At 40.5% G+C, this 72,089-nt stretch overlaps 1 protein-coding gene across 2 annotated transcripts; it reads right to left on the minus strand.

Annotated features, from left to right (window-relative positions):
- Positions 1 to 2,253: 2,253 nt before the first annotated feature.
- On the minus strand, positions 2,254 to 41,956 carry SLC26A9 (solute carrier family 26 member 9). 2 transcript variants are annotated; one of them, XM_074222507.1, is made up of 21 exons: positions 41,897 to 41,956; positions 29,906 to 30,050; positions 25,417 to 25,556; positions 24,865 to 24,975; positions 23,695 to 23,870; positions 21,760 to 21,924; positions 21,001 to 21,153; positions 20,037 to 20,119; positions 19,115 to 19,262; positions 17,431 to 17,544; positions 17,035 to 17,112; positions 16,248 to 16,343; positions 15,230 to 15,336; positions 14,478 to 14,547; positions 14,267 to 14,359; positions 14,030 to 14,152; positions 13,328 to 13,609; positions 11,869 to 11,923; positions 9,597 to 9,742; positions 6,558 to 6,629; positions 2,254 to 5,206 (listed from the first exon to the last, which is right to left on the minus strand). In XM_074222507.1, the coding sequence occupies exons 2-21, from the start codon at positions 30,028 to 30,030 to the stop codon at positions 5,159 to 5,161; spliced, it is 2,385 nt and encodes a 794-aa protein (XP_074078608.1). In that variant the 5' UTR covers positions 30,031 to 30,050; positions 41,897 to 41,956; the 3' UTR covers positions 2,254 to 5,158. The 2 variants fall into 2 exon arrangements, with proteins under 2 accessions (XP_074078608.1, XP_074078609.1); XM_074222508.1 differs by lacking the exons at positions 25,417 to 25,556; positions 41,897 to 41,956 and having other exon boundaries at positions 29,906 to 30,180.
- Between the last annotated feature and the right edge of the window lie 30,133 nt (positions 41,957 to 72,089).

The raw sequence follows: 72,089 nt of genomic DNA on the forward strand, positions 1-72,089 counted from the left end.
ATGCTTAGAATAAAATCTCTCTTCACTTTTAGTTCTTAGGATCATTATTTATTCAAGTTCAATTCAGGTGACATTTCCTAAGGGAAGCCTTTCCTGAATTTTTCCAGTTGTTAATTTTCTCTTCCTCAAATTAGTGTGTTTTTGTTTAAACTTGAATTTCACAGACTTTAAATTGCTTGAGGGCAATTTTGATTTCTGCAATTTAATGCTTGGTGGAAATTGAATTATTTTCTATTGATTCTTGCCTTTCAAGGTACAACCATCCATATTGTCCTTTGTTTAGGTATGGGTTGACAGTTCCTTAGTCAAGTGTGAAATTTCATTGACAGGACTAGTTTGTTGATAAAGTATACATTCTTTACCTTAGCTGATCTATTGATAATAAATTGATAAGGATCTTTAGACAGTCATACAGCTGAGTATAAATCTCCTTGGAGCATGGAATTTCAAATGGAGGCTAAAGTCCATTGAAACTAGAACCTGGAGGACTGCTGAGAAGGAGTTTGGGATTTGGTTCTTAAGAAAGTACACTGCACAGGATCACAAATCTACACCTGGAAGAAACTTTGAAGTTGGATGAGGAAACTGATCACTTCCAGAGACTAAAATGGTTTCTTCAAAATCGCTCAGGAAGTAACTAATTTTGTCAAAGGGAATTTTGCACTGAGTTAAGAAGACATTACCAATACTTGAATATAAGGACCTGGGACAACACCTGGACAGGGCCATTCCATCAGTCAGGCAGATTTTAAAAACTGATTTTCCTATAGAATCAAGGAGCAAGGGATTTCGGGGATCATCTAGTCCAGTGGTGTCAAACTCTAGTAGAGAGACCCCTAATAGGGCTCCTTGCTGCTTGCGTATTAGTTTTAAACTGTAAGGTTTTTAATGTTTTATTGTATTTTTATTTACTATGTTAAAGATTTCCAAATTATATTTTAATCTGGTTCTGGCATCACTGGGGAATATTGTAGACTGCATTTGCCTCTGGCCATCTTTTTGACATCTTTGATCCAGTCCACTCACAGGGAAACTCCCTACTCCAGCAAAAGCTTGTTCTAATTTTAGACTATTCAAATTGTTAGGAAGGATTATTAGAAGGTGAAATCTGCCTCCTTGTAAATTTTACTCCATGTTCCTAATTCTGCCTCCTGTGATCAAGCAAAACTAGTCCCTCTTCCTCATTTGTATTTGCAGGGATGATTTCATACAGATCTAATACCACTTCCTGGAATTAAGTTTGTCTATGACTACATGACATGACCACCCACTTTTTCTATTCCTCATTTACTCATTCTTACCAACCTATGAGGGAAGGAGCAAGGGTGGAAGGGTATGAAAACTGACTCTAAGAGATTCCTCTTAGTTGTTACTCAGAACAAGATCTGAATCTGCCACTAACTTGATAACCTTCTCTTAATCTCTGAGTCTTTATTCTCTCATCTGTGAAAGGGGAATAGAAATATTTATTCTATATATCTGAAAGTTATAAAGCTCAAATGAGATAGAGCATGTATGACACTTCATTATTTCCTAAACATTATATAAATGTGATTATCAGTGGTCACTCTTCCTTGAAGTCTAGAGAGATGGTGGGATTTCACACAAGGTGGATTGGAGCCAGGATCAGACATCTTGATTTGGATCAGTGTTTCATCCATTACTATTTAGAGAGAAGATCAGAAGTTCACAAATTTTCTGTGTTAAGCTGTTACCAGCAAAAAAATAATTGGGGAAGAGATAAAGGAGTTGCACTCTTCTTCCCCAATGAAGACTTATTGGTAGCCCTCCTCCCCTTACCCACTTCTGAGCATCCATCAAACTACTAAGGTTGCCCAGCTGTGACATTCCTCTCCCAGGATTTGCCTTCCCTATTGCTATGTGTTCCCCATACACCATGTAAGATACCATGGATTAATAGCAATGATGGCAGGTGCAGGTCTCCCCTGGAAATAAATTGCCTTGAGGATGAAGTATGGTCTTAGCCTTTCTCCTGCTCATACTTGAGGGAATTTGCTCCAAGTAATAGAATTCCTAACTATGGCTCTGCTTCATTGTCTCTCTTTTTCCCTTAGTTCCTTAGTAATAATAATAATAGCCACCATTTATAAAATACTCTAGGGTTTGAAGAGTCCTTTATATATCTCATTTGAATCCATGTAGCCAGCCTTTTCAGGAAAACCAATCAAATTTATGTCCATTTGTTCATATTTTTTAAAAAATTTATTACCAAAAAGAACAAAAGAATGATGATTAAATTAAATAAATTATACAAACATCTATGATCTCAAAACCCCTGGCCTGGGAAGGGGAAGGGGCAGCATCTCACAGGTCAGGATCAATAGAAATATTCAAAAGCATTGAAATTCTGGATTATTTCTTTGTTTCCCTTTTCTCGTTTTTTCTGGATCATTTCCAGAAGAGTTGTCAGTAGAAACTTGGTTATATTCTTGCCACAAATGTTCCAAACTCACAGAATCTGCATAATTATCTGCATATTCTCTTCTCAAAAGCAGGCAGGATTTTCAGTGACTTCATTTATCATGGACTGAAGATGGTAGGTGAATGGAAAGGTTCAGCTAAGCACCATAAGATGTATCTGAGGATACAGGTTGCTCAGCCCTCTATAGAAGTCTGGAAAGCCTATTTCCTTCTTATGTATTCCTGAATGATTCTGGATCAATCATCCATTTTGGTTCGTGGGGTTTCCATTCACTTCATGGTGATCCTGAATCTTCATTCCTGGAAAAATCCTCTGGGTCTCTAAGATGTCTCTGGATTAGAAATGAAGGGGCTCATCTTAAATGTACCTTAATCGATCTTTCAGGAAGGTCAGTTCTGTCCAGAGAATTTGTCACTTTGAATTTGAGGTACAACAAATCCTCAGACAATAGTGCCCTTTGTTCTCTGAATTTAAATTTCTTGGAAATTACAATTAGTGATTCCTACCAAGTCTCTCTACTCCAAGGTTCTTCTGGGTGTAACTAGCTAGATTTTCTAGCTCAGTGGCTCACTAGATACAAATGGACATGCAGAAAGACTTCTACTCAGTGAATCTATGGAAGAAACACATGTTTTTTTTGAGATTGGCAGGGAGAGAAGACTTCAGTGAAATCAAACTGGGGGGGTTTTCCAGGCTGGGCCAGCCCAACCTTTTGGAGCAGAGTTCACTGAAGCAAAACAGCTATGGAGAAAGATTTGGGTGTTGGCATGGGTTAGTAAGGAGCAAAAGGAAGAGTCAGAGGGACTTCTGCTTGGTGTTGATTGGATGGCATCAATGGAAACTTTGTGAAAATGGACAATAGCAATGGTGACTTATTCATTTCTGAGAGAGTGGTATAGGATCTTTTGTCCTCTGCCCACAGCACAATGCTGAGTTAATGAGACACAATGAGGGACATGGGGCTTCTGACTGGAAAAGTCACCAAGTAAGGCAATGACCCTAGGTGTTCTAATGTGGTTATGACTGTATCCTTATCCCATTTTTTTTGAAACACTGGATATACCTAAATCACCCAGACAAGAAGTGCAGTGACCACCCATAAACCTAATCATTGATTCCACTACTAATCTGCATGGAAATTCTGATGTGCTGTGTGTCTAAGCGGGGTCAGTTTGCCCATCCTTAGATTCCTGCTTCCAGGTTATATTGGTGCATAACAGTGTTGACACTGATCAGCTTGGTCTACTACTAACTCCCATGGTCAAGTGTTCCTCCAACCTCTGCCTCCCCAGGAGCAGGAAATTCAGGCTTGTATCACCACACTCAGTTCTATCTCTACTCCTCAATAGGTAGTGATAGTGCCTGTATATTTACAGTTCAATGTGAGGAGGGGAGAGGGAGAAGAAGGATTCGTTCCATGGGCTTGGTAAATTTCTTCTAGCCATAAAGATCATTCCCTACTCTCCAATTTATAATCTTGGGGAGCTGCTTGAGTCCTGAGAGGTGTCTTGTCTAGGGCCACACATCCAGAGTGCCCTGTTCTTGAAAGGTCTTCTCTCTCCCAAGGAGTGATGAATGTGGCCTCTTGGCTCCAAGTCCCTAGGGTGAACCACTTGACTTGATTCCCTGAGAGGAGCCTATAAGCTCTGGCTTTTTAAGGAGGGGAGAGGGTGGAAAATATGAAAGGGTTAAAATGACAACCTCCTCCTTCTTGTCACAAAGAGACTGCAGCTAGTTTAAGCAGAAAAAACACCTTGCCTATGAGATCTGAAGGACCATCAGGTGCCATTGCTGGAATCTAGCCTGACACCAGATTGTGCTAGGTTGGTACCAGTCTCCCCTATACAAATTCAGATCTCTGTACTTTGTGTGTATTTGTTATTGGAATTTTTGCTGCTCGGTACCCCACATTCAACAAGGGCACTTTGGTCTCTAGAGGACTAGTTTCAAGAGGACATGTCTAGGGTAGAAGAGAAACTGTTTTTAGCCCCTGCTCATTCCTTATAGGCAGGCAGTGAGATACACAGGGACAAATGAGAGCAATGGAGAGAATGAATAGAGTCCCTCAAAATGGACTGCAGAATTCAAAAAGATAATAAAAACTGGCCCCAGAGAAGGAAATAACTGGCACAAAAATTGCTAGTAGACAGAGTCAGGGTGGTTGGTCCTAGAAGGAGATGAAGCCACAAAGTATTAGTGAAACAGTGTAGAAACACACCTTCCATGGCCTGAGTCCCTTGACCAACATGAAACCTATTGGCATTCAAGTGTGGTGGTATAGGGTTGGCTTCAAGCTTTCCAGTTTCTGACTACAAGTCAGAATTTTACATTTTTCCTTCTGTTTGACTTACCCTAAAGTCTAGGAAGTTGAGGGATCTTTCAACTACCTAGGTGAGTGGATGTCTTTTTAGTATCAGTCAGAACTCTGAGGAGCTGAGGGAGAGTTGACAAGGCTGACTCTCCAAGTCTTTGATCCTGCGAGACCTGAGAGCTCTGTGCTGCAATGATTGGGTCCTTCTGGAGGGTCCAAGCAGAAGGAAGAAGAGGATGGAGAAGGTGAAGACAGGAAGCTTGTTGTATGAGTTTTCCTGCACCCTGCCATGCCTCTGGAAGTCAGTCTCTGACACAAACCTAGGCTCAGAGGGTTAGACACTTCGTTATGGAAGGTCCTGGGGAATGGGAAATGCTGAATGTGGAGGAGTTCCTGCTGAATCATCACAGAGCTGTTAGTGTCTCAGAGTGGAACATGCTCCCAAATATCTCCTGTAGGGGAGGTAGAAAAGAGAGGGCATTAGATTTGTTGGTTAGGAAAGTAGACTGAGTCTGAGGGTGGACCCTGAGGATTGACTTTAGAGTCATAAGGGTTGAGAAGAGGTCAAGACAGACTGGGAAGGCAACAGCATGCACAGTTTATCATCTTCCACAAGATTAGGGCTACTGACTTTGAGGGAGAGCACATCTCTGTATCTCTGTTTTCTTTATCTATAAAATGGGGAGAATCATCTCTGCTCAGTCCTTATCTTTGAGGAATTATAGAAGATTAGGCCACCTTTTCTAATGTCTTTATTCCTTTCCACCCTCATTTGTAAGCTCAGAGTTTGCATTCAAAACCCTGTGCAGTCACAAAATTCCATAGAAAACAGGGAGAAGGAAATAGGAGTAAGAAATGTTGATTTCTTCTAGAACCACTATATGCTTTCCTTTATTAAGCCCATCCCCATGAATTTTTTTTCAGATGGAAAAATGCATTTTTATTTTCTTTCAAGAAACTGCCTTGAAAGCACCCCGATATGGTAGACATGGAATTTTCCCTCACCCCTGCACTGCTAGGACCTTTCTCTTGATTACTGTGTATTCATTCTCTCTCCCCCACTTCTCCCCCATTCCTCTTCTTTCTCCCTCCCTCCCTCTCTCTTTACCTCTTCTCACATAAATATATACCAGTTCATACACATGACCCTCCATTTCCCATCTCTATGCCTTTGCCCTGCTCATTTCCCATACCTGAAATGTTTTAGTCTTTTACTTCAATATCTTAGTACCCCTTGTACTTAGGGATACTTCCTTCTAGGCTTGATTCCAATCCCACTCTGCCAGGTCTCTTGGTCCTCCCAAGTGCTAATGTCTAACCCTTGTGGATCACCTTCATGTACTCTGCAATAGGCTGTGATGTACCTATTTACATGTTGCCTCTATCAACAGAATATGCACTTCCTGAAGAACATCTGTTTTCTGCCTTTGTGTCCCCAGCATGTAACATAGTACCTGGCACCTCATATGCTTCTTTAAAAAAGACCTGTTGACTAGCTGCCTGTTGTCTCTCCTGCTAGAATGTTGTCTCTTTGGGAGCAGGTAATGAGTTGTTTGTCCTTGCCTCCCCATGCCTGGCCTAGAGTTAGTGAGGGTTTAATAAATAGTGATAGTAATAGCAGGGATGGGGGGGGCGGGAAATGAAGATCCATTATTAAAAGATGAGAATGTGAATTCTTTTCTAGGACCAAACCTCTCCCTTGATCTCCTCCCATAGCCCTACCTTGGTTATTGAGTAGGAGACTTATTTGGGAGGGGCATCTGTGTGATCCTCTTTCCTCCCCCAATCCCACTCCTGGCTCACCTGTTCCAGATCACAGTAGTTAGCTCCACCATCCTCTGAATCATACATAGAAAGTTCAGTGTTCACTGGAGCCTGAGGATGAAAGGAAGTTAGTGTGGGATGGGTGCCACTGAAACTAAGCCACAAGTCAGGATGGGGAACTGACCCAAACCAGTGTCCTATCTATTCTCTCGCCCTCTCCCTGTCTGTATGTCTTCTCCCTCTGTCTCTTTCTGTTTTCTCTCCCTCTCTCTTTTTCTTTCCTTCTTCTCCCTCTCTTTCTTTTTCTCCCTCCCTTTCTCCCTCTCTGTCTGTTTTTCTCTCTCACTCTTTCTCCCACACAGCCACTCTTTCTCTCAATATAATCTTGTTCCTACTTCCCCCTCCCAATGAACAGTGGCACACACCCTCCCTTCCCTGCCTCCTCGTTCATCAGTCAGATGCCAGCCAGCCTGCCTTCCTCTAAGGGGCAGGCGTGAAGTGATCTTGAGGATCAAGGAATTTAGAGTTTAAATCTGTGATCTCTTCTGTCAGCAATGACCTTCCCTACCCCCACCCAAAGTCCTCACATGTCACTCTTTTGCAATTCTGTAGGAAATGTCCAATATATGCAGAGTTAAATGAATGAATGGATCTAGTATACTTCTTCATTTTGCAGATGAGGCCCAGAATGGTTGCTCAAGGGGCACCTGGGCAGAGACTAGGGCCCTGATCCCGGAGGCAGGAAAACCTGAATTCAAATCTTTCCTCAGCTATGAACTAGTTGAACAAGACATTTAATTTTTCTTTGCCTTAGTTTCTTCAACTATAAAATGTGAATAATAGCAGTGCCTACCTTCTAGAGTTGTGGTGAGGATCAAGTGGAACAATATTTATGGAGTGTTTACCTGGCACTATTTGCAAGCTTATTTCCTTTCCCTTTTCCTAGGATATACCTGGAGTAAGTTGCAGTAAGTTTGTAGTAAGCTATAGTAAGTTTGAACCTGGCTTTCTTATCCAAAATTCAGTGCTCTTTCTACTAATACAGTTGACCCCACTTCATCTCTCAGAAGGGAGGATGTTTTATTTTAGGGAGAAAATTCAACTCCTTCTGACCTTGGACAAAAGCTCACCGGGCTGAAGATACCAGACTGCCTTAGGCCAGTCAGTCTGGGTCTGGCCAACCCTGTTTCTGCACCTCCCTCTTTTCCCTCCCCCTTATCATCTTTAGGTTGGGAGTCAAAAGTTCTATTTATTTTCTTAGGCAGCTTTTCAATATGATTAATGTGATTCACCTTCACCCATCTCTTAAGGCAAAGAGAAAATAGTTGCTCTAAGGTTAGACTAACCCTTTCTTAGATCTGTAGAAAGAAGGGGCAGTTGTATTGACATTTGAATTAAAAGTGAGGCCTAGGGGCTGAGGACAAGTGCTAAGTGGGGAAGGGGACCAGAAAACAGTTTGAAGAGAGCTTGACCATGGGCTCCTATACTGAGAAAGGCTAGCCTGGTCCCCCCAATCTCCTCAACATTCAGGATTGTTGAGTGGTGTTGATCTGCATCTTGTATGCATACCATTTACTGAATGATCTGCTTACTTGAATAATAATTCCATAATAATAATAATAATAATAATAATAATAATAATAATAATAATTCTTTTCCCCTATCTCACCCTACCTTGCTACTCCTCTTTTATCCCCCTTGTGGAGTTTTCCTTCTCTATAGAACAGCAAGAAATTACTATGTATTTATTTGAATGTTTTTCTTGATCCAATGGGGTGTCTAGGTGATGAGATAGAACACAGATAGAACACTGGTCCTGGAGTCAGAAAGATCTGAGTTCAAATACAGCCTCAGACATTCACTCATTATATGACCCTGAGCAAGTCATTGAACCCTTGTTGCCTCAGTTTCCTCATTTGTAAAATAAGTTGGAGAAGGAAATGGCAAACCACTTCAGCATCTTTACTAAGAGAACGCCTAGCAGGGATCGTGAAGAGTTGGATACTACTGAAAAAATGACTTAACAACAACTTGACCCAGGGGTCCTGTGTGCCAGACAGCAAGTAGAAAGAACAGTACTCTTGGTGAAGATTTGAATTTAAAATCTGGTACTAGGTGACTCTGGGTAAAAAAAAAACCTTCTCTAAACCTCAGTTTCCTTATCTGGTATATGGAGAAAGCAATCCTGATACTAACCACCTCAAGTGCTCTTGTAAGAAAAGGCCTTTATCCAAGTCCTGGCAGAGCCTCTGTTGACTGTCTCCATTTTTATCTTCATTCTATCTGGCTTGTTGTTTTCATGCTGTCCTCTCCGTTAGACTATGAACTCCTTGAAAACAGGGATTGTACTTGGCTTTTGCTGTATCCCCAGCACTTATCAAAATGTTTGGCACTATCCCAGTACTAGTTGTCATTTAATGTTTATTGAATGACTACAAGAGTATATATAAACTATTATCTCAGAGCTGTCTGGGAAAGTGACCAAATGGCATGATTCCAGAGGGCTCATGATGAAATGCGCTGCCCACCTTCTCACAAAGAGGAGATGTACTCAGTGCTGAGAGAAGCATTTCTTTTTTTTTTTTTGGTACATGGTCAAATGAGGGAATTTGTTTTGCTTGACTATACATGTTTGTGACAGGGTTTTGTTTCTCCTTTCTCTCATCGTGTTTGGGAGGTAGGAGAGAGAAAGTAGATTTTTGTTGATTGAAAATATTAATTAAAAAATAAAGAGAACAGAGAAAACAACTGACTGGTTTCCCTGCCTAAGAGTTTCCAAGGTTCTTAGGTTCTATAAGTCTTCTTTCTAACTTTTTTTTCTCAATACCTTTTTCTGAGGGAGAGACCTTTCTGGGGATAATGGACAGGAAAAGGGCAAATTTCCTCTATGGATCTTAGTTTTTTTTTCATCTGTAAACTAAAGCTGGGTTGGACAGCCTTCTAACATTCTATGATCCTACTTTAGTTATTGATGAGGATAGTGAAAGCAGCATTATTATTAATTGTTCATTGATTCAGTTTACCCTGCTTCCCTCCCCCTAATCCCACATGGAGTACCCTTAATGTTAGAGACCATACCACTCTGAAGTCTTGTCCTGTGACTACTCCTCTGCTGTTGGCTTGAGCAAAAAGGACAGCATCATGGATACTAGGGAAGATGTGACTTCGTTCTATGGACCCTTCTTCAAAGACACCGCCATGATTAATGTCATTGTATACTTGAGCTGGAAAGGAGAAAAACATTTCTAAATAAGATACCTGTCCCTGGAAGTTGAGGCAAGGAGAAGGAAATGGAGAAATAAATGGGAGAAAGGGAGGAGAGAAGAGTTGTGTTTAAGAGCCTCTCTTGCCTCATCTGTGATGTAATACTTGTGTTGCCTATGTCAGAAGCTTGTTGTGAAGAGGGCTTTGCAAACTTAAGCACTGTATAAATGGGAGTCATTAATCATCTTAAGCTTTGAGACTCCAATTTCTCACTACTGATAGGTTTGTAATATTGAAATGCTAGTCTGAGCAGCAGAGGGCGTTATGACCATATGGAAAAGCTTGAGCTTGCCACTCAGAGGAAAAGAACTATTTAACTCTGAAGAATTATCACCTGGGTGGTTATGCCTAAAGATATTAAAACCTCTTTGTTGGGAGAGGTGGCCCTGTGCTTTAAAGAAGTGCCCATGGTATACACTAGATTGTAAGCTCCTTGAAGGCAGGGTCTTTTTGCCTCTTTTTGTGTCCTTATAGCTTAGCAGTTTCTGACACATAGTAAGTGCTTATTAAATGTTGATTGATTGACTGTTGTCCCTTGTGCTTGGAATGGAATCTTTCTTATACTAGTTTCGAGAAACCTTGAGTTCCTTTTGGACTCCTCAAGGAGAGCATCTATGGAAGTCTTTCTTGTTCCCTCCCACATGCTCTTCTTCCATTCTAAGTTCTCACTTAAATCCAATTCAGTTGCAAGTCATGACATCACTTTCCCAATGTCATGCTCCTCTTTGAGAATAAAGGACAAACAGCAATCTTTAAGTAGCTGCCCCACTGGGGGCCCAACTGGAACTCCTTCCTTCTTTTCTTTCTTTCCTTCTGTCCACATAGGGGATCATATATACCCTTACTTGTGGGTACTCTGTCCAAAGGAATACAGATTTTGATTTCTGAAACCTCACCAGGTCCTCAGATTTATAAGCTAGATTTCTTTCTTGATCATGTTTGTCTTTTTGAAGATTACCGTGACATCAGGGAGGTGATGTCATGACATGCACATAAATTGGATTTGAATGAAGGGGTGCTGTGCTAAATCATCAGCCTCACTTTCTCTTCTAGAGTTATCTGGGTCCAGCGGTCAGATATGAATCAGGATGACTAGGGATGGCCCTGGATTCAAGGCAAAGTTAAGTGACTTGCCCAAGGTCACACAACTAGTAAGTGTCCTGAGGCTGGATTTGAACTCAGGTCCTCCTAACTTCAAGGTCTGTTCTCTACCCACTGCATCTTCTTGATGTCCCTTAATATTTCTTTCTTAAGGATTAAGCCTTATTTCATTCTGATTCTCATTGATTGGCCAGTAATAGGTCCCAGCCCAATTCTATTTTGATCATTATTTGAGATCTGATGGATCTGACTGAAAGTGAATAGTAATTGTTTCTGTTTTGGCCAGAAATCCTGAGAGTCTTCCTTCTAAGTTTGATTTTTTTTTGATACGGCCAAAGAGGCCATTTTCTGCATTGGCTCAGGTAAAATCTTTGTTTAAAAAAGCCAAGGTCTCCCACTGAATCCAGGGACATCTCTAGTTATCCTGATCTATATCTTGCTTGGACCCAGATGCTCCAGAGGGGAGAGTGAGGTTGCACAGCCCTGTTTCACTTGAATCCAAGTCAGTTGCAAGTCATGGCATCTTTTTCCTAATGCCATGATCCTCTTGAAGGATGAAGGACAAGCAACAACCTTGTAACTTCTCTCTGTGTATCTTGAATACACCTTTACATGGCATCTCCCCTATTAGAATGGAAGTTGCTGTTTTGCTTTTTCCTTTGTATTTCCAGTATTTTGAAGAGCACAAAGTGATTAATAATGCTTGTTGACTCTCCCTCTACTATTCTCTTCTCCCCCCTGCTCTGCCTTCTTTTTGCCTCCCTCTCTGTATGCTGATGGGAACTGTTTCTATAATCACTTTAGAACTTGTTCCAAACACATCACTTACTCTGATGTTACTGTTCCTGGGTCGTTTTTATAATCTGCTCTTATTTTCATTTTTTCTTTTCCTTTCTAGGTAGGTAGTTACCTAAAGACTAGCTGGCAGCTCTGCTCTCCCTACCTAGCCCCTTGTAACTGCCCCTGAATGTCACCTTCCTCTTACCTTGAATATTCACCAGGAAGACCTTCACACCAATCTTCCCAAAGGTGGAGGAGAGCTTGGGCCAGAAGTGTTGGGTCAGGAGGAGGTGGGGAGCAGGGGGGGAGGGAGAGAGAGAGAGAGAAAAGAGACAAAAGGAGAAGAATGTTCTGAGTGTGTCCCACAGTTGACCAACAAAACATACTTCAAGTAGAGTTAAATGAGTCGATCACACCAAGGGCTGGGTGTAGCCAAGGATAAAAATAGCAGCAGGCATACACTACTTCTCCTTGGAGTGCTGACTGAGAGCTTTACAAAAGTAGGATGGAAACTTGGCTCGGATCATTTGACGGGTACTTCAGGATAATTATAGCTCCTTAGGTCTTTTTCTTCAATAACCCTTGGGGAGCATGGATGCAGCAATTCTCCATTCTCTCTGAAGGGAAGATTCAGGAGGCAAGCTATGTCCCCAAGGTTATATAGGGATAGGGACTAGAGGGGCTTGTTTTCCTTGATTCTCTACTTAGAGGGCAGGATGGGGCATGAGGTAGGATGGTATAGTGAAAAAAACATGGGATTTAGTCAGATGACCTAGATTTGAATGCAGACTCACTGGTCACCAACTGTGTAGTCTCCTCTTCAGTAAAACGGGGGTGGGGTGGGGGGGGTGGTTAGGCCTTTAGAATCTCTTTCTAGATCTCTCCCTGTTCTGAATGATGTGAGGGAGATTGCTAGGTAGGGCATTGGCCAGGAAGTCCTCAAGTTCATTGGAATGCTGAAAGGGGGTATGGGGGATCCGATCATCTCCAAAGACCCTTCCATTTCTAAATTCTTTAGTCCTATAGCCTGGAATACAGGAAAGCTTTCCCTTTAAGAAGCTTCAGAGGTCAATTTTTGCAGGAAGTCTTTGGTTATGTGGTGGTCTCTTTTTCTCTTCCCTTCCTCCTCTCTCCTCAGGCTAAGCTTCTCCATAGACCCTCTCCTCCTCCCATTCACCTCTATGTTAACTACTGACTTTGACTTCTGATGCTATCAGAAGAAGATAACAGTTCTACTTTGATCTGCCCATATGTGAAAGGGGTAGCTAAATGATTCTTTTCCTTGACTTCTCATTTTAGTCATCAGAACCTGCCTACTATTCCAATTTTCAGTCCAAGAATGAGCTAGGGGCAGCAATCAGCAGGTATGACCAAATTCTCTTTGATGGATTCCATCTAGCTTAGAGTGGTGGGAGTGGGGCAAACAGGAAACCATCTATCCTTTTTCTTGAAGGCCTCTGAATTCTAGGGAGATTGCCCACTCTGAGTAGATTTAAAGATGTAAAGGACTGTCTTACTTTACTTCTTTCCTCAGGGGATGGGGTGGGGGAGAGGGAACTTTAGCATTGGTTCAGTTTCTGCAAACCAGTGAACTTAGGAAAAATGTTAGGAAAAAGGGGAAATGCGGGTGTGTGTCTTTTTTTCTCTTTCCCTTTAAGCTTTACCTTTGCCAATGCTTTGATGCCCATAAGGTCAACGAAGCTGACCCCACTCATATCCAGGATGATGGTGTGGAAAGAAATGAAAGGTGGGGCACTGGCTAGGGAGTCCTCAGGTTCACTGGATGCTGTAAAGGGGGCTGGTGGCTCATCTTTGGAGGGTGTGGGGGTGTCTAGGTTGAAGGTGATATAGGAGATCCCAGTTCCATTGGCAGCTGTCTGATTGTTGTTGGTATCAGTGGGGGAAATCTCTTCAAAGTCTTGCTGGAGTTCCTGCAGGGAAACAGTCTGAAGGAAGGGACAGAGGGGGTTCAGAGTGGACCCTTGCAGGATCTGACTCATTTTATACAACCCAGCTAGAGTTTCTTTAGATTTCTCTAGATCAGGGCTCTTTTTTAACCTTTTTCTGGTATCTTTTTTTAGAAATATAGTTAAATCTATGGACTTCTAAGAATCAAATGTTTAAATGCATAAAATGAAAAACATAGGATTACAAAGGAAACAAATTATCTTAAAATAAATTTAACACAATATAAAAAAACTCCAAGTTTATGGACCCAAGTTTAAGAACACCTATAGCTCCACATAGTTGGTTTGATACAATATAGCAGAGAGACAGAGATGGGGGGAAGGAGAAAGAGAGATAGAGAGAGAGAACTACTTAGATATTTGTACATGTGAATGGGTGCTGTCTTGGGTTCAGCTTACCTTGTTTTTCAAGAATAGGGATTTCCTCTGTTTTGTGGGCCTCTTGGGTCCCTGGTGTCCCATTGCCTGTTTCTTTAGGTATTTCTGCTTGGCCAGGAACACTTTCTGGGGATCCACACCTATCTTTTGGGAGAGGACCAACAGCTTGATTGAACTCTATCTTCATTGTCTCTCTCATTCCTTACCTCAGCCCAGAACTTCTTCCCTTCCTCCAAATTCAAGGGACCTGTACTTTACCTTGGAAATGACCTTCTGTCTGAAGATTTCTGAGTTGGCAAAGTAGAGTGGAGAGCAGTAAGTTAGGATTTTAATTCCCTCTACTTCCTGGACCTGCCACAAAGAGATTGGGCTTAGGAGGCAGAAATGTTTTTGTATTTTTTTCTTTGAACTTCTTGCCTTAGGAGGGGGTGAGAGTCTTAGGGAATGGAAGGAGGAAATAGCTACTTACTCTATTGTAAGTCTTAGGGTTCACATAGATATCTGTGTCCAAGACCTGGGCCAGGGCAGAGCCATTACGACTAGATAAGGAAAAAAGAAAAACAAATGAGAATAATCACTCAATATAAAATTCAAAGGACAGAGATTCTAAGATCAGAAGGGGGGTAAGAGAGGAAAGAAACTACCCCCTTCCTGGTTTCCAGGCTGGGGAATTGCATAGATGATCTATAGTCTAGGAGAAGAGAGTAATGAGGGGGAGAGGGCAGGGAGCCATTTATTCCAGACTAGTTTCCCTTGGCACTTCAATCAAAGGTTTGATCTCTTTATGGCCTGTGTTGGACAAGTTCTCCTATTTGCCAGTCCTTCCTCTTTCCTCCTATGCTTCCCAGATTTCTTCTACCTTTCTAACCCTTTTTCCCCCAACTCTCTTTAGAACCAAGGGCTATTCAATGTGTCATCTGGGATAGTCAGTGGTCACACATTTCCCCTCAGAGGTGAGTTTAGAAAGGGCTTCCCATGCAACAACACTGAGTCAATGCCTTTCACAAACATTTGTTGGATCAGGTCTTACAATGGCCCTGGGTAATCCCTCCAGTCCAGAGTCATGAAAGCACTTGCTTTATGTAAGAGGAAAAGAATCAACTATGTTCCATTACAGTTATTAGTGATGGATATGAGGAGGTTTGGCATCGACTACCCAAGGTTTACTGCAAGAGGAGGAGAATTTGAGAGACAGCCCAAGGGTGGTAGTAAAGTACTCACAACTGGGTCTGGAAGACAACCACTAGAATGGAGAAGGAGACGCCCACTGCTACACCGTAGGGCAGTCCGAGGAAAAAGGAGGACAGGAAACTCACAACCCAGACACACTGTGAGGAGAGAGAAGGAAGTTGCCTTAAGATAAGGGCTTTGCGGATTGCCCAGGAAGAAGACCCCTTCTTCTAGGAAGCCTTCCTAGGACTAAACTTCCCTCCTTCAATGTATTAATGCACTTTTATAGTTGGAACTATCATTAATTTTCCCCCGTTAGACTAGAAGCTCTTCAGGGACAAGGAATGTGTATCCTAAGCTCTTTAGGTCACGTGTGTTTGTGAGGGTGCCTAGTCAGTACTTATCAAATCAAAGAACTGGCTAGCTAGGAGAGATATCGAAATAGGGATTCCTATGATTCCTCTCTGAAGAGTTTTTGGAAACTCACTGTATTACTATCTTACAGGGGTTTTATACAAATCCAGTGGCACTGTCATTTTGAAAAGTATAATGTGACAGAAAAATTTCAAGGGTTGAGATGTACCCAGGAAATAATGAAAATCAGGATGGTGGAAAGGGCATTGGATTTGAAGACACAAAATTTCTGGGTCCCATCTTTGCCATTTATTTATTATTTGTGGTATCTTTGGCTAATCATTGAACCTCAAATTATTTTCTATTTATAAAATGGGAAAAATAACACTCAGATAATCTGTTTCTCAGAATTGTTTCCAGGATCAAATGAGATAGGGAATGTAAAATGCCAAGTGAAGGCTATAACTATTACGGGGGAGGTGGGGAATTTGGTGGAACTCCAGGTTTTCCTGCCTTCACTTTGCCTTTTTTTTGCTGGGCCTAAAAACTCCTTCTCTGAACAATGGGGTCTCCCATGAGCTTCTGGAGGATGAAAATTTCTGGAGAAAGCAGGTTTGGGTTTTGCCAATAAGTGATATTACAGACAGTATGACCAGGAGGAAATGGATCTTAGAGGGATGAGAAGACCAAGGAGGGAGTGGGAGGACACACTCACACAATCCAATTTGTTTTTCTTCCACAAGTAATAGGGGTCAGCAAGTTGCTTTAGAGAGTTCTTGAGGTTGACAGCAATTAGGGCCCCCAGCACAGACTAGAAAAGAAAGCAAACAAGGACATAGATTAATAGGTCATGTTCTCTTTCTGTTCCCCAATCCTTTAGTTAAGAATCACACAGAGAGACCTCTCAACAGTGCAGTGATGAAGGACAATCCCAAGAGACCTGTTATGGAAAATGCTATCTATATTCATAGAAAAAACTATGGATTCTGAATGGAGAGCAAAGCATACTATGTTTACTTTTTTAAATTTCGATTATATTTTTCCTTTCTTATAGTTTCCCCCCTTAATTCTAATTACTCTTTCACAACTTGATTAATATGTAATTATGTTAACCATGATTGTACATGTACAACAGAGAGAGAGAAAATCACAGAGACATACAGAGATAGAGACAGAGAATGAGATGCAAGACAATCCTCTAGAACTGAGGTTCAACCCTTACTATCTTCTAAATCCAAAATCCTATGAAAGGCAGATGTCCTTGGAGCCTTCTCCCTTGGAGGGTGAGGACAGCACAGGAGCCTTAAATTGGGTGCTAGTACTTGAGCCCTGAACAGTTCTATGCCCAGCCCTCATTTGGTTTTGTGTGCTTTTCTCCTCCAAGAAATTACTCTTTTTGATTCATACTTCAGATGGGTTTGGCCCGAGTCATTCGTCTCTTTTACTTTATGATTATGCAATTCTTCTTCCTTTACCTCAGTCTACCCCAACTGTGCTCTTACCTTAGGTAAGGGGTACAGATAGACTCCCAACACCAGCATGGTGATCATCACTACTAGGGACACACACAGACTTGATATCTGGAAAGAATTTAAAAAAAAATCTGAGTACTGACAGAGGGGGAAAGGTAGGGCATGTGCAATGAAGATGTGGTGAAGGTGAGAATTTTCTCTCTATGGGATACTTGAGTCACTTATGTGAGCTCCTCAGTGCCTCAGCCAGAAATTGTAGAAGGGAAAGAATGGTGAGTGATTCTTATACAGCACAATGGAGAAAGTGGCTAGGAACCGTTTCCACTTCTCTAGGTTAGGGGAAGGAAGGTACCCAGTTGGGGTCTTGCCAATTGACTTCAGAGAGATTACCCACCTTCTCCACCACTCCCCCCCCCCCCAGCTTACCTGGGATTTGCCCCCTGCTCCATCCACAGCCAGGGTAACTGAGAGAGCACAGCAAATGACATGAATTTTAAAGAAAGAGCCAAAAAAGTTGCTGCAGCCCAGAGCAATCATTTCCTGTGGGGAAAGAAATAGTGCTTGGGAATTTGGGAGACCATCTTCCTGGTAGATTGGAGTTAGTCTGGATAGAATTAGAACCTCAGTGGGATGAGGTAGTGGGAGAAACCAAGGCAAGAGAGATCTATTTCACGGCAGGACAGATCCTGACATTGGAGAGCATAGATAACAGACTCAGAAAACTTGGGGATTCAAATCTTGATTCAGTTATTTAATATCTCTGTGACTTTTGGCAAGTCATGTAACCTTCTTTGGTCTCAGTTTCCTCATCTGTAAAAATTATAGGTTTGGATTAGATGATCCCTGAGGTCCCTTGTAGCTTTAACACTATGACTTCATGACCCCAGCACCCAGAGGATAACCTAGAGAATGTGCTTGTAAATCAGAAATACCAATAATATAGCTAATAATAGCTAGCATTTATATATTGCTTTTATAATCTAATTTTATCCTCACAACAATCCTGTTGAATAAGTGCAATTATTATTTCTCCTTTTCAGATAAGGAAACTGAGAAAGAAGAGGCTTGCCCAAGGTTACAAAGCTAGTAAATTTCTAGATTTGAACTCAGGACTTCAAGACGCAAAGTTCATCACTCTATCTGATATGCCACCTACCTTTATAAGAGTCATTAGAAACAAAATCACTAGAGGTGAATGGAACTTAGGAGGATTAATCAGGGTTTATGCCAAATGCAAAGAGCTGACTAGGAATAACAAAACCACAGAGAACTCAAAGCTGGAAGAGACCCTACAGATTATCTAGTTAGGGGTTCTTAGCCTGAGGTGTATGAACCCCCAAGGATCTGTGGATAGGTTTCAGTGAAAACATGGATTTTTACATCATTACATCATTATTTTCACTAATCTTTAACTGAAATTTAACATTTCCTTCAATTGTGATTTAAAGCAAAATTAACATGAGGAATTCATAGAAACTTACCAGATTGCCCAAAAGATCTATGACAAAAAAAGGTAAAGAATCCTTGATCTCATCCATTTTATACATGGAGAAACTGAGGTTTAGAGAGATTAAGAAATTTGTCAGGCTTACCTAAAATAATGTGCCAGAGTCAACATTAGAATCCATGACTCTTGATTCTTAGCTCTTCTACTCCAGCCTACTATCCCCTAGATTCTCTACCTCAGAGGCACGCTACCAATGTCATCTTGGGTCCTAGTGCTTATTTGAGGAGCAGATTCCTCAGAGGCAGCATGTGTATTTGGGTAATGTTGAACTAGACTTGGGCTCCAACCCTGCCCCAGTCAACTGGCTGTTTCCTCATCTGTAAAGTGAAGAGGGTTGGACTTGACCTTCCAGCTTCAAGTCTATGATTCTGTGTTTTGTAAAATGAGGGGTTCAGTCTAGATCTCTAGGGTCCCTTTCATCACTAAGTCTTTTGAATAGCAGCATTTTTACAAATAATGAAGGTGTTTAAACAAGCTCTTATTCCAATGTTGTAGCCCTCAGTAGCTATAGCTAAAGTCAGTTGCTTGGGGACTCCCTCACCAGAAGTTTCTCCATCACGTTGTCCTCTTTTTTCCCCTCCCTGCTCCCAACACATGTTTTACCTGGTTAGAATCCACATTATAGCCATGTTTGGTTCCCAGGGTCCTGCCAACAGCCAGGTTGATGACATATCCCACGATAGCCAGGGAGAAGGCTGTGCCGATCATGTCCTTCCACTGGGAAACCATGGGGGACACTGGGGAGGGGAATCTGTCATAGAGTCAGAGGGGAAGCAGGGTCAGGATCCAGTGTTTGAGAGAAGAAGGCGCAGAAGTGTGGGGATCATGAAATGGGTAGGGCATGGTCAAATTAGAATCATGGAATTTGAGGAATGATAGGGACTTCAGAGATTATTTGGGCCAAACCCACCACTTTGGGGAAATTCCTTTATATCTATTATCTCATTTGAGGTATATGTAGTACCAGTATGATTATTCTCATTTGCAGATGAGAAAGCTGGGGGATCAGAGAGTTTAAGAAAATTGCTCAAGGTCACACCACTCCTAAGTGGTAGAGACCATCTCTTTCACCCAGGACCATTTTCTTTGTCCTTCTCTCATATTCTACCTCCCAGGACTATGGGAGTATAATTGATGGACTTCTAATTTCTCCACAGTCTCACAAATAATGCCTTACTAGGAGGGACACAACATATGTATTGATTGAGCAATTAAATTCCAAATGTTAAAAGGGTGTTATCCTGGGGCAGAGGCAAAGCAGAGATGTTTCCTTTTAACGGATTAGCCTTATCTGATTTTTTGTCCATCAAAATTGTGTGTAAATTAGGTCTGTGTTCCAATAAAATTGTTATCTACAGACACAGACTGAGGATTAAGCTGAGCTGGACCAGTTTTGGCAGTGTGTACATCCTAAAGAGGATCCCACTGGAACTGACTCATGAATTAAACACTGTCCAAGGTTCTAGATTGGGCCTGGGTCTGGGCTTGGGAGGGAGAGCCAAGCTCCAAGCCAGCTTCCACTCACCCCTGTTGGATCTCTCCCACAATCTGCATATGGTACTTCTGGGGCATCTTACAACCCCCAGAGATAGCCGTTGCCACCACCACCTATTGAGGAAGGGAAAATTAGAACCTGAGCCAAGGCCAGGGCAACAAGTCTCTACCAGGTTCCCTTTTCTCCCTAAAGGAACCCAGGCCTTTTCATTCCCAATTATCTGACAAAGACTCCCCTGACAAGGCTAGACATGGACCATGATTAACTTTGATAACTTGGTTTCATGTGTTACTTATTGCAAGGGGGAGATAGGGAGTGAGGGGGTGCAGCTTTAATGTCCCTATAACTGGGAGATCATAATATAATTCATTGTAGAAATAGACTCACAAGCTCATCTAAATAGAAAAAGGGGTCCTAAGCTATACATGAGGGTCCTTGTGAGGCCATATATTGATTCAATTTTAAAATATATTGTCTATTTTATTATATTTTATTTATTTTGTTAAATATTTCCCAATTATATTTTGATCTGGGTCAGGCCACATCAGTAGTGTAGTGGCTCATATCTTGACTTTGGGTTATTTATCTGATACTTCTGATCTAGTTCAACATTTATTTTATAGTTGAAGCCCAGAGAAGCAAAGAGATGTCCACAGGAGAACTCATATCATAAGTGACAGAGTTAGGATTTGAATTCAGACCTCAAGACTAAACCTAATACTCTCATCTCATGGGGTCTCTTAGGATCACAGAATTTAAAATTGTAAGAGGAGATCTTAGAGCTCATTTAGTCTAATGCTCTCATTTTTCAGAGAAGGGAACTGAAACACAGGGAGGTAGAATGATTTTTCCCAGGTCCCATAGGTAGGAAATAGCAGAGGTGGGTCTTTACACACGCCTGCTTACTCTGAATCCAGTTCCAAATTGCCCTTTTGCCTCCTTGGCCATTGGTCAAGGCTCCCAACCCCACACCCAATTTCCAATGGACTCTCACCACAATCAGCTCTGTAGGAATGGGCACTCGGATCTTATGCATGTAGCGGACATTGAGCTCTTTGACCAGCACCAGAAAGAAAGCACTAATCAGGGCAAAGACAAGCGAGGCAATGTTTGTATGGGGCAGGTTTTTGCAGATGTCGATGAAGGTCTAGAGGGAGAGCAGGGGACATCAAAGTTGATCAATCAGGAAAAAGAGGTCATTGGCTTCACAGGCTCCCTCCATCTCCCTTCTAAGCGTCCACTTCTCGGCACCTGAACCAGGGTCCCGAGGCTGCAAAGATGCTTGAGGTCCAAGTGAAACAAAGTTCAGCCTCTCATGTCCACCTCCCTCCTCAACCCAGACCTGAGAGACTATCTGGAATAGGAGATTAATTCTTTCTCTGTCTGAGTAGAACAAGAGGAAAACACCTTTTAAGGTACAGATAAAGAGAACAAGATTAGATTTAAGGAAGAATGTCTTGGACAGGCACTAGAATGAGGAAGTAAGGATGGCAACAAGAATTAGAATTATTGCTAAGGAAGGGTCCATAGGTCATTCAGTCCAACTTCCCACTGAGTACAAGGCCCTTCAAGCACCAGAATTCCTGGAAGGTGATTAACCAGTCTGGGTTTACATGCTTTCAGGGATAAGGACTATTGTGTACTGTAAACCTAGCTTCTAGCAAAGTGCCTTATATATCGTGGGCATTTAATGAAGGAGCAGGAAAGATTCTCAGGTGTCTCCCCCAGGCCTCAGAGTTGGTTCAAGACTCACCAAGACAATGGCCCCAGGGCCGGTGTAAGAGGGGATGGTTAGACCAAAGATGTACTTGAGCACAGAGATCAGGATCTGGAGCCCAGCAGCTGTCATGAAGCCTCTAATGAAGGACTCAGACAGGTAGATGGCCACAAAACCAAACTGCACAAAGCCTAGGCCCATCTGGGAGGAGGCAAAGGGTAAAGGGAGAAAAATGCAGATCTTGCTTGGGTCATGCCCAGACCAATAGTTCCCTGCCACAGTCCCACTTCCAAGGACAATAGCAGCTCACCTAGAATGTCACAGATGCACTCTTGAGAGGTTTTTAACACACATATCCAATCTCCCTAATTATATTGCAAGCTCCATGAGAGTATTTCTTATGGTTTCTAACTCATTGCTTTGTACAGAATAGGTCTGAAACTGGAATGAGATATCCTAAATAATATGGTTGCAAGTTTCACCTGTCTTTTCTCTCCCATCCCCACCCCCATCTTATGAGTCATTATCTACAAGAAACTTTGGATCTTCCTGTAATTCTTATACTGAAAGGTAGTAGAATTTAGCAGAAATTATGTTTGATTTGGACTACGAAAACTTGGATTTGAATACTAGCTCAGTCACTTTCCCTCTTGAGCCTTGGTTTCCTTATCTGATAAATGGGAGAGATATCAAGATAATATCTAAAGTTACTTTCAGCTTTAAAACCTAGGAACCTCTACTGTTTCTTGTAGTTCTAAAATTCCAAGATCCTATCCTATTCCATATCACTTATCACCCATAGGTACTTACATATTTATGAGAAGTGGATCTTTCTGTAATAAGACTATGCATTTAGGAAAAAAAGTCATTATAAAAAAGTGTTCCTTGAGGCTTTCTGTGTTATTTCTGGCTCAGGCACACCCTCAGTACTGATGGTGTAAATGATAGGAGCTTGGATTGGAATGGAAGTGGAGGAGGGACAATTCCTAGCAGCCTCTAAGTATATGAAAAATTAGAAAGGATCTGAGCAAGACTTTTGATATCTTGGTGGAGGTTGTCAGACCCTGGATTGACAGGGTGAGATTTGGAGGCCTTTTCAAGAGCCCATTTCCAGAGGAATGTTATTAAAGGAGAGTCATGATATAAATAGCAAGGTGAACTAGGAAACCTCTAAGGTTTTTTGAACTGGAATTCTAAGCCTCTAATCTCAGGAGACATTTTCATTTAGTTGAGTATGAGTGAGATGATTTCTCAAGGTACCTTCCAGCACTATGAGAGAAGGCAAATTGCCAAATTTGCTTTAATAGATGTTGAAGTGTAATAATCAAAATTAACATAAGTTTTTTACAACTATATTCCTGGTTAAAGGTTGGTTTTCTTAGCTATGGTGAGGAATGGAATGTGTCTTCCTTTTAGACCTTGAAAGAAAGACTTGAATCTTGCCCTCTTTAATCCTTAGGAGCACTTGTCCTGCCCTCCTTGTACTTCAACTCAAGAAAGAATGTGACTTCCTGGAGGAAAGATGAAATTATAGAAGATGCGTATAAAATAATAGAATGATCTCTAGGAAAGTTTTAAGTTTTGACTATTCTAGTTATGTATATCCTGGTTCCCCCTCCTTGTGGCTGTGTAAGTATCCAGATCTCCATTAGCCAGGTGGGGTCATTACCATAATAACCTACACCTCTAGGTTAATGGTAAATTCCAGAGAATAAATCTTCATATCTAACCTATATTTTCTGTCATTTTATTTTATGCCTATATTTTAAGGTTTATAATTTTAGGGTTCACCTAGGTTAGACCATCCTTACAAACCCACTTGTATGAACTGGATTTGCTGCAGGAGGATGGAAATAGTCTCTAGAAAGTTTAAGAATTCTTGAATTAAAGAGGCAACTTTTTCTGCCTCCTCTGAAGTGCTGAATACCCTAGAGAGATATGTTAGTAGTCACTTCTGCCCTTCCAACTCACCTGGATAATGGCTGTTAGGCAAGCCAATGTCGCTGACACATGGAGTCTCTCTTCTTCCATGGCTGCTATGTCCACGTGGCTTGTGTTGGTGACATTGTTAAAAACCTGGAACTTTGACTCTGGAGCCAGCTGCAGACAGATGTTACCCACCAGGACGCTGATAACAGCAAAGGTACCTGTGGTGCCCCACCCAGCCCAGCAAAAGACAGAGGTTTGGACCAATACCCTCTATGACCACCATTGGCCCCAGGATGGCTCCCCAACCCCCAGAGAGCTATTGGAACAGCTGAATAATTCTACTGGGAAAGGTAGTCCTGGATAGAGATTCAGCTCCTGGTGATTCCACATGCTTCTCTCCCTTCACCTCACTATGCTTCAATTTCCTCTCCAGTTAATAAGGCAAATTCCTTCACATTTGTACAACCCTTCATGTTTTGCAAGGTACTTCCATATATATTATATCATGTTAGACTTGGAACAATCTCATGATATATATGTATATATGTAAAATGGCAGAGCCATTATAATCTTCATTTGACAAAAAATGAGAAACAGAGAAAGACTAAGTGGGAAACCTTTGGTATCATTACTGAGAGATGGAATTCAAACCTAGCAGGGCTAGAAGGGACTTCAGAAGTCATTTAGTAGCATCCCAACCTTACACAAGGGCCTCTTGAAGATTCCCACACCCCCATCTCTACTGCAGTGATGAGGAACTCATTTTCATTAACTCATTTCTCATGAGTAAGGAAAGTTAGCCAATTTCATTTTCAGATTGCTCTAATTGCCAGGAATTTTCTCTTACATCTCTGTTTCTTTAACTTCCACCCATTGCTCCCAGTTCTATGCTCCAAGTTAAGAAAAGGGTACAAATTCCCCTCATGGGAACAAAGAAGCATGGAGAGTTAGAAGGAACTTCAGAGGTCATCTCACCTCCTCACCCCCCATGACAATCCTTAAGCTAGGTCAAGATCATAACTATCTTTTGTAGGCTCAGGTTCCCCAGTTCTTTGTCACAGTCCTCAAATGGCAGTCTCTTTACCAATCTAGTGAGCTTCCCTCTCTGGATGACTCAGGACTTGCCATCATTTTAGATCCCTGTACTCACCAATAAGGATAGTGTGTGTGTGTGTGTGTGTGGGGGGGGTTAAGGGTCAGGAGGTCTTTTACCTGGAACCATTTGATGCACGCCTCCCAAGAAGAAGTAGGTCAGGAGAGGGAAGAAGGATGAGTAGAGGCCATTGACTGCAGGGAGGTTGGCCAATAATGCAAAAGCCATGCCTGAAGAAGTTATGAGATCATTAGTTTAGAGCTGAAAAGGACCACAGGAATTGTCTTATCCAGTCTTCTCACTTTACTTTGGAATGCTGAGGCCCAAAATGGGAACAAGATCACACCAGTAATCAGTGGAAGACCTAGGATTTGAAGCCTGGGGCTCTGGTCTAAGACTAGAATTAGACCTGTTGTACCATGATGATTTTTGACAATGAAGAACTGACTCATTATTTCAAAGATATATTGATTTCAGCCTAATTTAGAAGGCACATACACAGTATAGGATGTAACAACTTTCACCCCAACCCTGAGAGAAATGCTAGCTAATGCTCCCCAGTTTGGGTGCCTGAAGTCTTAAGGTTCAGGATCATTTTTAAATTTTGTTTTGTTTTTTTTAGACAGAGGATATGGCATTTCATACCTAGCCTAGAAGGGGAAATATCTCACCTTGTGGGACCTGTATGGACCCCCCACTCAAACCCCCAAGCAGATCAGGAATGATGTAGTCCTTAATCTTGTATTTGGGGAGCCATGATAGGATAGGGAGAAGCCCAAATACCACAGTTTTGATCTTGGCAGAGGAACATCTGGAAGGAAAGAGAAGAGCATGTCATAGGAGGGACCAGTAGGGAATAGGTTCCTCTTGTCCATCAGGAACACCTTCAAGGATTAGACATGCTAGGCTGGAAGATCTAGCATACTACGGTCCCTGCTAATTTATTATGTTGATGATTGATTCATGGTAGTCAGAAGGGTAATTCATTTTTTACAAAATAAAATATAATTTTATTTTATTCACATTATAGTCTTGAGAATTGCTTGGGGCATTCAAAAATTAAATAGATCACAAAGCCAGTAGGATCTGATGTAGGACTTGAACTCAGGCCTTTTGACTTCTGAAGGCATTTTTGGGTTATAGATATCTGTAAAACAAACCCATATATCTCTCGCTATATATAATCCACATCAGCTACATGTCATCATTCAGATGAAATATATATCTTTATAGTCATATATATCAACTAGAGAAGATACATGTATATGTACCTACACATATTTACATACATGTACCAGTTTCTCTCCTAAGTGTTAGTCCCACATCATCATTTGTCTATTGGACATTTCAAACTGGATATCCCAGAGACTTCTCAAGGTTTGTATGTCCCAAATTGAACTCACTATCTTCCCTCTTTCAAAGAAGGGGAATTCTTTAATCAACATTCCTGCAGTACTTGGGTTTAAAATTTGAGTTTTGTTGTAGAATGACCCATTATCTTCTATTTCTAGGCAGGATTGTATTTGACGTATTCTAAAGCTAACGTCATTTGCTCATTCCTAAGATATAAACACTGAAAGTTGTCTCCCCAGTGACCTTGCTGACTTATAGAACCTTTAACTTGTGGAAACTTGTACACACACACACACACACACACACACACACACACACAAACACACACACGTCTGGGTTCTTGGGGGGTGGTTAAGGGAACTTTTCAATGGTCACCACAGGGTGGGGAGAGTTGATCCCTTCCCTGTTTGTCCAAGGCCTTGAGATCTTTTCATTGGATCTCCCTTGCCTGAGGAACAAGGACTTGAGAATGGAGGCTGTCAGAAGGTGGATTGATGAATGGGAGTGGAGGTGTGTGTATTTGAGGGGGGTGGGGGTGGTAACAATTTGCTTTCCATGTTCCAGTTCAATGCAATCAGGTACTTGGAGATGGAATCAAGGTCATTCTGGTGACTCATTCATCTGCTTTGATTAGGCCTTTCTTTACCGTCACTGACTGATTCTTTGGTGTTGCTTAACAATAGTTTCCCTGATATTAGGTCCCCTGGATGTCACCCAAACCCTAAACCAACACAGCAAATGCTTTGTATCTTGCTAAGTCTGGGAAGTCTCTTAAATCCCAGAAACTCAGAGAAATTGACTTTTTATAACTTGGGTCTCCCATCTAGTTATCAATTAGTCAATGAACAGACATTGATTCATAGAAGCTTAGAATTTAGGCCTTCAAGATCATCTAATCCAAACCCCTCATTTTCCAAATGAAGAAATCAAAGCTCAGAGAGTTGCCCATGGTCTCACACAGCTACCAAGTATATATTAAAAGATGATTTTGAATCCAAATTGTCCTAACTCCAAGTGTGAGACTTTACCTAACACATGATACTATATCTCAATTAAGTGGTTCCTATGTACCAAAGCCTATGGTAGGTGTTAGGTTTACAAAGAGACACAATGAAACAGTCCTTGGTCTGAACAAAGACTATGTCATTTTTTAGTGTATACAGAATAAATTCAAGGTAGCTTAGAGAAGGTATAGTATCAGCAAATTAGAGGGATTAGGAAAACCTTCATATCAAAGTATACTTCTCCTGAAGGAAGTAAGGGATTTTCCAAGTCAGTAGCCTGCAGGAATAGCCAGTGAAAAGCCAGGGAATGGGGAGCATTGTCTATGAGAGATAGGTAGAAGCCCAGTTTGGCTAGACCATAGATCATGGTAAGGAAATTAATAAATAATGGAGCTAGAAAGGGAAGTTGGCACCAGGTCTCAGTAACTTTAAAACCCAAATGGATGAGCTTAAATTTTAAATAAGGAGCCACTGGAATTTATTGAATATGGAAATGACATGGTCAGAGTCATGTTTGAGGAAAGCTATTTTGGTAGTTGTGTGGAAAATAAATTAGAATGGGGAGACTTGAGGCAGGGAGAGCAATAATCCAGACAAGAAGTTATGAGGGATTTAACAAAGATAGTGGTTTTGTGATTATCGAGGAGACAATGAATACAGGGTGGGTTATGAGGGTTAGAAATGGTGAGATTTGATTTATGAGGGAGAGCAAAAAGTTAAAGACACTGCCAAAGTTGTCAACCTTGGAGATTAGACAGACAGTGACACCCTTGAAAGAAATAGGGAAGACCAATGGTATAATTGGTCAACAGAAAAGTCCTGCTTAACTCTCCTGGAGCACATAGTCCCATGGACTTCCACTTACTGTGGGAATACAAAGAAACAGTTCAAATAATGCTGAGCAAACCTTGAAGCTTCTCTGAAAATAGCCCAGCTACAGTGTCAATAGGCTTGTGCCAGGTGTTTTTATTTGACTCCTGGAAAGAAGTAAAGCCAGTGATATGCTGGTAGATGTTTAATAACTGGTTCCCCAAAAATGTCTCTCTAGGGGGCAACTAGTGGATAAATCACTGGCCCTGGAGTCAGGAGGACCTGAGTTCAAATCCAGCCTCAGACACTTAATATTACCTGACTGTGTGATCTTGGGCAAGTCACTTAACCTCATTGCCTTGCAAAAATCAAGATAAAGAAATAAATAATAAAAAAAAGATATAGACACACACACATATTAAAGTTGAATCTGAATTATTGCCATTTTCTCCATCACTTTCTTAAGCCTAGATGATTATCAAAATAATCAATGAAGCCCTGATTTGTAGCATTTGCTGATTTCTGAGGTATAAATACTCACTGAAAAGTTAATAATCTGTGAGTTTATGGCAGCTAAAGTTATACTTCAAGGGTGTTTAATGGCTAGTCTTATTTGCAAGTTTGCTTTAATGCAGTGAAATCTCTCTGAACTCTGAAAAAAGCTAGATCCTACTGGGGCAGCAGAATTGATAGGTTGAGAAAAGAGGTTAGTGGCCAGTGTGAAGGTGGGGGGGGGTGCTCTTTAAAGTCCATTCTCTGCATCCATGGGAGAAAGGGTGAAAAGTGGAAATGGATTCATCAGTTCTATTTACTTTATTCCCCCACCCCTCTTCCCACCATTCAAGGACAATAACCTTCTCTGTGTCCCTTCTGCCCAGGTCTGGAACAGAACAAGGTATAGGATTCCCTATATTTTTTTGTAAAAATAAACTGGCAATGCTCATCAGGCTGAAGGAGTTCAGATCTAAGGGCTAAGCTAGCACTAGCATCAGCGCCTAGAACCACAGTGGCTGAGCCTCCCTTGAACAGCAGGGTTGGGCCAGGGCTTTTAGGCAGAGATTCAAGTGGATGATCCTCCCAGCCTGAACCAGTTCCACCTGCATCACAGCTCCAGTCATTGCCAATGACCTCAATCCAAGAAACTGAATCAGCTGTTCTCTAGTTGAGGGGGGAGAGAGAGTAGAGAGAGCCAACCCATGACAGGTATTGAGGACTGCCGCCAATCTGGGTGGAGACTGGACAGAGACTTGAGTCCTTAGTACTTTAGAATACTCCCCAGATGAGACTCATGGGGCTGCTTATATGAGGTTATTTCATTCAGTTCTTTGCCTATAGGAATCACTTCTGTTTATTGACAGGCACAGTTCAGAGAGAGAGGAAGGATGGGGATGAGGTACTCAGGAGAACAAAGTGGATGGGGAGCAGTGAGATCTCTGCTGCCACCCTATTTGCCCAACTGTTCTGGACATTGCTTGATATATTTTGGTGGGGGGGAAGGGGAGGCAGGAAAGAGGCAGCAAGAGGAGGGGAGCATATAGATGATTATCTTTACTGGGCTAGATTCCTCAATCCCTAAGATTGTGGTGGAGTCCCCTATTACTGCTTCTGAAACCCCCAAGTCAAGCCATTCCTGATAGCGTTACTCAAAGGAATAATAGAAAAGAACCTGGGAGAGGTAAGGTGGAATTGAGAACCCCATAAAGAGAATTTGGAGATATCAGAATCCTAAGGTGGAAGTGTCCCAGCTCTTCCTCTAGGCAGATCTCTGGGGTTTTGACCCAATAACTAGTGAGGGGATGACCCTCCTCTCCACATGGCCTATAGTTTTTGGTTCCTGAGTCAAGGTTGAGGCCCTCACCTGCCCAAACTCTTTTGTCTTTTTCCCTCCTTGCTCCCATTCCTAAGAATGCTGGCTATAGGGCTATGGATTCCTGTGGTAAAGTTGGCTGGCATGAGGTAATCAGAGAAACATATTCAGAGTTTGGATTCTTACCTGAAAGTATCACGAAGTTTTTTGCCCACTGGATAGATTCTGTCCTTCTTCTCAAATTCCTCATCAAAGAGGGTGAGGGAGTATGCAGCTCGGTCTATCACGTATCGAGGCCTGGGCTGGCTCATGTCTGGAACTTCTACAAGCCCTGGTGGAGACAGAGAAGGGGCTGGTGAGCAGGCATCTCCCCTCAGAGCCAGCTGTGGCCTTCTCCTTCCCCTTGCTTTTTAGCTGCAGATTTGTCTTCTGTTTTACCCCCACCCCCTGAACTTGGGACTACCTCCCGTTCAAGGCACCTCCCTCTTCTCTTTCAAGCCCTTCTATAGGACTCACTTCTTTGGCTTGACCTTCCCTCCCAGTGACTGATGAAGGAAACACGGGACCTAGTAGATAGCTGGAACCCCACACTTGTGAAAGACAAGGGAAGAAGGGTGGGAAGCAAGCAGCACTAAGTTCAAGATCCTCCTCAGTTTCTGATTTCCAACTTACCTTGCCTCTCCATCTATTCCAAGTCACTATATCTCTCTCAAAATCTTATTTTCTTTCTCATCTATGAGGGGGAAGGATCCTACTCAGTCACTAAGAGGAGAAAAAATTGTGCAAATAAACTGCCTGGAGGCAGTTTCTAATATGCCTTCCAATGTGACCTCAGGAGGACCCTACCAGCCTGAGGTGTTAGAGCGAGGTGTCAGAACTAGGCGTCTAGGACTCTACCAACAGGTTTTCCTGGGACAATAGCCTGTTTGGGGAAATCTGGATGGGGCATGCCACTAGGTCTCACTCCTACGGCTTCCTGAGCCTAACCCTTTCCCCTCCCTTCTGTACCACCTTTTGATCACCTTGGCCTTTTGATACTCCATGGTTACATGCTAAAGGAGGTGCCTTTGGGGGGAACTATCTCTTTAATCCCTGACCAAGGAGAAACCAGATGGTTATGGGGGTGGGGGTGGGGGTGCTGGAAACTTGAACAGAAGGTGATGAGCAAGATGGGGGTGGAGAGGTAGAGGGGAGGGTAAAGTGTGGGTTAATACTATGAGGAAGCCATGAAGGGACAAGTCTGGGTGTTGGGGAAGGGGCTTGAGGAAGTTGGGAGTAGGAGTGGTTGGTTTGAAAAATCATTTGATTTGGGTCTGAAATGGAGTAGCTACAAGGAAGGCAGGGGTTGCCTCTCCCTCCTTGGCTAAGAGCCACCTGTCCATTTACCCATGGTGAATATTGAAGTAATGCCAGGTTAGACTATTTTTTTTTTTTGTTCATGATCAGTTCTCAGTTCAGAGGTAGTGATGGTTGTCAAATGTGAGTAAGTTGGTTGAAGTTGAATGATTAGCACTGGATTGTAATTCCAAAAAATATGGGCTCTAGCCCTAGCTGTAATATCAATCCACTATATAACCCCGCTATTTTGCTTTTCTGGGACTCAGTTTCCTTATATTTATGTTAAGGGAGTTGAATTAGATCAATGTTTCCTAGTTGCTGATAAAATTTATTACTGTCAATCATTCCTACTTTTAAAACCTTACAGATTTTTTTTGAGAAATTAGATCCCCCCTTCTTCTTGCCTCTGCTTCCCTTCTTTTTCTCAACTACTGATTGATGTTTCAGAAGAGGAAAGAATCAGTCAATGATGGCAAATTAGCTATTTTGCCAGATGATGGTATGGTTTGGTTTGTAAAACTCAAAAGTTTCTAAGGTCTTTCCCAGGTCCAATTTTCTCTGATCTTAGGTGTTATTTTCAAGGGCATGTCAAGTGTGACTGCTGCTTGCAAAGCACATAATCCTCAGACCCCAAAGCCACATGTTCCTTCTTTCATCCCTGGCATCTATACTTTGGATCATAAAATGTCTAAGTTGAAAGGGACTATAAAGGTCTGCTGCTCTATTTCCTTATTTTGTGGATGAGGACATGGATCCCAGAGAAGGGAAGTAATTTGTCCAAGGTTACATGCTAAGTACCAGAGTTTGACCTGGACTCCAAATCTAGTGGTCTTTAATGCGTACCAAACACCTTCCCACCAGGAATCTGGTAATCAAATCCATAGCCTGAGTGAAAGAATTCATTTGCTATTGAAGTTTCTGGGGGATAAGGAGAAGCATGAGTGATAATCCGGATCATACCATTAATAATAACAGCCAACCTTTATGAAAAACAGCTAGGTGGCACAGTGGATAGTGCATCAGCCTGGAATTCAAATCTGGCTTCTGATACTATCTCTATGATCCCGAGCAAATCACTTCACCCTGTTTACCTCAGTTTCCTCGTCTGTAAAATGAGCTGGAGAAGGAAATGGCAAATCATTCCAGTATCTCTACCAAGAAAATCTCAACTGGGGGGTCATGAAAAGTGAGATACAACTGAAACAAACAGAACATCAACAATTTACCTTCATAGAGCACTTTAAGGTTCACAAAAATGCTTCACAAATATTTCATTTCATTCTCACAAAAACCCTGGGAGATAGGTTCTATTTTATCTCATTTTATAGTTGAGGAAACCAAACCTGGAAGAGGTTAAGTGACTGGCCCAGGATCCAGCAGCTACTAAGTATGAGGTAGAATTAAGGGGGCGGCTAGGTGGCACAGTGGATAGAGCACCAGCCCTGGAGTCAGGAGTACCTGAGTTCAAATTCGGCCTCAGACACTTAATAATTAGCTGCAAAAAACCTTAAAAAAAAAGAGTAAGAGTACTAGAATTAATGCTTTAGGTCTTCTAGACCCAAAGTTCAACACTACATACTAAACCACCACAGGATCATAGATTTCTAACTGTAATAGATCTTGGTGGATATTCTGTTCTAAGCACCTCTTTTTATATTAGAGGAAACTGAAGTCTAGAAATGGGAAATTATTTACCCAAGGGCACTTGAGAGAGCTGGCTGTAGACTTCCTTCTAGGTAGGAGAAGGGGGCAGAAATCAAAGTGAAAGGGGGAAAATGGAAGGGGATGTCAAATGTATGCTTTCACTTGGGAGAAATGAGAGAGTGAAAGGCAGACTTTACAGGCCTAGTCCTTTAAGGGGGTGGGGGTTGATTGAGTGATGGATGGTGATGATTTGTAAAGCTAATAACAGAGTAGTTTGAAATCTTCCTGAGAAAACATGGGAGTTGGTTCTCCATTGAGCCTCTTCATCCCAGATCTCAGAATATACTGATTTTCTGAAGAGCCAAGAGAAATGGTATGATTTTCAAGAAGCAAGGCTGGTTTCCCAGAGACCCTCACAGTAACTAACTGGTCTTCGAAGTCATTCCTGAGAATAGATTTATGCGGAGCCTACTACTACTATGTGGATTTAACCAATCCCTTTCACAGAAAACTTCAATGAGGCTCAATGACAATGAATTGAAAGTAGCTCAGCTATATGATATAATAGAAAATCAGAAATACTTTGGCTTAAATCCTGACTGTGACATCAGCTTTATAACTGGAAAAATCTCTTGATCTTTTTGAGTCTGTTTCCTATAAAATAAAGGTGGGGCAGTCATCCCTGTAGACCCTAGCTCAGAGGCCTGGTGGGAAGGTCACATAAAGATAAAATATCTTTGTCAACTTTAAAGTGCTATATAAACATTAAGAGGAGTTTGGGGGTTATCTTCTAAGCTGGGTGACCTTGCTTCAGTGACATACAGCTGTCTCTTTGTAAGAAACCTTCTAGACTTTATTGAAAGACCCCAAAACTGGTTTTTCTTTGTTTGCAATAAAAACTAGCCTTTATTTAAAAACTAGAAGTTTCTAGTCATCATTAAAATTAAACTCATTCATTTCCCCAATCAAACTCCTCCTCCAGACTTCCTATTTATTCCAATGACAACACCACATCCTCCCTGTCACTCAGCCTCGAAACCTCAGTCATCATTGACCCCACCCTGTCCTCACCCCCACATCCAAACAGACTCCAAAATAGTTCCTTCATAATACCTTTCATGCATTTGTCTCTTCCTTTCTATTCCCACTACCACCCTCCTCCAAGCCTTCATCACCTCTCACCTAGATTACTGTAATCACCTCCTAACTGGCCTCTCGGCCTCCAATCTCTCCAGGTTCAATTCCTTCCAGATCAATCATATAACACCTAACTCACCCCCTCAAAATATCTTCATTGCCTCCTTGTTGCCTACAGGATCAAATCTGTACTCTAGTTTGGCAAAATCCTCCATGATCTAGTCTCAACTTACTTTCTTAGCTTTATCTGTTCCCCATCTGGAGCCACACTCAATATGGTTCTCAAATAACTTGTGAATGTGTTCCTTCCACTGAACTCTCACTCATGGAGATGTTGTCTTCTTCCTCTCTGCCTATTTGGATCTTACTCTTCCTTCAAAGTCCAATTTTCATCCAGTCTCTTCTTTGAAGATCTCCTTAGACTCTAATGATCTCCTTTCCACTGGAGTGGAATTGAGAATCCTTTATGCTTTGTACCATTCACTTGATTCTTACCTTATGTAATGTGGTATAGTTAATATTTTATCTGTACATATCTCCTTAGCAAGACTTTAAATTCCTTAAAGGTAGAGATTAAACTATATTTTTTATTGAGAAATAGCAGGATATAATAGATAGAGCACTAGATTTGGCATCATGAAGACCTGACACATCAAATTCTTCCTTGATGTGTGCCCTGGGATAGTAATTTTCCTCATCTGTAAAATAGGGACCTTCCTAGTCCCTTCTGATTCTAAATCCATAATCATTTGATTCCTCAGGATTCACTACCTTTCCTGTGCTCAGAATCATAAGATTTATAACTGAAAGGGAACTTAGAGGCCACCTCCAAACCCCTCATTTTACAGATGGGGAAACTGAGGCTCAGAGATGGAAGGGACTGTCCTAATGTCACACTGGAATTAAATAGTAGAGCTAGGACTAATTTAGTTCTTCTGGTTTTAAATCTAGGACTCTTTCCCCAAGACCATTCTGCTTTCCTAAGAAGATGCTTAAAAGTTGATTGAGCAATTACTTGTTTTTTTGGCTATCTTCTCCATGAGTAAACAGCTTAGTTTCAGTCCTGAGGCAGGATGGTAGTAGAGGAATGAGCACTAGACTTGGAAGTCAGATAAACCTGAGTTTGAGACCTGGGTCTATCACTAACCACTGTGGTATCTTTATGAAATTCTCTTCTGGGCCTCAGTTTCCTTATGTAAAATGGTCTCTAAAGTTCTTTCCAGCTCAAAAGCCTATGACCTCAGTTCCTCTCATCTCTAAAATGGGAGCAATAATAGTCATTTTTATATTTTAGTTCACTAGGATTGACCTGAGGAAATTGTCTTTCTATATAAATGCTAGCTTTTAATATTTTTGTTATTAGCTCAGTTCACTGAACCAGACAAAGCTCTGCCCCATTCCTTAGCCATTAGACTTCCCAGCATCATGATCCAGCCTTGACTGTTACTGCCTTGGCCTCAGCCTTCTCTGTTACCACTATAGCTTCTTGGGTGGGTTTTAGGAATGTGAAAAGGAGGACAGTGAAGGGTGGGGAGAGTTGTGATGGAAAAACCTTAAAGAGGACAACAGTAAAATGATTCATTCAAGTTGTGGTATAGGATTGTGATGAAATACTAATGTGCTATAAGAAATGAGGGAAATGATTTCAGAAAACCGGGGAAGACTTTATATGAACTGAAACAAAGTGAAGTGAGCAGAACCAGAAGATTGTACACTGAAACAGCGATATTATAATAATGTTTAACTATGAATGAGTTTTTCTAATTAATATAATAATCTAAGACAATTCCAAATCCAAGAAAATTCCATATTGAAAAATTCTATTTACCTTCAGGGAGAAAACTGATGAACTTAGTACAGACTGAAGTATGAATTTTTTACCTTTTTTGATAATGTGGCTAATATGAAAATGTTTTACATAATTGCACATGTAAAATTGATATCATTAATGCTTGCCTTCTCAATGGGTAAGGGTGGGACAGGAGTGAAAGGGGATTAAAATTTTTTAAAAAGAATGTTAATTATATACATGAACAGCAACATTGTGAGATGATCTACTATAAAGGATGCAACTCCTCTCAGCAGTTCAGCAATTAAGGACAATCCTAAGAGAACTGTTATGGACAATTCCATCCACATCTAAAGAAAAAAACTATGGAATCCGAATGCAGAGCAAAGCATGTTATGCTCACTTTTTAAAACTTCTTTTGTTTTTTTTCCCCTTTTTTGCTCATGGCTTTTCCCTCTATTCTAATTCTTTTTTCTCAACATGACTAATTTAGAAAGATGTTAAACACGATTAAACATGCTGCCATGGGAAGGGAGGGTGATAGAAAAATGTGGAACTCAAAAACTCGTAAAAAGATGAATATAGAAAACTATCTTTGCATGTTATTGAAAAAAATTTTTTTAAAGAATGCTAAAAATAAACAAATTTATTTAAATATAAAAGAATGACTCACTGTTTTCTTCTATGGGATCTCCTTGAATATGGATGGCAAAGCACAAGGTGAGTACATTCCAAAAGGGCAATGTCAAATGGATTTCTCTCTCTCTCTCTCTCTCTCTCTCTATATATATATATATATGTATTATATATGTATATGTATATGTGTGCATGTATGTATGGAAAACATGCTTCCAATCTCTTGCCATGTATAATTTGCTTGAATTCTGCCTTTGTATCCATTTGCTATAAGAGGAAGGATCTAAGTCCTTTTATAACATCCAGTTTGCAATAGGTGAAGGAAGATGATGTGGAAATGATGTGTTAAGATGGACAACATGCTTGATTTGTAGCCCTAAGACCTAGATTCAAATACCAGCTTTGGCTTTTCTTAGTTTTGCAATCTTAAACAAAACACTTTACATCTAGAGGCAGCTGGTGGTGTAGTATATGGAGCATTGATCCTGGAATCAGGAAGACCTGAGATCAACTTTGGTCCCAGACACATAATAGCTGTGTGACCCCAGACAAGTCACTTAACCTCTGCCTCAGTTTCCTCAAGGGAAAAATGGGGCATTTACCTCTCAGAATTGTTGGGAGCATCCAGTGAGATAATATTTTAAAACATTTAGCACATAGTAGGTGCTTAACAGATTCTTGTTTCCTATCTCTTTTTTTGGTTTTTACTTTCTCCTTTGCAAAGTACCACAATATATAATACTACTATATATGTGAGTATATATAGGATATCCATATATAAATTTATATATACAGAATAGAAGATCACTTCCCTCTCCAGAACTTTGATGCTATGATCTTCCCTGCTGGTAAAAAGAGGTCCAGTGCCATCTTCCTTGGTAGGCACTTAAATGTGTTTGACTGACTGACTGACTGAAGGCATGCATTTCTATAGTTCATAGTAACCTTGTGATAGCTCTATCCCAGAACTAAATTTCCTGGATCCAGGAATCTGGTTTCTAAAACTGTCTTGAGTGAACTCAGGCTTGGATTCTGTCCCCATTAATCTAATCATGGCTATCTGAACCCAAAACTGACAGAGTTCCAAACCAAAGGTCCCAAACTGCCCCAAGAATAGAGTGGGGAGAAAGCAGTTTTTGAAATGGGATGAAGATTGGGAGGGGAGGATATTTCAGGTCATGAGAGGAGGGAAAGACATTATTTCTTAGGGGATATGGATCCCAGAAAGGGATGGGTAGGGCAAGGTTGCTGCAGGGACCTTTGGCATAGTGTCCTTAAAAGTCAAGCTGAAGGTAGGGAACCTTGGGAGGGAAGAAATAAAGGAGGTAGAGAGCTGTAGGAAACGTGAGGAGTCAAACCTTAGTTAAGTAAACATGCAGCCTGGAAGGCTGATGTCAGAATCTCTGAAAAAAAGTCAAGTGCTCTATTACAATTGGTGTGTATCAATGAGACTTGCCTCAGATCAAACAGTCTCAGATCCCTCTAAGGTCCCCAGCACCCAGGAATGAATAGCAGGTGCCATGTAACATTGCCAGGAACAAAAGAGAGATCCCCTCACCCACCTGTGCCATGGGGAATGAAACTGAGGCTCCCCAAGGGCTGTGGGAGTTAAGGAACAAAGGATGTGGGGGAGAATTGCAGCTGGGAGAGTGGAGGGAGAAGGGCTCAAGGACTCTAAGCAATGGACAGAGAAGTGGGGGCCTCTGAGAATCTGAGTCCTCCATGTTCTCTTCCCCTCCTCTCAGAAGGAGAGGACATCAGAATGGTCTTAAAAAACTTGATGAGGGAAGGGTTGGTGCAAGACTGTTATACAGCTTCCTTGTGATACCAAATGGAGGATTGGGTGTAGGGTAAAGGAAAAATGGGAAATTAGCTATTATTGAATGAAGGCAGGCTGTGGAATCTACTCTTCTCACAAAACATCTCTTCCCTGTATCCTGGTTTTTTTCAGTCAGATCCCTTTTAGCTGTTTTAAAGTCCCAAATTTCTCACCTGGACTTTTGACGTCCCCCGGATCAAACCAGAGCATTCATAGGACCATCTATTTAGAACTAGAAGGGTCTTTGAGGTCATTAAATACAAACCCCTCCCTTGCAGATAAACTGAGACCAAGAAAGGTTGTGTGAAACCAAGGTCATTATGAAGAAGTATCCATGGGTAGGAAGCCAGTCTTAGAATCAAGAAGACTGATATTGATAAGCTGTGTGACAACGATCAAGTCATTTAACCTCTGTACACCACAGTTTGATAGAATCAGTTATGACAGACAGATCTGGGATTCACTATAGAATCTAGACCCTTACAACCTCCTGACCTGTAACCCCATCAGGTGGGATTCTGTAAAACAATCTTTGTCTCTTATTACTGGTCCCTTTCTCTGGCAATTGTTATTCAGTGGTTGGCTGGGACAGGGGAGATTTAGGGTGAGGGGTTGGTTTGAGATAAAGTTCTCAGGTTGAGTGGAAAGACTTGACATTTTCTTTTTTTTTTTTTTAGATTTTTGTAAGGCAAATGTTTTTTTTTAGGTTTTTTTTTTTTTGCAAGGCAAACAGGGTTAAGTGGCTTGCCCAAGGCCACACAGCTAGGTAATTATTAAGTGTCTGAGACCGGATTTGAACCCAGGTATGCCTGACTCCAAGGCCGGTGCTTTATCCACTGCCACCTCCACTACGCCACCTAGCCGCCCCAGGCAAATGTTTTTAAGTGGCTTGCCCAAGGCCACACAGCTTGGTACAGCCAAGTAATAATTAAGCGTCTGAGACCAGATTTGAACTCAAGTACTCCTAACTCCAGGGCCCGTGCTCTATCCACTATGCCAGCCACCTAGCCACCCCATTCTAATGACTTCTCCTGCTTCCTTTTGTCTCCTCATCATGGCTTTCTGACTTTTGTCTCTTCTTGAATTATTAAAGATTTCTCCTTTTATACCCATAGAATTCTAAGTTATTCCTTCTTTCCCATCTTTCTCTCACCTCCATCTCATCCCAAATTCTCTAACCTGAGATCCAAGGAGATCCTGTTAGTATCTCTTTTCTTGAAAACTTGCTCTTAAAATTAGATTAATTTTTTTTCCATGAACAACAATCTATTTTTTTTTTTTTGCTTTCTATTTGCCCCCGCTGGAAAGAAAGTATAAAACCCCCCTTTTAACAAATTTCAATAATCAAGGAATACAAACTTCTGCATTGCCTTCAAACAAAAAAAATCTCCTTCTGCATCTTGTTCCCTGAAGAATTTTGTGAAAAAGGGTCTCAACTATTTTTAATGATTTAGGGTTTTTTTTTTTTTGCAAGGCAAACAGGGTTAAGTGGCTTGCCGAAGACCACACAGCTAGATAATTATTAAGTGTCTGTCTGAGACCGGATTTGAACCCAGGTATTCCTGACTCCAAGGCAGGTGCTTTATCCACTATGCCACCTAGCCACCACCCCTCTTTAATGATTTAAAAAGCTAGTGCTACCTGGGGAGTAAGGAATATGGATGACTTCTGAATTAATTTCCAGCCCATGAAAACTAAATTAACGGATCAAAGATATGGGATATGGACTCGATATTCAAGATCTCTTTCTCTCAAAAAAAGGAGGATTAGGAATTATCATCCAGTGGGAACAAAAACACCAGTCCTGATTTCAGGGAACACTGAAACCACACTCCTGATCATTCCACTGGGGCATCAGTATAGTTCAGGGATTGGTTTGGGAGATAGCAAGGAAAGTGTCCCAGGAGAGAGGAAACCTTGCTTTTTTGTATATGCCATTCTTCAAAAGTTTGACTCTAGCTAGCTCCTGATTTTTAAATCCTGATCTCAAAGGGCTTGTCTCTCTGCTTCAAACACCGAGATCAGCTAAGAGCAGCCCAGTCCAGTAGTCACTCTGCCAAGCTCTATTTAAATACCTAGAAAGGACAGTATCTACAATACAACTAGCTAATTTTTCAATTTGTGAAAAACTCAGGAGATAGGACATGACCTGATCATGGTTCTTCGGAAAGTTTAAGGAACTGGGATATGAACCCAAGTCTCTCCATGCCTTTTGGTTCTGTGCTCTTTCTACTAGTCTACTCTCTATCACACACTCTGACTCTTGGTAGCCCTGAAGCCATTGTTCCATGTGAAGATCCTGCCTAGGTGAGACCCCCAGATGGAATTCAGAACCATTGACTTCTACTCCTGACTGTGTAAGCTATAGGCTCATGTGTCTTGACCCTTTGGTATTCTTGGTTTCTTCTAATAGGGGAATGAATCAGTCACTTCCTTGCCTGTCCTGACTTATGAAAAAACATCTGCATGAGTTAGAGTCTATCTACTTGTATTAGAAAGGTTTTAGGGGTGAAGAGGAGGTTGGAAAGAAAAAAATGCTGGGATCATTTGGATTGCTCAGAAGATGATGATGGTGATAATAATAATAATAATTAATAATAGCTAGCATTTACATCGTACTTTGAGGTTTACAAATCACAAATATCTCATTTTATTCCTCACAAATCTCCTGAGAGATGCATTATTATTGTTGTCAATTTACAGATGAAGAAACTGAAGCAAAAGCAGTTTAGGTGACTTTAGCTAGAAAGTGACTGCAGTTGGATTTGAACTCTGATCTTTCTGATTCTGAGTCCAATGAACCCAAGAAAAAAGGGAAGAAATGGAGTCTAGGCTCCAGAAACCGAAATCCCTGAGAACTACTCAATAGCTTTGAATTTTTACCCTCTCGCCAAGATTTCAGAAATTAAGCTGATGGCTCTTCTTTCTCCCTGAGAGATGAAGCCTCTAGCATACTTTACCCTAAGTATCATCTCCTTTCCCACTTAGAACCATGGACTCAGAATGTCAGAACTGGAAGGATTGTAGAAATCGTCTAACTCATTCTACTGTAGTATGGTATGGTGGAAAGATCATTGGAACTTGGAACACACTTTGAGTCACCTGAGTTTGTTTCCTGGCTCTGCCCTTTACTACCTGTGTGACCTTGGGCAAGTCACTTCATGTCTTGTCCTAGTTCCTTTATCTGGAAAAGAAAAGTGTTGGACTGGAATGACCTCAAAAGTTCTTTCCAGTTCTATATTTCTATGATCTTATGATTTTACAGAGAAGGAAACTCAGGGAAAAAACTGCCCTCAGCATCCCTCAATAAGATGGTGGTAGATCTAAATGTCTCCTTGTTCTTTCCATGATCCTTTTTATCAACCAATTTACCAGTTAACATCGTTTATTAATTGCCTACTATTCACTAGGCACTGTCTTCAATCACAGAAGACTCACCCTCCTTTACCCAAACTGCTATAAACCAAAATAAACAGAAACACAGTACCAGCTAGAAGTGTAGAAAGGGGGTCCTTAACCCAGAGCAATGAAATACACTGCTGACCTAAGCTGATTATAATAGAGGGCACTGCCAAAGAAGGGCACAGCACCCCCTGAGAATGGTGAGAGGGGATAGGGAAGCTGGCTCTGGGACAATGACTATAAACCACTGCTCTCCTTCCCATCTGAGCTCAAGTTGGCACAGTTTGCCAGTCCATGCCCAGTCTTTCCCCAGTGCTTGGTACCCTGTCTCCCCCCCCATCCCCTGTGCCCTTTGTACTGGCCCTTGGAGGCTGCCCCCACCCCCTTCAAAGAGGGGATGGGGGCTGCTTACCAGTGAGGGAGCTGAGTGGGGCAGGGCTCCAGGTAGCAGGGAGGTGTTCCAGGAGGTGTGTGAAAGGGCTCTGCTCAAATATTCCAGGGAGGTGATTTATAAATAACCTCGCCCCCGGCCTGGAGGGCCAATCTCAGCACCTGATTGGCTGGGAGAGGAAGTGGTTAGAAAAGAACACCACAGCTCAGCCCGAGGAGATAGGAAAACGAGATAAGCAGAGAAGGTCCCAAGTGAACAACCCTGTTGTTGTTTCACCTGGGGAGAAGGCCTGTTTGATGGGAGCCTGGCACTTCCTAAATCCACCCCAGAGACAATAGGTCACATTCAGCTGGGGGGCCCGCCCCGGAGGCTCCCCCAAGGCGGCAGGTCTAAGAGAGGGAGGCTGACTGAGGCAGGCTCCTTGGAGAGTTCCCTCCTCTTCTGCCCTGGGGCTAGGGTCACCAGGCCAGAAGGGCCTCTTGGACAATGGTGCCCATTGAGGCCTGGGGTGTACGTGTGTGTAAGGGAGGGGGGTCCCTGGGCTGTTTTGCTTTGAAGACAGGAGCTGAGAGGAAGAGAGTTTGCTCTGGGTTTCCTGGTATCTAGAAGAAAAGGAAAAAAAAAAACTCTAGGAGGCCCCAAGAGAGCCCTGGGGAGGCTTTGGAGTTAAACTGAGAACTCTGAGCTGAAGTTTGGAGACCTGGGTTCCAGATCCATTATACTTCTGACTAAGTTAGTTTAAGCTAGTCTCTTAAACTATCTGGTACTAATTTTTTTTCATTGGTATCCTTGTTCTCCTTAATTTTCTCAGAAGAATTCAGATGAAAGATGAATTAACAATGAGAAAGGGATTGATGATTTAAAGAAACAAGAACTATTATATATAGGATATTCTTGAGATAAACTGATTGATCTTCTAACCTGATGCCTTTGGTCTCTGCTGTTCCTGTAAGGGATTTGGGAATAATGTCCCTCTGACCATGGTATCTATCACAGTTATATTCTTCCTTCAAAATATTTTCCTTACCAAAGCAAGAGTTGCCTATTATTACTTACCTTAGAGCTTCATGTAAAGTAATATGCTATAAAGAATCATAAATTTAGTGCTACACAGGCTTTGGAGCCAACTTCACATTTTATAGATGTAAAAATTGCGGCCTAGGAAGATTAATTGAGATTGACTGGCTCTGAGTAACACTTAATAAGGGATTGAGATAGAATTGAATTCAAATCTTCCTTCATTCATCATTCACCATTCTATCCAATATACTACCAAGCTGTGAGTTATTATTATTATTAATATTAAATTCCTAATCTGGAACTTTGGAAGACTCTAGACTAGAGGAAGGTATATGTGCTTAGGGGCTGGGGTGGGGGAAGAGGAGGAGAGGGTTTAGGTGATACTGTTCCTGGGTGAGAGACGCATAGTTTGACACTTAGAATCGTCATTTCTCCTGTTCCCAGTGGGCAAAACAAGTTTACAACTCTTGTTCCATCTTGTCCTTACAAGTATACTGTTGATGGAAAGGATGAAGTTTTTAATGGATGTCTTAGAACCGAGGGCCCTCAAGAAATCACCCCACTGCCTAAATTACTGGGTAGGAGTCTAGGGTAAAGTTTTAATGAAAAGTAGATGGAGAACAGATACCTGGGAAGATCCAGCATAGAGTTTGCTTCTTACAAAGTTATGGTAGAAGTCTAAATTCAGATAATGGGGGTGGTAGAGAGAAAGAACTGAAGGCACAGAGGAAATTCACTAGAAATAGATGTGGAGTGAAGACACCTCAGGCTTAACCTGGCATTACCTTTTTTTTTTTTTTTGACAGAAATATAAGACTAATCCTTCAGGAAGATGCCAAAAGATGTAGAATATCTATATTCAGCAAGACACTTGACTGACTATCCAATTTATCTCTTCCTAGCACATCTTCCACATAGCTGTCAAAGTAAAATTCTTAAAGCACGGGTACTTTAGGAATGGCACTATCAGCTCAATAAACCATACTCAAAAAACCATGCACTACCAGCTCAATAAACTCCAGTGACTCCTTACTGCAGCTAAGATTGATAAAAAAAAAATCTTTTATTTGACCTTGAAAACACTTTACAAGCTGACTCCAGCCTACCTTTTCCAGATTCATAATACACTATTCATTTTTCCATACTCTCCTTTCCAGATCACCTTATTGCCTCTGATAATAGAATTCTCCATTTCCTAGTTCAGTTCCTTTGTCCAGGCTGTCTTCCATGCCTAGAAGGTTCTTCTTCTGTCTCTTAAAACACCTTCAAAGCCCAGTTAAAATGCTATCTTTTTCAAAAGGCCTTGTCTAATATTTTAGCAGTTAGTATCTCATCCCCTGAAATCACTTTGTCTTTTATTGATCTTGAACATACTGCATCCTTCCAGTAGAATGTTAACTTCCTGAAGACAATCTGAGTGCCAGGACCACATTAAATTCTTAGTAAATTTTGCTTATTGATTGCTACTAGCTTTGTGAATAAAATGGAGACTGGATAGGTGTTAAAAGAATTGAATGACATAACTTTAAAAGAGGGATCTAGAAGGAGTATTTAAATTTAAATGACTCATTCAAGGTCACACAGTATGTGTCTGATTCCTAATGTATCTCAAGTCACCTCACGATGCCACTTCTCACTTTAAAGCTGAAGGGCTCTGTCCTTGGTCCTATTCAATTCAATTGGTTTCAATACACACTTATTAAGTAAGCATTGTGTCTTAGATACTGAGTCAGCTAGATGGTGCAGTGGGTAGAGCTCCAGGCTCTGAGTCAGGAAGACTTCTCTTTCAGAGTTCAAATCTGGTCTCAAAAATTTATTAGCCATATGATCGTGGATAAGTCACTTCACCCTATTTCCCTCAGTTTCCACATCTGTAAAAGGAGCTGGAGAAGGAAATGGCAAATCACTCCAAGATCTTTGCCAAGAAAACCCTAAAAGTGCTCATGAAGTGCCAGACATGACTGAAATAACTGAACAAGAACAACTGTGTATGGGTGATAATGGAAACCACAGGGTGTGAATTAGGTCCCCAAGGAACAGATTTTAGAAGGAAAGGAAAAGATGGTCAAGGATAGAGATAATCTACATTTAGGGTAGAAAAAGAGGAGAATGAGGAAAAGCAGAGTAGAGTTCTGTGTCCTAGAAACCATGGGCAAAACTCCTTGGTCATGTTGAATTTAATACCCCAATCCTCATACAAATGAGGAAACTGAGGCAAGCAGGGGAAAGTGATTTGCCCTGAGTTACCCAGCTAGTGTCTGAGGCCAGATTTGAACTCAGAAGATGAGTCTTCCTACCTCCAGATCTGGCACTCTGCTGCTCATCTTTGAAGATAAGGGTTTACTTACTTTTTTTTTGTATACCCCTTCTGATTAGCATGTTTCCCCATGCATGATGGATACTCAGTAGGGGTAGGATGAAGGAATTGATTTAGTCTCCATTTTTCACTATCAATTTAGGCAACAAATTCCCAGAGAATTCTGAGCTTCTAAGCTTAAAGACTGAGGGTTCAATTCTGATTCTGACATTATTTACTGGGTGACTGTGGGGAAGTCATTTAACCTAAGTCAACTTCAATTTCATTATCTATAAAGTGGAGACAGTCATGTCAGTAGCTCTAACCTTTGCAGGTAGAAAATGTATATAAAGTTCTTTACAAGCTTTAAAGTGAGAAGTGACATGGGGGGGGTGACTTGAGATACATTAGGAATCAGACACATACTATGTGACCTTGAGTGAGTCATTTAAATTTTCAGGAGCCCAGGCAAGTCTCTAAGAGTATAAGTTTACTGGATAGGAGCTGCTATGTATATCTATTCACTAGATATTCCTCCTACTGATGAAATCCTAGGTCTGGTCTAAAAGAACGTGCTATTTAATTGCCATTATTATTATTATTTTATTATTAATAACAATATCTTCCCAGAGACACCCAGGCATAATACAGAGACAACAAATCACGGAGAAACAGACAGCATGAAATAGTAAGTACTTGGGCACACTTACACACATACTCACAAAAAGAAACAGATAGTCTTCTCCTTCCTTGCCTCTTGTCTTAAGGTCTTATTTAATCTCCCTTTCCCAAGGTCAGAAAAGGACCTGGAAGGCTAAGTATGTGCTTATGGCTTTTAAGGAGTCCTGAGCCATAAACCCCAGGCACTTCTATCTGACCTATTAGAATTTTTCCAGGTACTTTCCTCTGTCTAGGCTCTTCCAAGACTTTATCTGGGCTCCTTTTACATTCTGGATTTTTTTTTCTTTTCTTTCATTACTTTCTGCCATCTATCTAGCCACACTCCCTTATAGAGGAGAGGCAGCAGGAGGATGGGAGTGGGAGGAAACTGCTAGCTAAGTGGGAGATACACTTTAGAGTAGAGGTTACAGATTCTTCACAGGGATCTATGAGCTCTAGATGTTATCAAGTCTGATGATGGCAAAGTCAAATAGAAAAGGAGTGGGACCACTATCCCACAGATAAGGATCCCTGCAAGCTGCACATTGACTTAGAAAACTGCATAGTAATATAATCGCTGTTTTATTGTATTTTTATTTATTGTGTTAAATATTTCCCAATTATACTCACATTGAGAGCCTTATGAAGTCAACTGTCCCTGCATTTGTCTCTTCTAATCTAATTCAAGCTTCTCCTTTTTATAGATGAAGAAACTATCAGTTTAGTTGAATTTCCCCCATAATCAGGTAATGTGACTAACAGAAGAGATGTGACTAGAACTCCATCATGATCTCAGAGCCTAAAATGAAGACCTTACATGTCATGACTTGGATTTGAACTGAGATCCTTTTAGACCCAACACAGAGTGGCTGTCCACAAAGAAGACCATCTCTGCTTATCACAATGAGCATCAGAGTCAATGTTCATTCATAGCAGTTTGGAAAAGTAATGAAACTTTTTCCTCACAGCATCTTTAAAAAGGATGGAATGGGAATAATAGTATCAGTCAGAGTCAGAAAGGACCTTAGAAGTCACAGGTTCACAAATTGAGGGTTGGAAGAGAATTTGAAGATTACTTAGTCAAATTCTTCATTTTTAAAGATGAGTGAAACTGAGTTAGGAAGGTGAAGTAAGTGATTTTCCCAAGATCACATAGGTCATAAGTAAATCATAGAGAGCTGGAATCTGAACATAGGTCCCCTGCCTCCAAAACCAGCACTCTTCACTGCCCCAAACAAATCCACATTTTCAGGAGCTCAGGCAAGTCTATAAGGATATAAATTACTAGACAGGAACTGCTCTTCATTAGAAGATGGAGGTCTCTCACTAGGTATTCCTTATACTGATGAAATCCCAGGGCTGGTCTAAAAAAAGTGCTATTTAATTGATATCTATTGTTATTATTATTAATAATAATATAATTAATTATTAATTGTAATGGCTCTACAGAGAAGAGAAAGGGGAATTTAGGAATTCAACTTACTTAGAATTCCAGCTTGGTATAACAGAAAAAGTGGTTGGTTGATCTCCCAGATCTGCTTCTAATTAGCTTGTGTAACCATTGATAGGTTAGGTATGTTCTCTAAGGCTCAATTTCTTCATCTGTAAAATGAGAGTAATAATTCCCTGCAGCCTCTACCTCACAGGTTTGTTTCTAGGATCAAATGAGATAATATATATCAAGTGCTTTGCATACATACCTTTGATGGCTCTATAAATGTTAGTTGTCATTACCTGGCCTTTTTTTTTTTTTTTTTTTTTTTGTAAAATGATCTACCTGGTTGATCTTTAAAGCCTTTTTTCACCCTTAATATTCCCCCTGAAACCTTCTTTCCAACCCTGACCAGTATATTGCAGATTATAGAGATGAAGTCATGTCATTTCCAGGTAACTTGTTGACACATTTCTACCGACCTACCTGAGTACCAACAGGAAAATCGAAGTGGAGAGTTGAGAAAACTGAAGGACACATCACTAAGATGATTAACCCTGCCACTTTCCTGGCTCCCCTGGGGCCTTCTGGCTTGACCATTTCTTGTTTGCTTCCTGCATGTGTCTTTGTCTGGGGCCCATGCCAAGGGTGTGGGCATGGGCAGATATCATGTCTCAGGTTAAGCAGCCTGGTGACTTGGGCAAACACCTCTAGGCTGAAGACATTGTGGCCTCTGCCACTCTGCCACAAACTGGCCCTGGGGGTGTGGGTTTCAGAAGGGCATGGAAGTCTGGCTGAATGACCTGATCTTGAAGAGCCACCCAAGGTAGCTAACTCAGACAAACTCCCTATCCACTATGAGACTCACATATTTAGAATCCCAATTATGGGCTTTCTTCTTCAGTGTGGGGAGAGGAAGATGAGAGTGGGTAAGGCAATGCCAATCGAGGGGATGGCCCCCTAAAACCTCAATATGCCTGAAGGTACAACAAGGATTCTATGCCCTACTGGGGGAAGAGAATAGAATCTATCTTGGGTCCAACTTTTTTCCTCTCTTTCTATAACCTGGCACTGTGATGCTATGTAGTGGGTGGGGGTACTAGAAAACAGTTGTTCAAAGGGAGATATCACAACATATTTTGCATAAGGGCAAAATACTAAAACAAATTGGGGTTTGCCACAGTCATAAGGATCCCCAGTGCATAAAGTCAGTCAATAGACAAATACTTATTAAGCCCTTACTATGTGCTAGATGCTGCCAAGCATCAAAGATAAAAAGACAGGAAAAAAACATAATTCTTGCTTCAAGGAGTTTGCATTCCAATATGCAAGACAATATGCAAACAACTATTGTGAACTCTAAGACTGAAAACCTTAAAATAAAGGGTTAAAATAAAATGACAGAAAATATAGATTAGACATGAAATTTTATACTCTGGCATTTACCTTTAAACTATAGGTGGAGATCATTATGCTAATGACCACATTGAGCTGTGAGGAAACCAGAATACTTAGTGGCAAGGGGGGCAGGGAACAGAATATATATAAAACAAGAATAGACAAAACTTTAAAATTTTTTGGAGGTCATTCTATTATTTTATGATGATGTTTTGTTCTTTATTCTTGAAGAAGACCATGACTTCAGGGAGGCGATGCCTTGACAAGCACATGAATTGGATTTGAGTGAGGCTGACTGTGCCAAGTAACCAGCCTCATTTTCTCCTCCAGAGCCATCTGGTTCCAGTGGCCAGATATGGATCAGGGTCACAGGATATGGCTCTGGATGCCAGGCAACAGGCCACCCTTCTATAATGCTATCTTGTCTCTGGGAAGTCACATTCTTTAATGAGTTTAAATACAAGGAGGGCAAAACTAGCATTCCTTTCCAAGTCTAAAGGAGGATACATTCTTTCTTGGATTAAGGAGGGCAGGACAAGTCTTTGTTTTAATATCTACAGGAGGATGCATTCCATTCCTCACAATAGCTAAGAAAATCAACCTTTGACTAGGAATATATGTGTGTAAAAACTTATGGCAATTATTATCATTATTACACTTTGTATATATATGGGGTATAGGGTGTGTTCAAAGAATACTAGTACCTCTGATATGAGGGCTGCTTCATACATTTCAGAATTGCTTTGACGTTCACCAGAGCCACCTAATTCTCACCTGTGGCTCCAAGAAGCTGTAGCATGCACAGTGGCCACACCCTGGTAAACCACAGGTAAATTAAACCAGGTTGAGGGAAACTGAGGGCATCTCCAACACATTGGTGAATTGGAGGAGGGGGATGTCTACCCCTAAGTATATAAACTCTTTCCCTGGTGGAATGGGTGGATGAACACATTTCATTCCAAAGTTCATGAAGGTAGCAGAAGCTGGGACTGTGGAGCTCTTGGAGTTTGGTCAGACATTGAAGATAACAACATCATTCACTGCCTCTAGAGTCACCATCTGGAGGTCAATGACTTTGTGCAACACTGCCTCACTTAAATCCAATCATCCATACCACTTTACCATTCCTAATTCAAAGTCCTGTGGTGGCAGGCAAGTGTCTAAGGGAGCTCTAAGGGAGTGAAGTCACAATCCTGCACACAGGTGGCCTACGCCATAGGATTGTTTCCCCACTGAAAGTAGCAGTGAGATTCAGCAGCCCCTGGGTGACTGAGGATTGCATCACTCACCCAATGAGAAAGGGGATAGATAAGGTGCCCTAAAAATTATCTTGATGCTTTCAGTCATGTTATCAAATGCCTTCACTGAGGATGAACATGATCTCAAGGTCAGCTACAGCTCTGTTGGCAAATTCTTCGACTTGAAAAGGCTAGAAGCAAAGACCAAAGTGGAGGAAGTGCTAGTGCATGATCTTCTATTTGCAGATGATTGTGCATTAAATGCAGCCTCTGAAGGTGAGATGTGTCAAAGTATGAACTGATTCTCTGCTACTTGTACTAATTTTGGTCTAACAACTAATACCAAGAAAACACAGGTGCTCCATCAGCCAGTGCCACACCATCCATATGTGGAGCCATGGATTATAGCAAATGGAGAAAGTTTTAAGTACTATGGACAAGTTCACTTACCTTGTCAGTGTCCTTTCCAAGGAGGTGCACATTGACAGTGAGGCTGACACACGCATTGCTAGAGCTAGCTCAGTATTTGGGAGGTTCTGAAAGAAAGTGTGGGAGAGAAGAGGTACTGGATTGACGACCAAACTGAAAGTCTCCAGAGCCATTGTGCTGACCTCATTCCTATATGCCTGTGAAACCTGGAAAATATACCAGTGCCATGTCAGGAATCTGAATTACTTTCATTTAAATTATTATAGGAAGATTTTGAAGATCATCTAATCTGTTTGAGAAACTGTTTGAGCAACCTGCGAATTAAAGTCCAAATCTTTCTCATCTCCCTCAGTCAGAGATTGGTGAATTCTTCACAAAAAGAACTTCCATAGATCAATCCTTAAGCCTCCTTTCCTCCAATCTTCAATCACATATCTTGAAGTGTTCAAGATTCATCAGATCCTCCTCTTCCCAACTTCCCTGACACATACTCTATCTTTTCAAATCCAACCCATTCTTCAGGGGCAAGAACAAGTACCTTTTTTGATCATTTTAGTGTCCATTGAAACTATCTTTCCTGCACACCTTCACATGCACATTCCTGATACTAAAGAACTGAGAGTCTAAATCACATAGTTTAGTACTTTAAGATTCACTTGTACTACCCCTATAAATTTTCTTTTTTAGATTTTTCAAGGCAGTGGGGTTAAGTGGCTTGCCCAAGGCCACACAGCTAGGTAATTATTAAGTGTCTGAGGTCAGATTTGAACCCAGGTACTCCTGACTCCAAGGCCGGTGCTCTATTCACTGCGCCACCTAGCTGCCCCTACTCCTGTATGTTCAAGGGCTGAAAGGAATCTTAGAGGTCATCTAGTCTAACCTCATCATTTTACAGATGAGAATACTAATGCCTAGAGATATTGCATGGCCAAGTTAGAATTTAATCCACTGTCTCACTGTTCTGAGTATATGTGAGGCAAAGGGGTCCAGAACTGTGGAGCCCCAGGATGTCAGGATCACGTAGAACATATGCATAATTTTATCTCTAGGAAAGTATCCTGATCAGAACAATATTGACATTTTCTTTAGCATTATGAGAGCCTGGTGGGGGGGAAGGGAAACTATTTATCATGCTCTAGTCTTAATATTAATTGACTTAGATTTTGCTTTAGCATTTTATCTAGCTAATACTCCCTTTGAATCTAATATATTTTGCCTTGTGCTTTACCTAATTGCCTAAGTCTTATCTCCCTATTAGATTGTAAGCACCTTTAGGGCAAGAATTTTGTCATCTTCATCTTTGTATGTCCAAAGCCTTGCACATAGAAGGTATTCATTTATTTATTTATTTATTTTGTAATTTAATATTTATTTATTCTCATTTTGTACAATTTTTTATACATTAATAAAATATTCTTGTTTAAGAGTAAACAAAGTACTCCCTCCCCCCAAAATAAAGACTCACTTGAATGATAAAGTAAAGGGCAGAGAAAAAAATTAAAATTAAAATTAAAAAAAATAATAGTAATAATTGTAGGTATGGCCAGGGGGTACAGTGGACAGAGCACCAGCCCTGGAGCCACGAGCACCCAAGCCCATATCCGGCCCCATACACCCAACAATCACCCAGCGGTGTGACATGCAAGCCACCCCAACCTCACTGCCCTGCATAAACCAAAAAGAGAAAAAAAAAGACCTAAAATAAAATAAAATAGTAATAATGGTAGGAGTGGCTGGATGGCAGACAGAGCACTGGCCCTTGAGCCAGGAGCACCTGGGTACAAATCTGGCCTCAGACACGCAACAATCACCTTGCTATGCAACCCTAGGCAGGCCACCCAGCCCCATTTGCCCTGCACCCCTCCCAAAATAATAATAATAAAAAAATGTGCTTCAGTCTGTGTTCCAGCACCACCAACTCTGTCGCGAGCAGATCACATTCTTTATAAGTCCATCACAAAAGTTACTTCCATATTTTTCCACCATTGCCATTGCTGATCACAAATCCCTCCTTTGGTATTTCTCCACTACCACGTACTATATTTTCTCTCTCCTTTCACTCTGACTCTGCTGTAGGGTAGCTGAGTGGTGCAACAGACAGATCCCTGGCTCTGGGGCCAAGAGGCCTGGAGCCCCCATACCACCCCTTAGGCCCAGCATCCACCTGGCCCTATGGTCTTGGACAGGCCATCCAATCCCAGCCCCTTGAAAGAAGTAAAAAAGAAAATGTGTTATATTTGACCACTCTCCCCCCATGGTCCATCCTCTCCTCCATCACTCACATCTCCCCTTCCCCCTGTTCCCCCCTTCTTACTCCAGATATCTATACCCCATTGAGTATATATGCTGTTTCCTCTCCTAGCCACCTCTCATGTAAGCAAAGATTCCCTCATTCCCCCTTGCCTTCCCCCTTCCATATCATTGCAATAGCTCATTGTAATAAAGAAAAATCTTATTATATGAAATATCTTAGCCTATTCCTCTTCTCCTTTTTTCTTTCTCCCATTAAATTTCCCTTTTTTCTATTGACTCCATTTTTACATCATATTTTATCTTCAAATTCAGCTTTCTCCTTTGCTTCATCTATAAAAGCTCCTTATACCTGCTCTATTAACTGAGAAGGTTCTTATGAGTACTATCAGTGTCATTTTTCTATACAGGAATACATGCAGTTCATCATCAAGTCCCTCATATTTTCCTCTTCTCCTCCAATCTCTATGCTTCACCTGAGTCCTGTATTTGAAGATCAAACCTTCTGTTCAGCTCTGGTCATTCCAACAGGAACATCTGAAATTTCCCTGGTTCTTTGAAAGTCTATCTTTTTCCCTGGAAGAGGACATTCAGTTTTGCTGGGTAGTTGATTATTGGTTGCATTCTAAGCTCTTTTGCTTTCCAGAATATTATATTCCAAGTCCTATGAGCTTTTAATGTAGTTGCTGCTAAGTCCTGTGAGATCCTGACTGCAGCTCCATGATATTTGCATTGTGTCTTTCTGGCTACTTATAATATTTTCTCTTTGACTTGGGAGTTCTGGAACTTGGCTATAATATTCCTGGGGGTTGGTTTTTTGGGATCTCTTTCTCAGGGGGGATCGATGGATTCTCTCCATTTCTATTTTGCCCTCTGCTTCTAGGATATCAGGGCAATTTTCCTGTAGTAATTCTTTGAAAATGATGTCAAGGCTCTTTTCCTGATCATGACTTTCAGGTATTCCAATAATTTTTAAATTATCTTTCCTAAATCTGTTTTCCATATTAGTTGTTTTTTCAATGAGATGTTTCACATTTTCTTCTAATTTTTCATTTTTTTGGTTTTGAAGTATTGATTCCTGATTTCTGGTAAATTCATCCATCTCCCTGAGTTCTATTCTTTGTCTGAAGGATTTTTTTTCCTCAGAGAGCTTTCTTATCTCTTTTTCCATCTGGCCATTTCTTTTTCTTAAAGCATTCTTTTCCTCAATAACTTTTTGAACTGTTTTATCCATTTGACCTAAGCTGGTTTTTAGCATGCTATTTTCTTCAGCATTTTTTGGATTTCCTTGACTAAGCTGCTGACTTCATTGTCATGTTTTTCCTGCATCTCTCTCATTTCTTTTCCCAGTTGTTCTAACTCCTTCACTTGTTTTTCCAAGTCTTTTTTGAGCTCTGTCATAGCCTGAGCCCAATTTCTGTTTTTCTTGGAGTCTTTAGATGCAGGAGCTTGTGCTTCTTTATCTTCAGACTGAGTGTTTTGATCCTTCTTGGGCTCACATGTAAAATATTTCTCAGTGGTCTTCCTCTTTTTTTCTCTGCTTGCTCATTTTCCCAGCCTTAGCCTGTTTTGTGGGTGCTTCCTGAGCTTTTGGGACACTCGCACAAGGATCTCAGTGTGTGAGGCTCTGTCCTAACTCCTGGTCTGTGAATGACCATAAGCACACCCCTCTGCCATGGGGCTAAGGTGGGGGGCCCTGCTGTCCTATGGGGGGGCCTAGACTGCGATCAGGCTCTGTCCTGTTCCAGGAACAGAGGACAGAGCTCTGCAGTCTCTCTCTCTCTCTCTTCACTCCCCTCCCTAGGTTCAATGGGCTCATGGCCTGGGGGCTCCTGCTTACCGGCTCTGCCTGCTTCTTTTTCCTGGATCAGGACTGCCTTGGCCAAGCTGCTGCTTGCTGCTTGCTGTGTGCCCTGAGGGCTGGATGTCCCGAGCTCACTCTGCTAGAGTTCCCCCACTGTTCCCCCAATTTGTGCTTGGTGTTCCCTGGGGTGTAGGTCAGGAAACTGCCCTCGCTGCAGTGTTCTGTGGCTCCCAGCACCCTGGGACTGCCTCCAGGAGGCTGAAGTTCTTTCGCTCTGGCAGGCCACCCCTCCGGTGGGCCGCCCCTCCAACCCCAGGGAGCAGAGCCTTTGTGCTCTTTTCCAGGTTACCTTGAGTAGGAGAACTGCCTCTCTGGGTCCCTCTGTGGGTTCTGTCTCTCGAAAATTTAGTTAGAGTCCTTAGTTTAGAAGTTTTATTAGAGAGTGCCGAAGACATGATCTGCTCTTGTCGCCATCTTGGCTCCACCCCCCATAGAAGATATTTGAGAAAGGTTTATTGTTAATTTTTTCCTGGTCAAAAATTGCTTCTTAAAGATAGGGACATGCCATAGATCATGAGGTTTCTTGTCTTTGCCCAATTCTGGGTGCACGTGGTGGGAAGGGAGTCCAGGAAGATGGGGTGTGGAGCTTAGGAAGACAATCTCTAGGAAGAAGAAATATTATTCTCCTAAGAACTAGAATTTGGTGGAATGGGTGTGGGTGTCATGTGGCTGTGTCTCTTGCCTAGAAAATGTCAAGAATGGAGATGAGGGGAGGGGAGGGGCATAGTTGCAGGTTTTTAATATGACTATTTTTCTCCCTGCTCAGATTCTCATTTTGGTGTTCTAAATCTTATGGTAAAATAACTGGGGCATGGGGGGGGTGAGATTTTTCTCTATGGGAAAAAAAGGGAGATCTCATTTTCCTATTTCTAAGGAGAGAGGGAGATAGAATGACCTTAGGGATGTCCTAGGCTTCTGAAGTTCTTTTTTCTGATCCCAGACTACAATATTTCCCCATGTATAAGACTAACCTTAATTTTGGGGCCTGAAATTTGAAAAAAAGTATTACATAAAGTTATTGAACTTGTTTTATTCATCATAAAATTCCTACAAGTTATCACTCAAAACTTCCATCCATTAGCTTGTCCTCATCTGCATTTGGTGATGATTCACTGTCTTAGGAGCAGCTCTGACTGCTTTCTTGCCTGTGCTCTAGTCTGTGGTTGACTACAAGCATTCCCTGGGCATGTCTGGTGCATGGACACATGCCTTGTCCATTCTATTTCATGAACCTGAAGCATCAATTGTGCCCTACTCTGAAATCAGTAATTTCTTTTCAACAGCAATTCTTCTTGCCTCATGTTGAAACATCTTTGTGGACATTCCAATGGCCCTTTGCTCTTCCATCCATCTCTTCAATTCCCTTTCTAAATCAGACCATTAGGCTGACTTACCTTTCATGGCCTTCTGCTGTGATGTTTTCATTAGCACTTCTTCTTCCCATAGCCAGTCTTGGATTGTTTTCTCAGCAGCACAATTTCCATTCACTTTTGCAAACTGGACCACTTTGAAGTTGAATTCAGCACTGGATGAAAATCTTTTCTGAGACATTTCTGGGCAGAACATGGCAATGTAACCTAATATAGTGGTAACAAATGTGAAACAATAAGAGCAAAGACAAGCTCAAAATAGTGGGAAATGCAAGTAAAAAAATTTGCAACCACTGTATAACATGCTCCCAGTTTTTAGACCCCAAATCTTTTGAAAAAGGGTACATCTTATACATGGGGAAATACATGGGCAGCTAGGTGGTGCAGTGGATAGAACACTAGTCTTAGAGTCAGGACAGTGACTTGTCCAAGGCCACACAGCTATGTAATTATTAAGTGTCTGAGGTTGCATTTGAACTCAGATCTTCCTGACTCCGGGGCCAGTGCTCTATCCACTGCACCACCTAGCCACCCCTAATCATTTTAATCCTTACTAAACTTTCCACCTCCTATTTCTTGACTTCTAAAAGATTTAAGAGTTTGAATCACAATTTAGCATTTAAACATTGCCATGTACTTACTGTCCCTTGTTTGTCTCTAGTCTACTAAGACTGATCTGAAGGTGAGAGTCATGTTGCACTTATCTGTATGTTGCCCATACTGTCTAGCATAGCACTGGCCAAGCAATAATAAATACTTTAAAAAATACATGAATTTGATTCATTTGCCCTTCTACTAATTTTTCTGACTTGGTGTGGCCTGGAGAGTATTGAGGAGCCTCCAGTCACATGCCAGCCATTTTTCAGTGCTTAAAAGATCCAGTTGATGTAATGGAAAGCAATTTGGTTTTGGAGACTGGACTCAATTCTTGGCTCAGGTTTCCTGCGTTACCCTAGACCAGTCACTTAATCTTTATGGGCCTCACTTTCCTTACTTATAAAATGAGGGGGTTGTACTAGATGACTTTTAAGGGTCCTCCCAGCTATCGACAATTTATGATCCTTCTTTCACTTGGCTTGCTAAGTGTTGGAGCTCTTTGGAAACATGCTGAACTGAATCTCTACTATTGACTGCTCCTCCACTCCCAGGATTGGCATTCTGCCCAGGGGCCAGAAAAGTGCTTTGTAAAGCCTCTTCTCCCAAGTATATTCAGCAGGGATAAAACTCACCTGCAATATCTAAATCTGATTCCTCCCGCCCCCCCAGCCATGGTCTCCTCTAAATGATAACAATTGGTGTTGTTCAAGTCAGCCCACTATGGAAGGACTTCAGAAGTGGAGCAACCCACATGTCCCTGGAAGGACTGGAATGAACAATATGTGTTTTGGGAGAGGAAAGGGTAAAGGTGGGAAAGAATGAGAGTCTTTTTCCCCACTTGCAAAAAAGAGTAGGGAGACCTGGGACACCTAGGGGGATGATGATGCCTTGGCTCCTCTCCCCTTTTCCCAATCCATGTATCAGCACCAAGTCAATGGAATGGATTTTGTGATGTACCTACCCCTGGATTGGCATGTGGATCAACTGTCTCTTCCATTTGGAATGAGTGTCTTTCCTCTACAGAGATTGGTAGATCTCTTAGGGTTTTTTTTTTTTTTTTTTTTAGCAAGGCAAATGGGGTTAAGTGGCTTGCCCAAGGCCACACAGCTAGGTAATTATTGTCTGTCTGAGACTGGATTTGAACCCAGGTACTCCTGACTCCAAGGCTGGTGCTTTATCCACTACACCACCTAGCCGCCCCGGTAGATCTCTTATTAGAGGAATGCAACTATTCACTTCTGGGTCAGAATCAGAGCTATGAGCCTGCAACTTTTTGCAAAGAGACAGAATCCTGCTCAGTAACTGAGATGGATGCTGGGCTCAAGGCAGGAGAGGAAGGAGATGTGTGTTTTTTCCTAGGGGCTGTGCCTCAGATATCTAGGATTTCATTGACTCCCTTGAAGGTTTCCAGTCCTAATCTCAGACCTAATCCCATTTTCTGGAGTCAGGGGGATTTGAGTGTGAATTTTGCCTTAGACTTTTACTAGTTGTATTACTATGGGCAAAATAGTCTTCCTCCAAGACACTTAGTTTCCTCACTTTAAAAATAAGGCTAACAATTGCACTTCTCCCTGACAGCGTTATGGTGAGGATCAAAAAAGACTCTTCATGTAAAATGTTTTGTAAATCTTAAGATACTATGTATAGGCCAACTTTTATTTTTGAAATGATGAAGAGGAGGAAGAGGAAAAGGTGGGAAGAGAAAGAAGAAAAAAAAGGAGGAAGAAGGATAGGAAGAGGAAACAGGAGAATAACTCTACAGGTACAGTGTCATTGCAGATGGTTGTTTAGTTGGTTCTTAACCTTCTTTATTGAAGAACACTAAAATAACACCACTCTGTTTGAGACAAATTAGTGTATCCAACTGTGGCTGATTGGAATGCTCTCCCACAGGTTGAACGCAAATAGTCCATGTGAACACCTGGGCTGTTTATTCTAAACTTGCAGTTTAGAACTAGAATGGCAGCCTTAAAGATTATCTCAGGGGCAACTAGCCGGTTCAGAATTAGGCACAGCCAGGCAACTCAGTGGATAGAGCATACACAGGTCCTGGAGTCAGAAGGACCTGAGTTCCAGTCCAACCTCAGATATATGACCTTAGGCAAGTCACTTAATCCCTTTGCCCCCCCCCCCCAAAAGATCAACCAACCAACCCTTTTATTTTTTCAGTGAGGAAACTGAAGCCTACAAAGATCAACTTGGTTAAAATTACTAAGCTGGCAAGAGGCAGTACATGAACTCTGATTCCAAATCCAGGGTGGGTTGGTTGGTTCCCCCCACCCCCATACTGAACTGTTGCTTCTCACAGCAGAAAATGTTGAGGATAAGGGTATTAGTAGGACACCTACATGTGAGGGGTGTAGAGTCGGACAGCTCATTGAACTTCTCAGTCAGAGTAATTTCTTAGGGCTCCTGGAAGTTGGTCAGGAGATCACTCCATTGGAGTGGATAAGGAAAGGGAACAAGTATTTATTAAGCCTGGCATTGTGCAAATGACTTTATAAATATGAGCTAATTAGATCCTCACAACAATCCTGAGAGGCAGATGTATTATGATCCTCATTTTAAAATTGAAGAAACTGAGGAAGAGAAATTAAGTGACTTTTCCAGATACATGTTATAAAAGTGTTTCAACATTCATCCATATGCATATGTATATTTTTAAGTTACATAATTTCCTTCCACCCTTCCTTCCCACCCCCCTCCCCTCAGTGGCAATCATTCAGGTAATGTTATAATACACATTTGTATTAAACATATTTACAGATTAGTAATTTTTGGTATGGGGAATTAGGATTAAGGGAAAGAAATACATAAGAGAAATTTTAAAAAAGTGAATGTAGTGTTCATCAGATTCTGAAGGGTTTTTTTTGTTTGTTTTATTTTGTTTTTCTTCCTCTGGATGGGGATAACATTGTCCATAGCCAATCTAATAGGCTTGTCCTAGGTCTCTGAATTGCTAAGAGGAGTTGGATCTATCAGGATTGATCAACTCACGATGTTGTTGTTAATGTGGAGAATTTTTTCTTGGTTCTGCTTCCTTCACTCAGCACAGATCCTGTAATTCATTCCATGCTTCTCTAGAGCCTCACCATTTATGATTTCTTATAGAGCAATAGAATTCCATAACATTCATATACCATAACTTGTTCAACCATTCCCCAGTTGATGGGCATCCTCTTCCAATTGAGAGCTGTTATGAATGTTTTGGAACATAAGGGACTTTCCCCATTTTTTTATGATTTTTTTTTTCTGGATATAGGTTTAGTATTGGAATTTCTGGGTGAAAGGATATAAACAGTTTTATTGCTCTTTGGGTGTAGTTCCATATCACTCTCCAGAATCGTTGGATCAGTTCACAACTCTTCCAGCAATGCATTAAAATCCCAATTCTCCTACAACCTCTCCAACATTGATCATTTTCCCTTTTTGTCATTTTAACCAATCTGATAAGTGTGAGGTGATTCCTCATAGATGTTTTAATTTACATTTCCCTAATCAATAATGATTTGGAGCATTTTTATATGATTATATATAGCTTTAATTTATTCATTTGAAAACTATCTATTCATATCCTTTGACCATTTATCAATTTGGGAATGACTTGAAACCTTATACATTTGATGCATTCTCTATAAATTTTTATCTTCTCTGTATTGTCCCAATTTTAGTATATGTGCTGCCAAAGCAAGCACCAATTCTCTATATATTTTAGAAATGAGATCTTTATCAGAGTCCCAGCTATGAAAATTGTTTCCCAGGAAAAAGCTATTTTTAAAACCAAAATTCATCTTCTTTCCTCTAGACTTCCTCTCCCCCCCCAACTATAAAAGAAAAACAACCCCCCCAAAAGAAGTACATATAATTAAGTAAAACAAATTCCTGCATTGACCATATTAATAAAAACAATAGCACAATACTCAAAAAAATATCTCTCAATTTGTACCCTGAATCCGTCCGTATCAAGAGGTGAGTAGCAATATGAATCTTCTGAAATTGTGGTCATTATTGCAAAGATGAGAATTCTCAAAAATTTCCAACTTGTTTGGATTTATAATGTTATTATTAAAGACATTGTTCTCTTCACTTTGCATCAGTTCATGTAATTCTTCCCAGGTTTTTCTGAAACCATCCTGTTTGACATTTCTTATAGTACAATAGTATTCCATCATAATTATACCACAACTTTCCCTAATTGATGGGCATCCCTTTGTTTTTGAATTCTTTGCTACTACAAAAAAGAGCTGCTATAAATATTTTTGTATGTATTGGTCCTTTTTTTAAAATCTCTTTGGTATACAGACCTAAAGTACTGCTGAATCAAAGGATATTTGCAGTTTTATAACTCTCTGGACAGAGATTCATAGTTCTTCAGGATGGTTGGACTAGTTCACAACTCCAACAAGTAGTGCATTAATGTCCCAATTTTTCCATTTCCTTCTAGCATTTGTAATGTCTTTTCTTTTCTTTTCTTTTTTTTGGTTATTTTAGCCATTCTGATAGGTGTGAGGCAGAACTTCTGAGTTATTGTAATTTCCATTTATCTACTCAATATTGATTTAGAGTATTTCTTCATGTGAATATTGCTAGCTTTGATTTCTTCTGAAAAGTGACTGTTCCTTTCCTTTGACAATTTATCAATAGGGGAATGATTCATTTTTATAAATGTATTCTCTAACTTATATAATTAATTTATATATATCTATATTTGGGAAATGAGGTCTTTATCAGAGAAACCTGCTATATATACACCCCCCATTTTCTGTTTATCTTCTAAATTTTAGCTATACTAGTTAAGTATGCAAAATCTATTTAATTCTATATAATCAAAATCATCTATTTTACTTCCCTTGATTCTTTTTATCTCTTGCTTGGTCATCAGTTCTTTCCTTCTCCACAGAACTGACAGGTACATTTCTTCAAGCTCCCTTAACTTGCTTATTATATTACCCTTTATGTAAAAAGCATGTAACCATTTTGATCTTGTCTTGATATATGGTGTGAAATATTGGTCTATTTCTAGCTTCTTCCAAACTTCTTTTCCATTTTTCCAAAAAGTTTTGTCAAATGATGAGTTATTATGCAAAAGTTTGGAGTTGGGGGGTTTGTTAATTACTAAATTACTATTGTGTATTACTGCTGTGTACCTAAATCTAGTCCACTGATCCACTGCTCTATTTTTTAGCTATTGTTTTGATGGTTACTGATGATTGTTTTGATGATTACTGATTTGCAGTAAATTTGCCAGGTTGCTTTTCTTCACAGTGTTTCTGCACGGATTCATTTGATATTCTTGACCCTTTGTTCTTTAAGATGAATCTTGTTATGATTTTTTCTAGCTCTATAAACTAATTCTTTGATAGTTTGTTTGCTATGGCACCAAATAAATTAGAGTTGCTCTTTTTATTATATTGGTTTAGCCTACCCATGAGCAATTAATATTTCTTCAATTGTTTTAATTTCTGTGAAAAGTGTTTTGTGATTGTGTTCATTATAGACCCTGGGTTTGTCTTGGCAGGTACACTTGCAAGTTTTTTATATTAATCATTACAATTTTAAATAGAATTTCCCTTTCTATCTCTTCCTGTTGGGTTTATTGGTAGCATATAGAAATGCTAATGTTTTGTGTGGTTTTATTTTATGCCCTGTAACTTTCAATTTTATTCTTTCTCTCTTTTATTGATGCTGGTCATCTAGATGGCACAGTGGGTTAGAGAGCTGGCCCTGAAGTTGGGAGGACTTGAGCTCAAATCTGGCCTCAGACACTAACTGTATGATCTTGGGCAAATCAAGTAACTCTGGATTGCCTCACATCCAGGGCCATCTTCAGTAGCCCTAATTTATATCTGATCACTTGATCCAGATGATACCAGATGACAAAGTTGAGCTGGTCACTTGGCATAGTAACCATTCACTCAAATCCAATTTATATGTATGTTATGACATCATCTCCTTGATGTCATGATTTACTTTCAGAATGAAAGACAAACATCATCATCATCATCATTATCATCATTATTACTGACAGAATAATGGGCTGAAAGAATGTCTCATTCTAATCTTCTAGTGGCTCTGCTGCTCCAGATTTCTGAGAAATTATTTTATTTAGTTATTTTGAGGGAGTGTTGGAAGTAGTCAACTGATTGCTTTCTCTATTCTGCCATATCCCATGTTTTCTTTTAATGTTATGACTTTTTGGCTTTTCTTCTAGATTCTTCACTTCTGTGTATTTGTATTCCCAATCTACTGTTCTCTCTTTTCTTTTTTTGGTGAGGTTTGCTGATTTAGATTCCAGTTTTTCTATTCTGCTTTATTATTTTTGCTTTGTAGACCATTGATTCTGCTTTCACAATTTTTATTTCTTTGTAAAACCAGTCTATGATCCCATTGTCTCATCAGAATCCATAGATTCCTTTGCCTTATCAGATGAATTTTTCTTTGTCTTGTAACATTTATTCATTGATGTCTGCACTCTTTTGCCTAATCTGGAGGCTATATACTCTTCTGTTATCAATATCTTCTTTGTTGTTTTAACTACTTATGCTCCCGATCTCTAACTGAATTTTCTTACTCCTACAATTTTTAGAAATTTCAGTTCCCCCCTCAATTGGTGAATAATCCCCTCAGTTTTCAGTTGTTGCTTTTTTCTCATAGTACCATGTGAAACTTTGCAAGGTTAGTACTTGACTATGTACTGTCATGTATGATACCAATCAAGATGAAAAGCCTTCTGTGACTAGGTAGTTAATTTTTAGATTGTAGTTCAGAGAGGTTAGACCATTTATCCATGGCCACAAATTAATTGTTACAGGGAATGAACTCTAACCACTAACTTCCCTGACTCTACAACTCTCATATACATTGTTCTCTAATACATTGATCATGTGTCAGCCTGACCTTCACTAGACTGCCTTCTCCCATCACTCTGCAGACTACCTTCTCTTATTGAAGTGTTCTTTCTGAAGTCTCCATCTTGAGGAAAAGAGAGATCATTTTCTCCATTTCACCTTAACCCTCATTCTATGAATTGTCTAATTCCCATTAGAAAGTGAGCTCCTTGAGGGTAGAAACTGTCTTTCTTTTTTGCTTGTATTTGAAGGCCCAGCCCTTAGCACAGTGCTAGGGCCACCATAAATAATAAATCTTAACTGGTTTGACTTGATTGTGAGTGGTTTGGCTTCAAGAACTGAGTTTTATGCTTGTGTCTCCCAGAGTAGCTAGCACATGGTAGCCACTCTGTGTGTGTTTACCTATTTGTATTTAACTGATGGAGAAAGGATATATAAGAATTGTCATTCTGGGAAGGTTTTCTTTTTTTGGCGGGGGGAGGGTTTTCTTAAAGGCAACAGAAGAGCCATAATTATTTCTGTCTTCGTATTTTATCTGGGTTCTATGACCTTGGTGATAATATGTTCAGTGTATTACTTATCCTCCCAGGTTTATCCAGCCAGTGCTTTGGGATAACATATCCCACCCCTAAGACAACTAAGTTTGCTTCTAAATGTGTAAATATGTTTTCTTCTTACATAATTAGTTCAGTGCATGGAAAGTAGGAGAGAGACTTGGGATTTCCCAGAATTCCAGAGATGGGAAGTCAGTGGGAATAGGAAAAAAGGATATTAGGTTTAAAGTTAGAAGCCCTGGACTTGAATTTTCTCTCTCCCACATTTTTTATATAAATTTATGACTTCATTTGTGATTAGTGAGGAAACTCCTCCTACCAATACAGAGCCCAGAGGAAGGATTCAAGTTTTTTAGCTCCAATATTCTTTCAATTACAATACCTTCCTCTAGGAAGAAGAGCCTGCCTTTGGAGATATGTGGGGATGCCTTGGGTGATCCATGCATTTTCTCAAGAGAAGAGCAAACAGGAGCTGGGAGGGAGAAGGGGAGATTCTCAACAAAAGCAGGTTGGCGTTGACCTTGAACTTATTGACCTCAACTGACACTGGCTAGTTTTAACCACACCAGAAGTCTGGGTGGAGTTCAGGATAATGTGGCCAGTTGGGGAAGAAAGGTTTGCTTGACCTGGATGCCCCCAGTCTTGCAGCCCCACCAGTAATACAAACACGATGATATGTGCCTGGTACAAGTATTCTTAATGAATCTGGCAAAATGGTCAGTCAGAGAAGATCTCAAGGACCTCCTGTCCTATTAGCTTCTAAAGAAACATGGCATGAGGGGTTTAGGAAGAAGGATTTGTTGGACTAATTATTGTCGGGGCAGAGCTGGTATAAATAAGGGGCATGTTGGTGAGAGGCAAATTTCAATTTACTGTAAAGAATGACTTCATAGCAATTAGACTGCCTAAAAGTAGAATCTGGGGGCAGCTAGGTAGTGCAGTGGATAAGGCATCAGACCTGGAGTCAGGAAGCTCATCTTCTTGAGTTCAGATCTATCCTGACACTTACTAGCTCTGTGATCCCGAGAAAGTCATTTAACCCTGTTTGCCTCAGTTTCTCATCTGTAAAATGAACTAGAGAAGGAAACTGCAAACCATTCCTTTATCTTTTCTGAGAGTTGATACGACTGAAATGACTAACAAGAACAACAAAAGAATAATGGTCTGCCTTGAGAGATAGTGAGCTTTCCTCTTTTTTTTTTTTTTTTTGCAAGGCAAATGGAGTTAAATGACTTGCCCAAGGTCAGATCACTAGGTAATTATTAAGTGACTGAGATTGGACTTGAACTCAGGTCTTCCTGAATTCAGGGCTGGTGCTCTATCCACTGTACCACCTAGCCACCCCAGACTTTCCTCTTATAAGGGGTCTTCAAATAAAGATTGGATGAAGTGTTATTGGATGTGTCTAGAGAAGTCTTTCTGCTTCCGGTATGGGTTGAACTGAATGATTTCTAACATCCTTTCAGCTTTGGGGTTTTGTGACTTTGAATGTTAGAATCAAGGATTTCCAGTGGAAAGGAATGTTTGACCAGAGATCAAAGAAAATGCTGTTTGAAAGGGAACTTGTGGGATTTGTTTCTTAGGTGAATTCTCTAAGTATAAACTAGATAACTAATTGTGATACAATCAATCTGAACCTCAAAGAGACATGGTGATGAAATAGTTGATAGAATTGGAGCTGGACGGATATAGAACTGGAAGGATTGTTAAGGGCCATCTAGTTCCACTTCTTTATTTTATAGACATAGAAACTGAGGCAGAGAGGTGAAGGGACTTCCCTAAGCTCACAAGGCTAGTAAAGGGTCAGAGATAGGAACTGAACATGACCTTTCTGGCTCCAAATTTCAATGATTTGATAAGAAGGCTGTCAAATTCCTATTGGCTCAAGCTCTAAGTCAAAATGAATTTCTTGTATGATCTCAGGCCAGTCATTTCCCTAAAATCTCACTTTTTGATAAAGTGGAAAAAAATTGGACTAGATGGGGGTTCTTAACCCTTTTGTGTCATCTGATGAAGCCTATGAACTCTTTCTCAGTGAATAAAAGTGAATAAAAGAAAATAAGATTTCAAAGGAAATCTGTTATGTTGAAGTACAGCTATTGAAACATTAAACAAACAACTTCATAGATTCCAGTTCAAGAACCCCTGGAATAAGTGACTTTTATTAGTCATCCAGCTGAAAGGGCCCTTAAAGATCCTCTTGTCCAATGGCCTTATTCTGTGGGCAAAGAAAATAAGGTCCTAAGAAATGATGAGACTTACTCAAAGTCACGTAGTTAGTGAAGGAGAAAAAGAAGGACTGAAACTAAAGTTGATTTTTTTCCTACCATATTGCTGGCTCTGGAGGGAAGGCCTACATTGTAAAGTTAAGTTCCATCTCCTGAAAAAAAGTCTGTGACTCATTTATTTTAAGTAAATATTTATGAACAACCTTTATTAAGGGATAATGATAGGACATATACTTATCACAAAGTTTCTAGCAACTCCTGGGATTAGAATTTAGGAGCCATGTTAAGCTTTTGTGGGAACACGGCTATTGATACAAAGAGAAAGTGGGCCTTCTGGGGTCAAGCCCTAGCTAGCACATGTACAGGGTGGGTGACTTCAGCGGGGAAGATAAAGGGTGGTTGGGAGATTAGACCCATCAGTGATTAGATATTTAACCTGGTAAGTCACAGGGACTCACTGGGTGATGTATTGACTTTTCCTTATATTTCATCACAGGCAACTTCTCTTCATTAGTCCCTTTCATATCCCTATATTCTAGCAAATGCAAGAGAAGCATTGGATCCTTAATACAAGCAGCCAAGAATAAAATAGTTAGGTGGAGTAGTGGATAGAGCTCTGAGACTCAGGAAGATATAAATTTGAATCTCTAGGTGACTTGGGAAAATTTAACCTTTTAGTCTCAGTTTCCTCATCTGTAAAATGAGCTAAAGAAGGAAACGAAAAAGTGCTCTAGTATGTCTGCCAAGAAAACCACAAATGGAGTCATGAGAAGTGAGACAAGCCTGAAGAACAACATCCCTCACAATTTATAACAACAGGGAATAAGTTGGGAATCAGACAGTTTAGAAATGTTCATCAAGGACTTATGTGCCAGTCACTAGGCCAATCATTGGAGATATAAATAACAGCAAGTTAAATATTCCCTACCATTAAGGAGCATATGCAATGGCACTTACATTCACAATCAACAATTCCACTTGAATTCAAGCCCAACCCTGAACTCAGTTGTACAAAAGGGAAAGATAACACATGAAGGGAAAAGATGTGAGGGCTGGAGATGACTTCAAAGTATCATGGAGACCTGGAAATAAGAAAGACAAAGTCTAGGAACATCGCAAGGGCAGAACCCATTTTTTTTTCAGGTGGGAAGGGAATAGAAGTAATGGCCCCTATATAGAGAGGAAGGTTGGAAATAGTTCGATTATTCTCCTAGTTGACTGTTAAAATGGTTATATTTTACCTGAATTTTTTGCATTTGGTTCTAGAATGAAAGCTTTTTCCCTCCTTGTGAAAAGAATTTCTGATATCATTAGACCAGGGGAGATCTATTTGGATGGGAGAGGAGATTGCAAGTGAAGGGAGAGAAAGAACTAAAAGCCTACTAGGCCTACCTAACTAGTCCAGAAAGCTGATCTATTGATTTGATCTATTATGGATCTTCTTGCTTTTTTTTCCAACTTAGGATGTCTGAATATGACCCAAAAGATAATGGAGAAGCACATGATACATGGAAGTAGGCCATTACATATTACAGAGGAATTACCAATGAGAAGTGGGGTAAAGAATGCCATAAAAGAAATGGATAATGGAAAAAATATGATTGGTTAAATGGCAAAAGTAAGAATGTTGTCATTTTTTGAGTCATATTCACTGAAAATGGAAATTAAAATGAGAACCTGACCCTATGTTGGGTTTTCTTGGCAATGATACTGGAATGGTTTGCCATTTCCTTCATCAGCTCCTTTTTAGAGATGAGGAAACTGAGACAAGATTTAGTGACTTGCCCAGGGTCATCTTGCTAGTAAGTGTCTGAGACTGAATTTGAACTCAGGAAGATATGTCTCCCTGACTCCAAGTCTGGCAGTCTATGATGATATCTAGCTGACTAGGTAGCAATGACCCACTGAACTACCTACTTGGAGGACAACTGATGGACAAACAACACACACCTCCTGATGTCAAAAGAACACAAGGAAGATATTCCCAACTAGTTAGATGGACTCTCCATGGTAAACTTAGAAGAGAAATAAGATCATAGCTTTGAGCTAGAAGGTACTCTAAAGCAATCTTAAGTCCTGTTCCTTCCTTTTATGGACTGAACTGAGTTGAATGAAGCCCTGAAAAGAAACTGAAGCTCAAAGAAACTGGCTTCCCCAAGGTCACAAAGCTATGAACATAGAACTGGAATTGTGACTAGGTTCTTTGCCCTAAATTCAGGAGCCTCTTGATGTGTTGTATATATTAGATTCTCTTTTAAAATTTTTTTTAAAATAAAATAAGAATTTCCATATACATAGAACAGAAAAAAGAGAATTGTAAATGACTGGGTCTCTTTTATATATAGCTTGTCCTCTTAAAATGTATAATAAAATTCAGCCTGTTTTCTTTTCTTCTTTTTTTTTTGAGGCAATTGGGTTCAAGTGAGTTGCCCAAGGTCACACAGGTAGTAAGTATCCAACCTCAGAGGCTGAATTTGAACTCTGGTCCTCCTGTCTCCAGGGCCAGTGCTATAAGTAGCCTATTGCTTTCAAAACTGCCCAACTTGTCTGTGATTCTTTCTTGCCATCCTTCTATTCTCTTCCCTACATTTAAAAATATAAAAAAGATATGTAGATGATCCATCTTTCTAGCTTTTTTTTTTTTGCTACTCTACACCTAACCCCCTCATCCTCTTATCTCTGACCTCTGTGGTAGGTAAAAGATAAAATGACTAAGGAAACAAAGATTTGATCTTCTGAGTGTACCAATTTATTTAGCAATGCATGACAGTTTTCTAACAAAATAGGACCCGGTTCCTTCATTAGTTTAGGCCTGGACCCCAAGGGGAAACAGAATTTTATATATTAAAAACATTTAATCACGGGGTGGCTAGGTGGCGCAGTGGATAGAGCACCGGCTCTGGAGTCAGGAGTACCTGAGTTCAAAACTGACCTCAGACACTTAATAATCACCTAGCTGGGTGGCCTTGGGAAAGCCACTTAACCCCATTGCCTTGAAAAAACAAACAAAAAACAAAACAAAAAAGAAAGTAATACAACATTAGGTAATGTAATTTCTAATTGGATGAAAGATTAGGGACTTTCCATGTTGGGAGGGAGAGAATGAGTAGGTGTAATTCCCTAAATTCAGAAAAAGTTTCCCCATACTATCCTCTCACCTTTGTGTAAGTTATCTGTAAATACTCAAAGAATTTAGTTGATTGATTAGTATGGGGTCAGTTTTCAGTTGCTTGAAATGTACAATTGTGAGAAAACTGCTTGCATCAATCTTTGGATCTAACCTGATTTTGATCAGCATAACCTACATCTTTGGTTAAGGGTCTCTAAGCAGCAGGTAGAGGTGGTCCAGTTACCCAGTCATGCAGGGCTAGGTTTAAACAATACAATAAGCTGTTGTCTCAATTTCCACAGTTGCATAAGGGTTTCTCATAAGGCAGAATTTGGACTAGAGTTATAAGCAAACAGAAAGGGGACTGAGCTAACTACAGCATGGGAGTCAGAGTGGTGTTCACTCAGTTACCATAATTAATACTTTGCTGTCTTAATCTCGGTTCTCTGGAAAGAGTAAAGAAATATAAAGCCCTTGTAATAAACATATTACATATATCGTTACCTTTTTCTGACTAAAGAAAATAATATTAATAATGAAAATAACCATTTATATTTTGTGGAAATTTAAAATTTATAAGGTGCTTTCTTTAAAATAACACAACTGCATCTGATCTCTTTTTCTATAGGTTCAGTGCATGACTATAAAACTGTTTCTGCACGTTCTCCTCTGGAAATTCTCCCTGAGACCACAAAAAGATGGCAAAGAATGGGGAAAGGAAAGAGGTTATTCTGAATTTAACAAGCATCAAATAAAATAGGAATTTCAGGACATATTTGGATCTCTGATAAGTACAGCTTGTCCTTTTTAAATGTATAATAAATTCAACCTGTAGTTTTCAAAGCTGCCCACTTTGTGATTTTCTCACCAACCTTCTATGACCTAAGTGATTTTATGATATGATAGAGAAATAAATACCCTTCAACCCAATATCCTCATCTCCAACTCTCCTTTCTGAACCCTTCCCCTTTCCCATCAAAATCCTCCCTTCCTGAATGGTCTGTGTACAGTGGAACCTTGGTCTTTCCTCACATCAAAGAAGAACATCTAATAAATAAATTAATTCTAAGGTACTAGAGACTTAGCTTGTTACCTTTCCCAGAGGAATCTATATTTTTAAGTTGATAGCAGACATGATGCCAAAGGAATGAATAGCTATTAGCAGAATTCTAGGCATCCATAGAGGAGCAATTTTTGGGAATTGGGAGACATTTCTGGTGCTCCTAAAATTGCAATCAACAATTCCACATGCATTCAAGACCAGTTCTGGACGCTAGCATACAAACAGGAAAACTGTGGGATGTGAGGAAAGATTTTGTATGGGTGTGTGTGTGTGTGTGTGTGTGTGTGTATGTGTGTGTGTAAAATATCAACCACAAGGACAATTTAAAGATATGCCTGCATTTAGCAGGACAGGGCAAAACAAAATTTTGACTTCTAGATTGCTTTTCATATTGTTCAGGCTTTGCATTTCTGTGCCTTTTTAAAAGATTTTGTGTGTACACACATATGGTTTTACATCTTAGAATTTTGTATCTTCAAGTACTGTTTTCCCTTCCCCTAAGGCATGGAAATGGGTTAATACTGCTTGCTATAGGATATATGAAGATTTTATATATATATATATATATACATATATATATATATATATACACATATATATGTGTGTGTGTGTTTATGTGTATATGCTTATTTACATAGCACTATATTAATTAAGGTCTTTATCTCCTTTTTAGCAACTTTTTTTTAGGTTTTTGCAAGGCAAATGGGGTTAAGTGGCTTGCCCAAGGCCACATAGCTAGGTAATTATTAAGTGTCTGAGACCGGGTTTGAACCCAGGTACTCCTGACTCCAGGGCCAGTGCTTTTTATCCACTGTGCCACCTAGCCCCCCCTTAGCAACATTTTTGTATGGAAGTTTTATTCGTCCTTCCTTATGGAAGCTGAATTAGCTTAAACATAGAGGATTCAGGAAGATTCCTTTGTAGATCTTTGATTCCTCACTTGAAAGAAAAACCTAAATCAGTCTTTTGGCACTTGCCGGCTAGCAGGCATATTATTTGTCCCTCATTTTTTGCTGATTTTGCTAAAACCAGATGAAGAAGTTAGAAAACATACATGCACACATATACACACAGATTTTCCTCCTATCCATCAGTCTATTCATTTCTGCTTCTGGGCCCAGATGGTTCCATAACACTTGGCATCATGGGTATGACTGTCCATGTCCTCCTTCTTAGCTGATCCTGAATGAATCAGGGGACACACCACTTTTAATCTTTCAACTAATTATTGCACCAAGATACCAGAGCATTGAACTACAGAAGTAGTTCTGCCAATCATCATTCTGGGACATTTTGCCTCCCTACCTCCAAGGAAGGAGCATAGTTCTACTATTTCTCATAAAAAAGGAAAAGTTGAGAAGTCAGCTTGGGAGATACCATATCAAGGCCCCAGTCTGGACATGAGTTTGGAAGACTGAAGCATCCTGCTTTCATCTCTAACCCCCATTGGTTAGCTGAACAGAACATTCTTTAATTTGTTATTTTTGTGGACACTTAAATATTATGCATGGGTTTTCTTTCCCCCTCTGTAGTGTGGAATCAGAATTACCATATAATCTTTCATTTACCTTTCAGCAAAAGATAAGGGACAGATTAATATGGAACACATACCCATTAGCTGAAATGTTACCAAATAAAGGAATTTACACAGATAGGAGAAGCTGATCCAGTATCTTCTTAAGGGAGAAGCCTTAATCTATTGAATTAGGATTAGCAGCCTTACAAAGTTCCAGGAATTATCAACCACAAGAGAGAGAAAATATCAGTATACTCCTACTCCCTCTCTACTGGATAAATATAAGTAGTACAGATTTTTCCCATAGGCCATTGGACACATGGTCCATCACTCTGGAGAAAT

Source organism: Macrotis lagotis, chromosome 2 (genome assembly GCF_037893015.1).
Source record: "Macrotis lagotis isolate mMagLag1 chromosome 2, bilby.v1.9.chrom.fasta, whole genome shotgun sequence".
Taxonomy (NCBI): domain Eukaryota; kingdom Metazoa; phylum Chordata; class Mammalia; order Peramelemorphia; family Peramelidae; genus Macrotis; species Macrotis lagotis.

What these genes read in the sequence shown, in the direction of transcription:
- SLC26A9 (XM_074222507.1), bottom strand. Translation starts at nt 30,030, where the DNA reads ATGAGCCAGCCCAGGCCTCGATACGTGATAGACCGAGCTGCATACTCC. An exon ending in CCCTATTCTTGAAAAACAAG is followed by an intron (nt 13,610 to 14,029) that starts GTAAGCTGAACC and finishes CCCTTCCTTCAG; the next exon opens with ACTGTTTCCCTGCAGGAACT. An exon ending in CAGGACAAGACTTCAGAGTG is followed by an intron (nt 6,630 to 9,596) that starts GTATGGTCTCTA and finishes TTTCATCCTCAG; the next exon opens with GCTCCAGTGAACACTGAACT.